Source organism: Paramormyrops kingsleyae, chromosome 3, assembly GCF_048594095.1.
Source record: "Paramormyrops kingsleyae isolate MSU_618 chromosome 3, PKINGS_0.4, whole genome shotgun sequence".
NCBI classification, from domain to species: domain Eukaryota; kingdom Metazoa; phylum Chordata; class Actinopteri; order Osteoglossiformes; family Mormyridae; genus Paramormyrops; species Paramormyrops kingsleyae.
The window spans coordinates 9,218,261-9,290,349 of record NC_132799.1 but is presented as its reverse complement, the minus strand read 5'-3'; the positions used below and the strand labels follow the sequence as shown (position 1 = coordinate 9,290,349).

The window sequence follows — 72,089 nt, the reverse complement described above, 5'->3', positions numbered from 1 at the left end:
ACAGGAATTACAGAACAACTTCTAAAAAAAGCAAGATTCTAATAAGACTAATAATACTGCTTTTTCCTGCAGTTTGTAACAAAAATGACAAATATCTCTCTAGCTGCTCACTCTTGTGGAGATATTTCTTCAGTTCCACCAGCAGCCATCTGTTCCTTGTCTCCAGACCTAAAGCCCCTCTTCCTCTTATGTAGTAGGGCATTCAGGTCCTTTTTGATCCAAAAGTCAACAAATGACCTGGTGGGGGGGGGGCAGGCTGTGTTGTCCACACAAAAGTGACTATAGTCCATGATACAGTGGCTGCCTCCCCATGCGACTCACGGAGCATGTCCCAGTCTGTCTCAGACTCTAAGCCATTCTGCAAAGCGCCCTCATACTCCTTCACCCACTTCTTCCTAGTTATGCCTTAATGACCTCAATCTCTTAGGTTCACCAAATTCAAGTTTAACTTTGTATTCGTTTTTGGTACCTGTGCTTACGCAAATGCACCTTGTCCCAGTCAGGTCCATTTTGCATGTAGCATAACCGATTGACATTTCTATCTTGATATCTGAATCCGGTCCATTAATTTTTAATGAAGTATTGCACTGCTGAAATGAAATGTGAACGCAAAGACAAAAAAGACAGTATATCTTTGTTTGACAGTGTGAGCAGCTGAAAAGATATTTGTACATTTTTGTACAAATTGTTGGAGAGTGCAGTTTTATACACCTTATTCAGTTTTGCTCAAATGCTTTTGGTTTGCTTTTCTTGTTGATACTTTAGTCTGTTTTTCCTTTTAACACTCTTGCCTTTGTCCCTCTCACTCTGCAATTTATTTTTAAAAATGCTCACTTGTTCTTTGACCTCTTCTCACCTGCTTCCTGTGTGAACTGGATCAGCTCTTGCTTCATTTTCAGAATATTTCTACAGATTTTTTCCCTTTTTTTTTAAATTCCAGACCTGCCTTGCGATTGATGTGGTTTTGTTATTTTTGGTCTGAGTCAGTAACTTCCGTCCCAAACAGGGGTTAAATCTACAGGAACAGCTTTAAGTCAATTAGGAGGCAAGTACTGTGTAATTGGGTTTGTTATTAGTTGAACTGTCAGTAAATTAAAAATTGATCTTGGGGAACCAGTCGGAAAGACGAATCATCCCTCTGAGGTGTTGATGCTGCTGTATAAGCTGGTTATGTGCTCAGCTGCTGGAATTGGCCCTTTACGTGCTCTTACTGACCACATCAGTGCTATAAAATTCCTAAAAGTCAAGGTTTGGTCCAGGGAAAAGTGGGGCTACATCACTAATGTACTGCACTATTCCAGTAACTAGTGTGATGCCTTACACAAATAATGCCTTGTCACTTATCCCCTGGCCTTAAAACAGCAGTATATGCTACAGGAATTCAGATACATGAAACCAGCCCCAGACCTATTCTGTGTAAGGACGTTCTAAGGAGTGCTAGTTTCAGGAGTGTGGTTGGGGTAAAAAAGGAGCTTATGTTAGCTTGATTTTATATTGTGCCATTTATTCATGCACGCACATACCAGTCATCAATACATTGACAAGTGAATACTTTAGAGCAGTGTTACCCAACCCAGTCCACGGGGAACCCCGGTAAGTCCACATTTTTGCTCCCTCCCAGCTCCCAGCCAATCAGGAACACCGAATACCTGGTACAGGTGCACTGGGAGCTGAGAGGAAGCAAAAACATGGACTGGCCAGGGTTCAGCGAGACCTGGGTTGGGAAACACTGCTTCAGAAAACAAAGAAAAAATGCTGAATTAATCTAACTGAAAGGCTTTTTCAAGTTTTGACCAAGTTAAATGCACTTTAAGTTCTTCAGCAATGTGCACCTGATTTATATAATTATGTGTTTTTATCTATGTTTATTAGGTAACACCTTTTTGGTTGGAAGGAAAACATAACACAGATATTAGCATAATAGGTGATTCATCCAACCGTAATATCCCAACCAGATATCTAGTACTATGTGACTGAGCCTAACCTAGGTTGTTTCACAAGGCAGTACAGACAGGATGTCAATCTATCACATGCTGCTTCCTTGTTCTGCTTGGCCTGTTTCTTGTTTACCTTTCAGAAGAATGGCACCATTTCGGCTTCACTTTGCTCATTCTTCTTTCTTTAATTGTTACTATGTGCTTGTTTGGTGGTGACTTTGGAGGCTTTTGGGTTTTCGATTTTCCTCTAGCCCTTTCGATTTGCTCTCTGATCCCTTGTTATTGATATTTCAGTATTGACTTCAGATTGTGGATAACTCATTCACGACTTCACCTGGCCCTTTTGTACTTTCTCCTTTGGTAATCTTTGTAAATTTCACTGTGTGTGTGTGCATTGACAAGTATGTAAGGAGAGACTGCCATTTTGTTTTGTATTAGTTAGTTTGTATTAGTTGTTTTGGGTCCACCCATTGATTCAAGAGGAACAATATGGATTCTAGCCTTCTCCTGTAGAGCAGAACTCTTCTCCCTTGCCCAATTCTCTGATGTAGGTCTTGACGAGCATGTTGAGTTCTAAGATCTGAACGGACCTCGAAATTGAGGTACTGTGCCTTTGTATTGAGAGGAGTCAGCTGAGGTGGTTCTTATAAGGGTGTCTGTGACCTCAGATGATGCTATGGTGACATCTCGCTGGGTGGGGGCCCCAGGGCATGCCCAGCACACACTGGAGGGACTGTATTTCTCAGCTGGCCTGGAAACATCTAGAACAAGCTAGAGACCATGGACTTGGGGAGGCCATCACCAAGAAAAGTAGTGTGATAAAGATGGAGACTAGGAATAATGGACCAAGTTTAAATATTAATCTACACTTCTGCTGATTAAATCTATTTTCATTCTTTATAAAAATTTAATTGAAGTACACCCAGTCTAGTGCACTTAGCCTCTTGATTCCTGAGTAACTATGCCTGAGTAGATGGACATTTTAATTCAGTGTCCTGTCAATGGTTTCTTTATTGTGTAGTGCTGTGGTTTTGGCCTAATATCAGCATTTGGATCTGAAATCCTGCTCATCCTGGCATTTAATTTAGCAATACTACTCACTTCTCTCTAAGTACTCATTGAGTGAAGTGCTGAAGATAGATAAAAAGAATAATTGTATTTAATACAGTATGGCAAAATAGTGTCAGATAGTGGTGATTACACGTGTCAGCCTTCACAGACCTGACTGTTTAATGTTGCTTAATGCTGCTCGCTCAGTACCCAGCTAACAATTTTTCGTTCTAGGAACGTTTACCAAATGTTACGATTAAGGTATGAAAACATTATGTGTGAATGTGTCCAGTTTTATGAATGTTCCTGGAACATCTTCTCATGGCTTTAAAAATGTTATCCCAATATCCCAGTGAAGTTATGTGTGAATGTCCCTGAAACATTGTTTCCAGAATGTTTTCTTCAAGGCTGCAAGAACGTTCTTAAAATATTTAGATGTTGCTTATTATTGTGGTTTTGTGTCCTTAAACCATCACTATTTTTCAGAATATATATTTCAGTATGCAGGTTTAATATTAAACTTTCAGTTAAATCAACACCACATCACGAAACACTGCTGGTTTTTAACTTGGCTAGGCATACCAATTATACAATCTCTGATACAGATACAAAGTCAAGTACTGGTCAAGAGCTCTATTGTAACAATCTAAAGTCTACGGTGTGAATCGCATAAGGCGATATTTTACTGCGTGGCCAAGCTCCTTTTGCTAGTTTTCTGGTCCCTGCACCAGGTGCATAGCTTGTACTACGTCTTGTATTTGGTCATGGCTGTGTTGGGGTATCATCTCCCATTCTCCTTAAGAGCCAAGTGATATTGGAATGGCGGATTTGCCAGGTAGCAGAAAAAAACACTTCTCAGCAGAGGAAACTCTTCTGCTTGTGCACAAAGTTTTTTTGTCTCTTTTTTTTTAAGCACTGTTGCATCTGTTCAAGGACATACATCGTGTTTAAAGGTATACACACATATATCACAATAGCACTTCTATAGAATGGGAAAAAAAAGTTCAACATTAATTACAGTGAAGGAATGCTCAGATAATAATGTTGTCATGCTAATATTGACAGAATCTTTGTTAAAATTTAAAATGTGGAAATCACGTTGCATTGATGTTACAGCAGAACATCCGCTGCCAACTTGGAGATGACCTTTACTATCATTTATAGTGGTTAAGTTCTGTTATATTTTGGGAAAAGTCAAACTTGGACGACTGTCTTCTCTCTCCTTTGAAACATCACAGTTGACACAAACCTGGCAAATGCGAGTGGGGAAATGGGCAAGAAGATGTTCAGATGAGGATCAAACTCTGCAGTTACTGATCTCCTCTGCACACAGCCTTTTTCTGGCCAACATTCAGTCACTTGGCAAACTGTCTGATCTCCAAAGAAGGCTAAATTTCCAAAAACACAAAAGGAACTGCTGGCTTTTCTGTTTTACAGAGACATGGCAGACCACCAACACGGCAGACAGCCGGCAATACAGCCTATATCTATCATATGGATTGGGAGCAGTCAGCAAAAAATCTCATCCTGCGTCACTCACTCCCATAGCAATGAAGTGTTTTGAAAGTCTAGTGTTGGAATACAGTACAATCTTGATAGTCTGGACTTTCACGTTGCATACCATCACAACAGGTCTGTAATGTGTATATCATGCACTTGACACCATCATGCATTGCTTGATCAATAAAACCTGCAGCGTAAGGTTATATCTCAATTCAACATGTAATACGGTAATCCCATCCAAACTCATCATCAGAATCTTGGATTCAGTACCTCCCTTTGTAACCAGACTCATGATTTCCCAGAGGTGTAAATTTCAGATCCAGAAAGTACAAATCCAGACCAAGATTTTGTTTCAACCAACCAGTTGAGTACTCTGTGACTTTGACTCTTTATGCTGAACTGGTTGGTTGAAAGTAAATCGTGGTCCGGATTTTTACTTTCTGGACCTGAATTTGCCACCTCTGAGATTTCCTCACTAGCAGACCTCAGCCAATGCAGCTGGGCAGAAAGATCTCTTCCTTCATAATCAGCATAACAGCATAGGAAGTCCACAGGATACTGAACCCAGGTTCACTCGCAACTCCATACCCAGACACAGCTCCAATGCTATAGTGAAGTTTTCTGATGATGCCACCATCATAAGTCTAATTGCTTATAACAATGAGCCAATCGACAGGGTGCAGAATGAATTCCTCACAGTCATGCCAGGTAGAAAAAAAAGTATATGTTTGTTGATTTCAAGAACCTTTATTTAACCAAACTTTTATTAAATTCAGTGTTATTATTGTACAAACTTAAATTAATATCCATGAAATGTAATAGAACCAATATCATGCATCTATCCAGATGACAACACATAATGGCATAATTAAGGCTTAAATTTGTAAATTCTAGATGTTGCATAAAATAGTCTTTAAAAATGTTAGTCTAATGAATTAAAAGAATAGATAGCAAAGGTTGTATATTAAGTAACTAGCCAATTTTTTACAACTGCTAATACATGACTTTGTCCTCAAATGCCTTGTTAAATTATCTGCTCTAGGTAATTACAAGATTGTGTTGCGTGGATTCTTACTGAATCTACTGTAATTTAACCGCCGATGGAGAGAACTGGCCTAAGGGTTGCCTTGGTAACCTAAGGATAGGTGGTGCCCAGTGTCCACTGCACTGGCAATCACTAAGCCCAGTCATGAGTGCAGCACATATGCGGTCTACATATAATGAATAATACTGAAAATATTTTTTATTTTAAAGTATTAAAGTATTGTAACAAATGAATGTATAATATTCCAAATGTTTTAAGATCACCATTGCAAGTGATTTAAAAACAAAGAAATGTCTTGAAAATTGCCAATTAATTAATCTGAACTTAAATTCTAACTAAAACTGTTCTGTTTTTTTGCCGTGATGGATGGGAGCATGACTGTGATATTTTTAATGTTTTTTACTTGCCTCCTCCACAGATATTTGTATATGTTGGGCTATTTCTGAGTAGCGTCCAGCAAAATTTTGGGACCAGTTTTGTTAAAACTGTTTGTTTCTCCCCCCTGATCAGTCAGCAATAGTGTTTTGTGCCCCTTTCTGTTTCCTGGGCATTCAGTAATCTCATCAATAAAACTTTGACTGTTGTCCTCAGTGTCACTGTGGACCCATTCCACATCTTGACTGCCTCTTACAGGTACAATTTACAATGGACATTTTCATTAAAATAAATTTTTTATGTACCAGATTGGGGTTTTTAATAAAAAAATAAAATTAAATAATATATGTTTCACGGCTGCCCCCCCCCCACGCGACCCTGAATAGGATGAACAGTTATGGAAAATGGATGGATAGATGGATATCTGTTTAATTGTACAACTGCTTTTTAGAAACAATATCCAGTTTTGAATCTCAATGTGGAGTAATGCCATTGAACACACTGTAACAAAGAAAACCATGCAAAGCTACGTTATATGGGGAAAATCAGTAGGAAAAAGGTGGGAGGGAGGATGGGCTGATTAATTATAAGAGCTACAGATGTATGAATCATGCCGGATGAGACCGGCTAGAATAAACAGGCACTTTTTATGGTCTCAGACATAACCTTAAGTTTTATTAATGCCCTTGAATTGAGCCTTGATGGTTCCAGAGAGAGAGAGAGAGAGAGAGAGGGAGATGCAAAGATGAAAAGCACCATGCTGATGATGCAAAACTCACTGGAGCAAATAACAAATGATAACAAAATATATGCACATGGGTATCATTAGTGATATTAGGCAGAACTATCCTGCCGGTGGCCTGACCAAGAAGAGGGTGCTGGACTGCACTGCGTTGTTTTTTAGGCACTAGTTTTTAGGAAAACCTCAGTGAATCATTTTGCTAAATGGACATAGCTAGGAACACAGGCCAGAAAAGCAAACATAACTGGAAAAAAATGTGCATATTTAGGTAAAATAAGAATAGCTGGAGACAATGCAATTCCGTTCCATTTCACTGCAAGTAGCAGATCTTTTGAGCTGAGGCAAGATAACTATATGCTGCTTTATTTAATACTGGGCAGTACTTGACTTCACATTTTAATGCCACCATTCAGATGTGGAAGAACTTTCTCCATTTTGTGTAATGCACTTTTTCTATATCAAGACTGATTGTGTAAATCAGTAAAAATCCTAGACTGTGTGAAGTAACAGTATATTGAAATCCATTTTGTCAGGCCTTGGCGTAGCTCTTTGGTCATATAGTATTGGCTCAAGCTATTTGACTCTTGAGTTATTTCATGATGATATATTTGACCTACCAAGTTAGCACTAGCATCGGGCTAAGCTGATATTGACCATTGCCCTCATGTTTCAAATAACATGGATGAGTTGGAGATAGAACTGTCATTCTACCTGGACACAAATCTAAAAAAAAAAAAAACAAGTATCAGGTTACATAAATTCTTCATTTGTTTTTTTAAAGACACTATATCTGTCTTTACTATTTTTTCAAGAAAATTCCCAACATGTAGCCTTACATTGATGCACATTTGAAACTGTTTCTCTGGCTATGTTGCAAAGTCCTTTTTGAAGCTGGGTTACTTGGCTGCCAATTTAATCTATGTCTCTTAAAAAATTACTCACCAGGCCTATAAATATGGTAGGTTGTCTTCCATGAAGTACAGCAGACTCATCTTTATTCTTGTCACTCTTGGGGTGCCTGATCTTTATTTAATTTTTAGGATCTTAGTATGTTAACTGATTCTGAAAGCTCTGCAAAAGCTACATCATGATATATTCTGGAAAAATGATGCAGTTGATGTAATTATACCAGGGGATTGCTTGTTTCTCTCCTGTTGTTAAAAATTGCAGAATTGGTTGGTATTTTATATACACATTTGGACAGAAAAATCACATTTGACTTAAAATTAAGACATTCAGCTGAAATAAAATAGTATTTTCAGTAGACACACGTTGGGAAATGTTTAAAAGGTAGCTGATAAAATAGGAGAAAACCTTTAAGATTTGGCCAGTGCTGGACTCCATTAGATGTCTGGTCTGCATACACCAGTGATTCATTTTGAAATTTAAAATCTTGTTATTTGGCTGGTTGTGCCAAAATGAACGTGCCACTGTTGCTCCAGTGGGGGAGGGGGCTTAAGCAAGCTTGAGCTCTACTGACGGAGGGAGAGCAGAGGCCTTGTACGATAGTTCCAGTCTGCTTCCTGTCAGTAGGATGAGGACAGTCATGGATGGCCTGCCACACTGGACCGGAAAGCCAGAGCTTATGGATTGGGAATTACGCATCTCGCAAAGGCTGCAGCATCTATGTTTCAGTCTCACAGCGATCTCATCACCATCAAAATCGGAATCTTCATCATCATCATTTTCATAATCATCATTATCGTCATCTTCATAAGCATCAGTTTAGAGTCTCAGTGGGAAGCACTTATTCCTAGTATTGCAGATTCAAATCCCGGTTTTGTGTCCTACAGTATGCATGGAGTTTGCATGTCCTTTCAAAGCCTTGAATGTTTCCTCCGGCAGTTTCATAGACACACAGGCCCAATGGAATCTCTAGTCTGTCTTTAGCAAATGCATGTATGTGTCCTCTGATGGTCCGGCACCCGGTCCAGCGTTTTCCTCACTCTGCTGGGATATTATTTTAAAACTCATCAATAATGTTATAAAAAAAATTGAAAATCAGCGGTCTGCGCTCAAAAGACTGAAAGACTTTATTATATTAGTTATACGTTTAGATGAATAAAAAAGGTGTTTTGGTTGCAAGTAGCAGAATGGCAAAGGTCTTATCAGCACGTCTGCAGTTGTGGAAGCATGTTGTGGCTGCTTAATTTCTGTTCTAGGTGGAAAAACCGGGAAAGACTTGCAAGTCCCTTTTCCAGTGGGAAATCAGGGCAACAGAAGAGATAACGGAGACCATTGCTTAGCTGAAAAAACACCGCTCTGACAATATTTTTGTTACAAATTATAAATATGTATAATTTGGATGCCCTGGCAAATTCAGGGGCCCCAGCACCTTACAAGTGCCCTTTAATATGTAAAATTTTGTGTGAAATTGGGCAGGGGGCCCAGAATTTACACTGATCAGCCGTAAGATTGAAACCACTGATAGGTGAAGTGAATAGCATTGCTTATCTTGTTAAATTGGCACCTGTCAAGGGTGCCATTATACACTCGCTGGTCACTATGTTAGGTACACTATGCTAGTCCCAGGTTGGACCCATTTTTACCTTCAGAACTGCCTTAATTCTTTGTGGTCTAGATTCTACTAGGTGCTTGAAACATTTTGGCATATGATTGGCTGATTAGATATTTGCTTCAGTCAGCATTTGAACAGGTGTACCTAATAAATTGGCCAGTGAATGTGTTAGGCAACTGAACAGTCAGTTCTTGAAGTTGACATATTGGTAGTTGATATCGTTATATGGCACAGCCCTACACACACACACACACACATATATATATATATATATATATGTGTGTGTGTCATTTACCTGCGGAAGAGATGGCAGCAGGATGCACTATGGGAAGAAGGCAGGCCAGTGGGATGCTCTAGTCAATGTTCTGCTTAGAAACCTACCTTGGGTCCTGGCATTCATTTGGATGTTACTGTGACGTGTACCACCTACCTAAACATCGCAGACCAAGTAACCCCTTCATGGCAATGGAATTCCCCAAAAGCAGTGGCCTCTTTCAGCATGATAATGTGCCCTGCCACACTACAGAAATAGTTAGGCAATCTTTAGAGAAACATGAAAAAGAGTTAAAGGTGTTGACTTGGCCCCCAAATTCCCCAAATCTCAATCAGTATCTGTGGGATGTTCTGCAAAACAAGTCAGATGCAAGGAGGTCCAACCTTGCAACTTACAGGACATAAAGGATCTGCTGCTAATGATTTGGTGCCAGGTGCCACAGGACACCTTCAGAGGTCTTGTGGAGTCCATGCGTTGATGGGTCACAGCTGTTCTGAAAGCACGAAGGGGGGGGGGGCTACACGATATTAGCCACCTGCCACGGTTATGGCTGATTGGTGTATATGTATATAAATATATAAAATTACATTTCTATATTATATTTCAATTAACATCAGTTTTTTCATAAATCAGGAAGCAGAAGTACAGTTACAATAAGTTTAGAATTTGCTTCTTTGTAGTCATATAGCCCAATTCTGGAGTAATAAATGACGGATGCTTTTTCTACATGTTACTTATGGTAAAGTTACAAAAGGTTTTTGAAGGTCACCAGTGTGTTTCTGCATAATGCTTATTGTCTTTTATGAAAGGCATTTATTATACTGTAATCCACTTTGCTGGCTGCAGATAAAGTGCCATTGCATTTGGAGAATTACTGATTATAGCACGGAGACTTTAAGGAATAATTAAGCAAAATGGAAAATGATGACAGATAAATTTTCTTGTGTTATATATAAAATGTCTTAAGGAGATGATAAATATGTTCTGGTGCCAGACAACCCAAGGGAAATAGCTGCAAATGCAGAATTCTCTCCAAGAGAAACATTTTTGATTAAATTAACCGTGTGACAGCTGACTTCATACCACTGATGAACAATTTATGGTTATTATTATAAAAAAAATTAAAAAGATAAAAACAAACAATAATTTCCCGGATCTGTTAAATTTGTTCTTTTCACCTACAGTTCCACACCACTTGGTCTCAAAGGGTCAAGTACCGCAGGTTTTTGAATATATTTTAATTAGTATATGATTTGCACCTGAACTGCCATTTGAGCAGCTTACAGAGCCGTGAAAAAAATAATAAAGTAATTAAGGACTGAGGTAGAGCAGACACCCACACCCCGCAAGCCAAGGGTAATACTCTCCCCATGATTAGGTTTGCATTTAGAAGATGTTAGAAGGGTTAGCTTTAGTTGTTGGCCTCGCCGTCGCCCCCAGTATCTAACACCAGAATATACAGTGCCAATCAAAAGTTTGGACACGCCTAGCTGTCTACAAAAGGAAGTGATAGTGTCACATCACATGACCACACAGCAGAAATGGTTTTGGAGGAGTTTAACCAGAGAATGAAGGGAAAATGGCCAGTGGATGCTCAGCATAAGTGGGAACTCCTTCTGGACAACTGGAAAAGCATCACAGGAGGCCACCTCACGAAACTGTGTATAGGGGGCAGTAGGGTTAGCAGGTCCTTGAAGCAACTGAGGTTAAGAACCTCGTTCAAGGGCCTGGTGGGATCACTCTGACAACCATGGGATATGATCCGAAGTCATAACCGATAGATCTGCCTGCCCCCAACAAATTATTAGCTTTTGTTTAATACTTGATCAGTACATAATTCCATATATGTTATTTTATAGTAGAGTACAAATAAATATTTCTGTGAGTAGGTGTGTCCAAATTTTTTACTGGTACTGGTACTTGTTCATGGGTTTCTCCTTTGTTAGTCTAAAATTATTAAGAGTTCTTTCGTAGACTGAACAAAGACTTGTTTATAGAGTTTGAGAGGATCTCCCTGTGAAAAAAAGTTGAAATGCCATTGAATGTACTGTATTAGAAAGCCTGTGCAGTGAATAATAAACTTCATCTATCCATTTCCCATCAGCAAAGTAGCATTTCACAACTCAGGGTCAGGTGTTAAGGAAAAACACATTTGCTCTCTGAGTTCATTGCAATGAGTCAAAATAAATTTAAGTAGCAAATTCACTGCATATAAAAACAGCAGAAAGTCTAAACTGTATTAAAGAATTGAAACATATCAGATTAGCAATGTATGTAGAAGAAATATAATAGAAATATCATAAAAAATACAAGCAGTTGTAAGCTTTTCATTTTTATACTCATAATCAGAATAGGAATTGTGTGAAATAGAGGTGCCATAAGTTGACATGAGAAAAAAAGGTGACGAACCACGGAGCAGCTCTGAGACAAAGGGGTATATTAATAAAACTGAACACACTGGGGAAAAGCAGAAAACAAAGCGGCCACGAGGGGTCAAAAACAAACCAGAAAAAATAAAGAACAGACGAAAGAAATCTTAAAGTAACACAACCAGGGAACAGAGTGACTCAGGGAGCAGGACGAGGAAACAAGCAGAGGAACAAACACACAGTAACATGAACAATGACTGACTGACAAATGGAGTGAGAGCAGGTATTTAAATACATACCGAATCAACCAGGCTTATGAAGGGACAAGTGCGGACCATAACATAATTAACCAAACAGCAAGGCAAGGGAAACAGGCATCAGATGGGGTACATTACATTAACTGTAGGAAACTAGGGACCATTACCGAACACTGAAAACAGGAAACAGTACTAACACTAATGGTTGCAACACTAGGAAGAGACTTGGAACAAAAGTATTAGCAGAATCAAAATTAAACAGGGCACAAGCAGGTCAAACCAAAACGAGATCACGAAGCAAAGACAGTCACATGCTCAACCCATAGAGTTATGTGGTGGTGTGGGGAGCAGGGGAACACACAAGGGAATTAGGGCTACAACACAGAGGAGGGAACAGGATGGCAAGCGACACCTGCTGGCCAAATGGGGACAAAGCACTTGAGATAGAACCACATGGGCACAGACCCTAACAATCCAGCCCAGGGAGGTACAAAATCAAGCAAAGCCTGTAGAGTTTACAGATATGGTGAAAGAGACGAGATCATCTAAATCTTACCAAAACAGTTCATACTTATGTACTGTATGCACAATTGAATGAAAGAATGTAGATATTATTATAGAACTGCATAGTGATGATTCATTGTAATGTGACTTAAGCACTGTATATAAATTGCAACATAATTACAAAGTAATATTTTAATGCTGTTATCATCATCATTAGCGGTGGTTGACCTTGTGTTAAAAAGTAGCACTGAAGCATATTGCTGGAAAGGGAGGGAATGTGGCCAGGGATTAGGAAGAGACCATGAGATACCATGCACAACACGTTCCCAGGGAGTCACTCTTAATGTCCGTGCCGATACTCCACTTTGTTTAGCATAACAGAGTAAATGCTCCGACGGCGAGACCCACCCACCCCATGCAGCCGCCTCGCTAATTAGTTCTGATTAGGTTAAACTAGGCTTGCATTGATTCCCCTCTTTCCCGTCTCTGGCTTGGGTGGTACCGTCTCAGTCACATAAAGGATGCTCCTTGCAAAAACATCGCAGCCAATAACACAGGAGAGGTATGTTCTGTACAATCTGAAGTCTTGCTTAGCCATAGAACGTCAGTAAACGGCGATATACAGTATATACTGTATATATGACTTATCTCCACATAGCTGTAATGTATTTCAGGTGTGATGTTTTATAAGAATCATAACCCAACGTAGCACATGAGTCCCAACCCACAAAACTGCCCCCCCCCCCCACCCCTCCAATAAAATATTATGTTTTATTATATATTTTTAGTCAGTGCATACTCCAGATATGTAATTTTAGAGTTTTGTATATAATTTTTCCATAATGTAGAGAACAGTATAAATAAATATTTATATGGGATCCAAACCTTTGACTTGTATGTATAGAAGGTGATTTCACATCACCTGTGAATCACTAGAACCTTTTTCCATTATTAGAGAAAGATTGTACTTCCCCAAAGGCAGTTCCAGAACCCTTTTTAAGTATTCTCCAGACTAGGTACTTTTCGTTCAAACTACTGGGAGGTGCTTACAGCGATACAGGTATAATGTTACATCATTTTTTATTCTGTGGAAAATGAAAGATTGATCTGCTGGCCAGATTTGATATGAATCATAAACATGTCATGGGTCATATAAATAAAAGATAAATAAAAGGCTGTGTCCTGTTTTGATCATGATCGATCCGCCCAATAACTAACAAAACAACTTATTTATCCTTCGTTGTTTTGGTGTGATGGTGTAGTTTCGTAGGAAATCATGTGTGAAGTTTCACCTACAAACGTTTCGCGTCTTGCGTGCATATTTAGCACAAAGATCCCAGTTTGTGTGTTGTGAAAGTGACACACGACACACGAAGGCAGGCAGGAGCTACAAAAGTTCCTGGTCGAGACGACCCAGGGAGTTGTAAACTGAGACCATGTTTGGGATCTTTGGTGTGAAAGTGCCAATACTCATCTTAAATTGTGACATTTACCCACATGATGTCACACTAACGTTATCTGTCATTGTAATTAGCACTGTACTATGGCAATTGATGGGAATGCTAATTCCGAGAGCAGAACCATCATATCGCATGCCTAATGCCGCAAATTTACCACACTGTTACGCTAATAGGCTAAGGCCTCTTAGCTAGGCTTCCACGATCACTCTGCACGGCCTATGATGAAAGATATTTGGAAGAAGCAGATGTAATGTTTTGTTTTCTCTCTTGGCATTCGATTCCTGGTAGACCAGGATACAAGATAGAGGGCAGTGATTTTGGAATGAAGTCGCGCAAGCTGTGAGGGAAGGCAAGGCCGTCATTATCTCCAAGGACTAATGGGATTCTGAGCACAATGAAGAAAGACGCCCCTGTGGGGTGGCAAATGAAGTATCGCTGGAAATAGCATGAAGCCGAAGTTACTGAGAACATGCTGCAGAGCGGCTAAAAGAACCATAATCAAAAAAGCCTGTTAGTTCTCAAGTCAAGTCAAAAGGACTTTATTTTCACGCTATCCGTACTACGGACCACGGTGCAACATGCAGCAAACAAATGATAAAAGGGGAGATTCACAGTAATTTTAAAAAAGTGTAAAACACTGAACAGTGCAAAATAAGGGCGGCAATTATATATAATTGATGGTAATAAACAATGTAGCAGCAATGAAAACAAGGATAAAAACCAACAGTGTTAGTAAACTGAGAATGAAAGAATCGAAAAAGGAGCAGCAAGGTTTTGAGTGTCCTGACAGCCTTGGGGAAGAAGTGTGAATGTTTATCAACTCACACACAAAAAATATTTAAATCTGACAAATGATTACTGACAACTACATAGATGCTTCACGGGAAAAATGTGGTAATGCTTTACATTGATGGCACCTTCATAATGCCTTCATAATGCATTCATTGAACATTCAGCACAGCTTCATAATGAATTCATAATGCAGCTTGTAAGTATACCTTAACATACATAAACAGCTTTAATATACATTAATAACATTATATGATTCATATTACATTGTTATTATTATTTAATATTTGTTATTAATGTATGTTAAAGTTGTTAAGGAATGTTAGGATGCTACGGTATCCTTACAGTACATGCTGCTTATGAATGTTCTACAAATGCATTAGAAAGGTGCATTGAATGTTCTATGAATGCATTATAAAGGCATTATGAAGGTGCAGTTAATGCAAAGTGTTAACGAATATACTTTACAAATATTCTGTAGTATGCAAGCTGTCACCCTTACCCCCAGGAAGCATAAAAATGGGAAAGACCTTAAATGGGAGGCCAGTATATTGCAGGGCAGACACCAGCGTACACAGAGGAAACCTCTGGAAACATAAGGAGGACATGGAAGCTCTACACACAGAGCCATGGGCTGGATTGAACCCCAAGTTGTGGTGTTCCCCCCAGAAGCACCATGCCACCCATGAGTGATCTCTTATTACATAAATATTCATGATGATAAAATGAACTTTCACTTTATCACGATCCTCAGAAATCATCTTCTGAAGCAGACCTGTGAGTGCCTCTGAAATTCCGTGGCAGACCTTGACACAAGTTCTCATAAGCAGCTGGAAAAACCCAACCACAGACTCCTTAAGTGGATGCCTTACCTTTTTCATTTTTGTGTTGAATGGAGGGTTAATGTGTGACTCTGTGGGTGAGGAATCTGCGCCCATGAATCTGCACCCAAGAATGGAAGGTCACTGGTTTAAATTCTGTGGCTGGCAGGGTGATGTTCCATTGGACCCTTGATCAAGGCGCTTAACCACAATTGCTCCAGGGACATTGTCTGTCTGCTCTCTGATCTTCGCTTGTATGTGGCGTTGGAGAAAAGCTGCCCGCTAAATATGTTAATGTAATATTTCAAATTAATTTTTAAATAGCCCTTTTCTGAAGTACTCTGAAGTTCGTGTGATGTTCATGCCATAGAGTCACTTGGTACTTTTCCTACCTGTTTACTGATATCTTTATGTAATTAACAGCAGCATCACAGACTGTTATGATGTTGCAAATCAATATGGATAATATTTTAAGGGAAATAAAACTGACAGCCATATTTATGGACATAATTCCAGGACTCGCAATGCCTCTTACTTTTTGCTTCTAAAGAAATCTTTATCAAAGATGGCCATCCCTAATATTTGGATTTTCAAATCCCAGGTGGTTGAGAGAAATCAAAAACTTGTTTAAATCAGCTCCATGTCCTCAGTGAGCTTTCCTCTAAAGGTTCTTTCTTTAATCTCTCCACTGCTTTCGTCTTTTTATTAAAGGCCTGAGTTGGTTGTTTATTTAAGGTTTGTCAGCTAACAAAGAAAGCACTCATAATTGGATTTATGAAGTAAGCCATCTAATTGTTTTTCTCCCTTTTTCCAAATACAATGAACCTATTTATAATGTAATATCAATTACTGTACTTATTATTCATTTACTGAGTATCTCTCTTGAAATTCATGAATATTTATAAGCGATCAGGGTGCCAGCGGAAGAGCCGCCGGCATTGACTGTGGATATCTTTTAGTAACAGTCTTAAAATGACTGTTGCTCAGTTGTGTGAACACTCAGAATGTAACCTAATGGGCGAGTAGCCCTTTGCCACACTGGAGGGCCAGATATCAGGAGAACATAAAATAGTGCTTCAAATTTCATTTAACCAAGAAGTTAAGTACCACGGCAACGTCTGGATTGTGGAGAAACGCCTCTTACTTAGCGTAGCATGAATTTGTTAACATTGTCACAAGGACCGAAAGAGTGACTCTCGCAGCTTTAAAAACTATGGCTGCTGAGTGCATACTAATCATAATCAGCTTTATTCACCGAATACTTCACATACAGTATACTCGTACAAGGAATTGATTATGGTGGCAATGAGCTTGTGAAACATGAAACAATTGGCACAACAAATACTGCAACGACAAGAGGAATCAATGTACATATAGCACCACATTCACAGACAATGTGAACATGCGTATCAGAAAAGTAATAGGCGTTGAGTTTGCTGCAGACTAAAAGCAAATTAAATTCTACAGTAGCTACAAACTTTTTGTGCATGTCTAAAGAAGTGCTGGATCAGATATAAATAGATTTGGTAGAAATAAATACTGGAATTTGAAATATCACATGTAAGGTAAAAATAAAAGCCTTAATAAAAGCATTTTTGTGTATATGTGTATATGTGAATATCAGAAATATTCTACGCCCTTTAATAGTGGATTTTGGATTTTGCAACACTGTTGTCAGATTTTTTAAATCAACTTCAGCTACTTTAAATAAAATAAATCAAAACATAATACAGAGCAAAAGAAGGTGCATGAAAAGAACAAAAACAGCATTTGTTATAAGGCTCCTATGTGTGACTATGTGGCCTAAGGCATCTGACTTAGGCTTCATGTCCCTTTGTGGTCAGACGTTAAGAAGTTCCGCTGGGATTAAAAAGTGTTATCTTAGCCTACTGTTCTTTCTTATTTGAGGTGCTGATGGTCAATAAAGTTTCTAAAAACTAGGACCTTACATTTTATCATGGGGGATCCCAATATATTATCCCAATATGGTAGACAAGTTTGTGTAGACAATCAACGTTCACGGTCACTGATGATGCCTGTTTTGTTGCCAGCGCTATGAGAATTTTTCAAAATTTTCTTATGACCTTTCTCAATGTTACCATGATTCAGGAATCTTCATTCCCTTCAGTGGAATGTCGCACAGAGACGTCGAAAGATCATTTTGCTGTATCTTCTTTAGTAAAATCTCTCTCCTTTATTGCCTGCATCAGTATGTACAGGCTACATAGCGGCATTGGGTTGGTTAGCACTGTTGCTTCACACCTCTCGGACTGGAGTTGAAGTCTCTGTCATGGCTCCATTGGTGTGGAGTCTGCATGCTCTCCCTGTGTTCTTCTGTGGTCTCCTCCCGATACCCCCCCCCCCCAATCCAAAAACATGCTAAGATTAATTGGAGTTACCAGATTGCTGTGAATACTGTGCTGTTGTTGTTCCCTGCCTTTGGGACCCTGTGACCCTGTATAGGACATGTGGGTTCAGATAAGTATCCGGCATTTCAAACTGGCTTAAATAATCTCGACTAGGGATACATGCAATCCTCTATTTGTCACCTTGCTTTTTTAACTCATGAATTTTTATAAGCAATCAGGGTGCATCTGCAGTGTCTCCTGCTAAAACACTTTGAATAACAGGCCCACAACAAATTAATACCTTACAGATTGGACTAAATAACCCCACCAAGGGACGCATGCAGTTCATTTTTTGTCGCTTTCCTTTTTAATACTAACGTTCGTAACTGTAGACCTTCTCACACTCATGACTGTAGGTCTCCTTGGATCTGTAAACAGCATGGACGTAATAAAAGGGACATCCCTGGCTCCACCTTCTGAAAGCAGTGTGACATTACACGAGAATCAACAGCAATAATACGTTCAGTAATATAACAGAATTTTAACATTCCTGTATGAGGTGCGCCCAGCTCTGGTCTAATAGGGCCAGAATCTCGCAGTTTTTATAATAAATCCTAATTACCACCCAATTTGAAACTAAACACCAGATGTGGTGACTTACAATTCCAATAACTGCTCCAGTGAAGCAGCTGGGGCCTGAGACTCAGCCAAATCGCATGCTGTCACCAAGCAGGCAAGCTAAGGCACTTATCTGCTTGAACGTGACTAACCTGGTTTGCTGTGCAAGTGGTGGATGGAAAGAAAATGGGGATCAGCAGCCTAACTGATATCCAAACAGGCCCTCCCACGGTACCTCCTTAGAAGCTCTACTTAATTAATGACTCTGTTTGGTACTAATAATCCAATATTCTCCACAGACAATAATCGGTCATACAGAACAGGACAAAGGGACAAAGGCCTGTATTCACTACAGTATCTCTTGTTCATTCCCCCAATTTTCCCCTAATAGTGACACTTTTTCCTAAGCATTGTGGGACAGATTGTGGCTGATTTAAGTCAATTACCAGGGTGTTTGTGCTGCTCCGGTGAGGGATTTTCTCCAGGGGTTTAATGTGGTCTGGGCTGAGTGTGGAATTGTAAACACTGGTCCCATCAGTCATAGATAAATAGTTTAAGAACTTTATATGCAGAGGGTGTCAAAGCTCCTGAACCCCAAAGCCAACCTCATAAGCGTGGGTAGACGTTCTGAGTTCAGGTTGCTGAAAATCAAAACACCCGAAAGACTGGTAGCCTTTTTGGAGAAAGTCACTTCTGATAATTACTATAATTCCCCACAGTATTTTGACACAGCATTACCACAAGTGACCAGTAGGGGAGCTGAGGCACCCTCAGAGCCACTAATTCCTGCGCTAATACCAGCTCATATGATCAAGTAACGTCTGTTCACCTCTCTAGGAACAATTTTTGCTGGTTTTTTGTGTCTGCTGATATTCCTTTCTTTCACCTTTAAACATCCATTTTCATTATCTGTCATTTTTGCTTCAGGTACCACGCGTACCCCCCCCACGCACACATTGTTATCTCGTCCACGTCCAGCCCACCCTCTACGCAAGCACAAAAGTGGCCATAAAGTTATATGGCTTCCATTGTGTCCATTGTTCACTTCCAGACCACTTATAAATATTCAAGCGCATTACAATCCAGCACTCCATTATTATTTAATGGGCATTAAGGTTGCGGTGAATTTTTAAAGGGGGGTCAGGCTGACTTAGAATTCTGAGCAGTCATGGGAAGACCCCTTCCATCACAACCCTGTTATGGATTCACCTCTGCGGTGTCAACAAGCTGTTCCCAGCTCGCAGTGCTGCTGCTGCTTAGAATGCTCGACCTCATTTTTCCTGGACCAGCCTTAGATATATGCATTAGCTTTTCTCCTTCTCTCTCCTCGCTTACCGGCTGGTGGCGTCGACAGAATTCAGATGAGACTGATCCTTGAGGTGTAGACAGGCTCGGTTTGATAGATTCCAGGATGTCTTGCCTATCCCTGTTCATATCGGAAATGGCAGCTCTTTTCACTGACAGTACAGTATTTTTTGACGGTGACTGCCATTCATCGAAAAATAACTTGTAGAATGCCTCCCCTCTTCCTCTCATTTTGTCTTTTACAGTAATACCTTACTACCAGTCTGAAGAATTAGAAATTGACACGTAATTCATGTAACGCACCGGGTTTGTATGGTTTTATAGAATCCCTTCTTTTACTATACATCCATATAAGTCTTATGTGTATGAAAACTTATCCCACAATGAACAAGTATGTTCATTCTTAATTATTGTGACTCCTAGTCATGGAAAAGGTTGTCCGTCACAATCATAGAGTAGAGCACAGGAGCAGAGGCCAAAACACACACACACACACACACACACACGTTTGTATTTATATTGCAGTACCGGCGGGGATTAGCATATCCCAACATGCTCAAGGGCAACTGTAAATAGCCCCTTGTTATTAGTTACTACACAGCCCACTGTGTTGTCATTAATACTTGTAGTATTTCATATTGTTGCATGCGTGTCTGCCTGTGTCATATATAAGCCACGCGCACACACACACACACACACACACAGACTGGCACACATGCACATGCAATGCAATCACTCCTCTAGGTTGATTGTGTTGCATTCAGGGCTTTATTTGAATTCATATATCAAGTAATCACAAGAACACTTATGAATGATACATCTTCAGGGTTTCTTTTTCTGTGTGAAAAACAGCAGCGTGTATGAGGCAAAAATCTGCAGAAACACATGACTGGGATCTGTTGTGTCACCTTACTGTGAGACCCAGAATAAAACGATACCTGGCTGCCAAATAACTCTACCTTTTGTCTCGGTTCAGCAGAAATCAGTGCTTTATTTATTTAATTATACTTAAAGTTAAACTATTGTGTCCATAAGAGGGGTGAATGCAGAAGGTTCTGGGGCAGTTCAGCAGAGGCCTTGTTTAATGATATTGATTGAAGGCCACAGAGCTAGAATTGAAGCCGGCTTTCTGCTCACACTGATTCTATAAGTCTATTGTTGCATCTCTGCCCTCTAGACCCCATATTCCTGATCACTGTTGTACGTTTTTGCTATGAGACTTCAGTCTAAATGAGAGCTTCTCTATACGAGGTTCATCGACTGCCTCTGGGCTTCACGGAGCTTATGAGGCTATAACGCATCAGCCAATGGCTGCTGAGGCATATCAGATCAAAGTCAAACGTGGCTTTCGAGAAGGAATATGCAAAACCTCAAACTGAGACTTAGGGGGAAATGAAAAACGCTTCAAAACACCGTTGTAACATCCTGTCAGGATGGGTCAATGATTATTACACCCTATAATTTATTAGGAATCCTTGGAGTCTGAAACTGTAATGGGTTTGCAGAGAACCATAGCTCATCCTGCTGCGTAACTCTTTATTTTGGCCTCCTGGGTCTTTATTGACATCAGAATCGCTGATCATGTACAGCAGATCCCGCACGCCTGTTCCGTCGGCTTCTGGAAACCGCTGGGAGTCCGCTTGTGCTCAGTCACCCGGAAGCACGGGATACCATATATTGCGGAGCACAGCCACGGCACAGGAGAGCCGGCGGCAGTGGGCGGGGCCATCGTAATCACGGGCCGTCGGAACATAGGACCCCCCTTTGCTGGGTGATCATGCTCTCGCGTAGTGATGCTCTCAGACGGGTGGCTGTGCGAGTCTCAGGGGCCTCTCCTTCCTGCAGCCAAGACTGGCCTGCTTGCCACATTCGGGGTGGATAGAGATTCTCCATATGGTTTGATAGTGAGAACAAACACACTCATACCAAGAACAAGGGCACAAGCTCTCTGCTACAATCCCTTTATTAAACCCACTCATGTGTACAAAAAAATACAGCTTGAAAGACTTGACTCTCATTGTTGCTTTGCCTCTGACTTACAGTATATAAAATTATTTACTGAATTAACTTCACTTCCTCTGAAATTAGACTGTAGGTCATTTATTTTGTATATTCTTTTAAAAACAGCTTAATGAGCATGTGAGAATGTGCATTTATTATTATTATTATTATTATTATTATAATTATTATTATATTTTAAATAAATATTTAAGAAAGGCAAATAATTGTATGTCTACACAGAGACTGAATCCATTCAGATCTTACCCCCGGAAACTTATGACACTATTTCTTATGATCGCCATGATGAGCTGCAGGACAATTAGCTAAGAGGAGAAGTCATATCTCACGCCAGGAATTTTTTTCTTTCTTTTTTGTTCTCAGTCTCTTCTCACCTAAAACACCTTGGCAACTCTGCATGCTGTAAACCTGGCACCTAGCAGTCGCTGTCAGTGATTCATCGTGTTTTGCTATTGCCAAGGTCAGAGCGGAGTGCAGTACATGGGTATCATGGAGTGTGAGTTGACTGTATTTAAATGACGCAGCAGACATTTTCCAGGTAGCTGGTGGCAGACAGGACGACATCCATTCCAGGACAGTGAAAGTTATACGCAAGAACTGGATTTAATCCTTGAACCCACAGGCTGGGTGCTTTTTATGACACTGCTAGCAGAAGATAATATTGCATTATGAATTAGGTCCAGTCTCATAACCATTATAAGGAAAGATTTATGTGTTTTACCAATGTTCATCTAGCAGATGCAGTTGAATAATGTGTTTTTGTCGGTCTATTCATCTCACTACGAGAATTTCACTGTATTGATTTTATGGGATTAATTCGCAGTCACTGCAGTTCAGCCTTTGAATGAAGCATAGTTTTCTTTGAATTAAGTTCATTTAAATTATTATATGATTATTATAACAATTGGGAAATAAGAAAAGAGAGCGTACCATATAAGCAAGAAGCTCGAAAGATAATGATCATGAATAAATAAAACCATCTAACCAGGTCAGGAAAACACATCTACATATATGACTGCAGACTTACAAAGTTTTCAAATAGTTCTAGTGAGAAAAGAATCATCAGTGTTTGGATGTGGCGATTTACACCACAAACCATGTTTACATGGATTTTAAACACTTTTTTTACAGACATCCTTGTTTCATAACTGTTTCATATTAAATATGTTATATTATTTTGTTATTTCACATAGTTGAAACCCTTTAAAAATAACTGCAAACCATTCTTCAGTTTGTTTTATATCATAAATGCTTTAATTCAATTAAAAACCGTATAAAACATATTGCACATATTAAATCAATTGCACTTCCTGTTACAGATACACGTCTCTCTTTGCTACAGTACAAGTATTACAGAACCCTTCATGTACAATTGTATTGGTGTGTAGAGTGAAGGAACAGCCAAAAGCATAGGATTAGTGTGAAAACTGAGTTACTGACCCATTACCCAGCAGGGCTCTTTACGGAGTTTCTCAAAATCAAAAAAATATAAAACCAAAAATGAAAAAATCCATGAACCTCTGAAGTTCTGAAGATGTTTCATGTTAAAACATGAGCAGTCTTTGCTCTTTTGGTAGCCCTGTTAGATTTTCCACAGCATATACCCTCAGTGGCCACTTTATTAGGTACATCCAACTATTTCTGGCTAGGACCCACTTTTGCCTCCAGAACCACTACAAGAGTAGATGAGTTTTATGTTCAGAGAAGCCACTCTGCACAGTACTCGTGGCTTTTCTGTTAGCTTTAACAAGTCTGGCCGTTCTGCTCTGATCTCTCTCACAAACAAGGTTGTTTTCAGCCACAGAAATGCCGGTGACAGGAGGCTTTTGCTTCACCAGGCCACTCTCTGTAATCCCCAGACACTGTAGGGTGTAAAAATCCCAGGAAGGTGGCAGTTTCTGAGAACCTAGAACCATAACTGAACCTCTTGACCCTGTCTGCTTCCTGTATGTATTCAGTCACAGTCATATGACTGGCTGTTTGCATTAACATGCAGGTGTACCTAATAAAATGGCCACTGGACATAGAATTTCTGGCTGGAAGTATTTATTGTAAAAAAATATTTAATCAGAGTAGCTGAGTGTAAAAATAAATGACTGCATCAAATGGTTGTTTGTTATCTAACCATAAAAAGAGATTAAAATCAGATTAATCATGTCACCTGTTTGGTACTGTAACAGGAATATCACTATCGTTAATCTTACTTTAAGATTGATGTACTTAAATGCGAAACCAGTTGAATTTAACAATAAACGATGCATCATGGCCCTTCCACTATGATGCTATAAAAATCTTTTGAGGGTCTTTCTCAGATTACATCATTTAGTAATACAATAACAGCTGATTCAAATTTGATTTGTCTGGACAGTGAGAGAAAATGACAACAGATCACCAGTATATGTGACAAGCTGACCAAAGCAATAGGCATCAGTTCAGTGCATTTTCCTGTTAGAGGTAAATGGGTCGGCTTGTCATTTGACAGAAAGTTTCATTGATTATTTAAAAACAAGAAGTGTCATAATAAAGCTTAAATATTTGTTTTAAACTTGTTTGCAAATTCCAGTTAAATTCAAGAGGTCGTAAACCTTAATAAAATACAGTTCACAAATCTTTTTTTTATTACCAGAGTCTAATAAAGCAAAAAAAAAAAATTAAGTTTGACGTTTGCTAACATATTCCTATTTTATATACTTTTATTGTTCAGAAAATACACTGAGATGCCTAACCTAAGTATTATATAAAAATAGTCGCAATTTTTTCTTATTTTTTTCAGTGAATGACTGCAAATTCAAGGTATGTGAAGATTTTTATTCTTCAAAGTATGAATGACATTTTCACTGTGGGCTTCTTTTGGTTTGTTTCTGTCCATGAAGCCACCAGAAATGTAGTTTGTCCTCAGAGAAAATTGGGGAAAAAATCCCAGAAACAACAGTTTCCAGAAAAACAGTTTGCCAGAGAAAAACATCTCTCTCTCTCTCTCTCTCTCTCTCTCTCAGTGTGTTAACGCATGTGAACATATGTATCTGCATGTCTTGTGCACACTGCATTCCCTTATGGAAACATCCGTCCATTTGACCTCCGTAGAAGGTAAGTTGTGCTTCGCCGTGATGTTTTCATGTGCTGTTGGGGAGGTTTTGAACAAAAACCAAGGCTTTGCCTGAAAAGTCTGTGGTTCCCTCGTGCTTAGCGTACTGCCCATGTGTAGATGAACCCAGGATAATGAAATGCAAAACAATGGCAGCAAACTCGTAAATAAATCATGACCACCGTGACATTTTTCAAAAACAACAAAAAAATTCACTCTGAAAGACTTCTGTCTGAAATGAATAAATAAATAGATGGATGAACGTTAATCCAATTTGGTTCTCACCTTGCCGATCTGCAAATAAGTTGTGCATGGTGAAATTTCACGCCATGCTTCTGCAAATTAATCACAAGTGCGAATCCATTTTTTTTTAGGTGAATGCGATAAAAATAGAAGACTCCGTGAGTTCTTCACTTGTTTTTAAGCAAAGATAAACAACGTTTTTTCTAGTTCAGCACTGTTTGGTGTCAATATCCAGGGTAAGAAGGGACAACTGATATCCTTTCTTTGAGTAAAAAAATAAAATTTTAAAACCGACTGGGCTTGTTTATTTCAGAACCAAAACTGCAGACGGAACAATCAAGAAAGCAGGCTTTCAAAGGAACCAGAGTTTCCAGCGGGCATGCTTCTTGGACTCTGTTTTAGACTTGCGTTTGGGCGTGGAGGTGAAGGCTTCGTGGGAGTAAGGCAGAGATGGGAGCTGTGTGTCGTCCATTGGACAGAGCCTCTTCATCAGAGGCTGCAGCTTGTCCTCCTGTTGCTTGAAGTCCAGCTCGACGCTGCAACGACAATGGGCACGTTCAGTGAAATGCGCGAGACGGCGACCCGGCAACGATCCCCTCCGGCCTGCGTGTGCGGTTTGTCACGAGATACAACCCAGAGGCTTCTCCTTTTCCATCTTCTGCAACCCATATCTTATATTTTAAGGTTGAGTGCTGTGCTCACAGAGCCAAGTAATTAAATTGGGAAGTAGATTAATATTTAAACTCGATTTATGACTCCATGGAAAGAAAACGTAACATTCTCAGCAGTGGAGATATCTGTCACGATATGTAAACTTACTCCATGGACTATCAGTAAAATTAGGCTTATGTCATACATCTGGAGGCAAAGCAAAATTGCTATATTGCAGATTTTATTCAACCAGTCATTCCCTTATTATTATGAAAAAAACACCTTACCAGACAACTTTTTATGGGACTGTATGGGAGTTTTATTACAAAGAAACAGAAAACTTAACAGCAATTAATGCATCGGTCTGCTGTAAACAACCATCATCCAAACAGCATGAAGCGTTTCTGCTTGCTTGCACAATTAAATTCTCCAGAATGTTTTTCTTCACAATTACTTGAATAAATTATCTGGTCGGGAAATCTTTGATTTCATCACATTTGGTGCCGGTTCAGTACCTTGTGCTGCAGCTGTTGCCTTGGGAACGTTCAATCAAAATGACTCGATTCAGGTCTTACAAGGAAACATCAAATAAATGTGTGCGATTCCAAGATACGATTAATCTGGCCTGGGGTGTTGAATTTAATTTAAGTGGCACATGAGCCAGTAGAATGCCCGCCAAATCATCCACGTTCAAGTGCAGTTTGCTTGGGATGGTATGTGGTGCTGGGGGTTGCAACTTTATGTCTCTGATCGGGAGGTTGCTGGTTCAAATCCCTGGGCTGCAAGAGTGATGTCCCCATTGGGACCTTGCGGAGTACCTGTAACCCCAATTGCTACTGGTATTGGGTCAGTAATAACTGACTGCTTTCTCAATTGTACTTTGTTTTGGATAGAAGTACTTGCTGAACAAACGATGGGATTACAGGGAGAACCTCTTCTAGTTTTTAATTATATATCATCAAATGCTAGTATACTAGTAATGAACTATTTTACCTTGCTGACAGAGAAGCCATAAGAATCTGTGATCCCAGAGTAAGTCATCTGCTTGGTGCATCCTTTGAAAGCACTCTAACCTTGCGCTTCATTAAAATCTCTGCTCTCCTTGGTGAGCTCTAGGTTGTGCATGGATGTACGGGAAAATACATCTACGCCGTCCTGCATATCTGTCATAGTCCCTCCATAACAATTCATCTAGCTGATTCTTGCCTAGTGCAGTGTTAAACACAGAGTAACAGAGTCACTGCCAAGAATTAATCTCTTGAAGAAACCAGGAAGTGCTGGTCAATAGCTAAATAAATTAATTAAATTAGAATAATGCTCAAAAGTTTAATTCACAGCATTTACATGATAAACAGGGTTTAGTGTTGGTCATCATATGGAGTTGGATTAATTATTTTATTGCATCCCCCCACAATTTTTTAAAATCATGATTATACTAATATGTAGTGCAGTAAAAGAAATTTCTTTCATTAGCACCAAATCAGTGCAGATATTCATTAGATAAATGTGGCCCTTTCACTGAAGTGTGGAAATTATAGTGAGCCATTTCTGTTCTTTCTTTGTTATTTTGTAACCATTATGCCTTTGTTTAATTGCATATTGTGGTGGTGTTGTAATTCAATTAAGATTGAAACTTTACAATATTACTTTAACTTTGCCGACTACTTCAAAGCTGTAGCCTTGAAAAGCATATTTGCCAGCCAAGACCCGTCTTTAACCTGGGAAACATGTTCTGTCAGCTAAATGGAACACAACCTGTTTAAAATTCACACCCACTCTCACTTTGTGTTATTTCAGAAGTAGACTATTGGGCAAAATGACCAAATGCATTTTACGTATCACTCCCTTGGGGGAAAGCAGCCATATCTCAAATGAACTCTATACAGACCCGAGGGCCAGACACAGAAATTGCACTGCGGAAGTTCACCGATTCTCTTAATTCGTAGATGAGGATAAAATGGGCTTTTTGTCTCTAAAATATTTTGAAACAGCACTTCAAGATTTTTTTGCAGAGTATAGGAATTCAGAGGTTGGACTTCCCTGAAGTAAGCTGCGAGATGAGGGCATTAATTAACAATTTGTTATTTTGTTATTCTTAATCTCTCCAAGCTGTTCATCTGTATGGAAAATTATGTATGGAATTATTCAATTACATGGATTCCACCTTGGTTGATCTTCAAGAGCTGTATAAATAATGATAATGCAAAACAAGTAAACATGAAACAGATGCTCAGCACTGAGGTCTTTGCAAAAAGGCCTGTCAGAATGAGCAGGTAGTTATTAAGGTATTAATCTTTTGGGCTGTGGCATGTAATTAAGTTGTTAGTGACTGAGTGTGTTAAAGAAAATGTCAATATTCATGCATCTTTGGGCAGGTGCAACACAGGGACAATGGGGAAGATGTGCATACTGCTCATGTAGAAAATGTACATATTTTCCAAATGTGAGTAGCTTTAATGCTAAATATCATGGCGCGATGGACGATGCGAGCTCCATAAACAAGGAACAGAGAGAGATTCAAACCTACAACCCCAGTGGTCAAGAACTAGCAGCCCACTGAGCCACTGCGGGCCTACATCTGCAAAGGAAATTTGTTTGTTAATTTATTTTTGTTTACCAGCTGAAGCTACGACTGGTCTGCTTTGTTCTGCTTTATACTCTACACTCTGACATCTAACGTAGCGTTCAATGAATGCGGCAAATGCATTGCCTCCTTTGCAGCATCACATAATGCGATCGATGCATTACAGCAAACACCGCTGGCTGCGTCATGGTCCCATGCATAACAGCGGTGACATGCCTTGCTGGAAATCTGTTATGACTGACAGCAGGAAATTACTATATTTATGTTGCACACTGGATAGTCTGTGTTGGTATTATGTATAATTGACCTCAGGTACAGCTCAATTATATGCTCGAATGGTTTGCAGTGAGTTATACTGCACACACACACACAGACATACACATGCATATACAAACACATATATACACAAACATGAGTGTCCGTGTGCAGTGTACACACACACACACACACACACACACAAGTAAGTCAATACTCTTCTCTGAAAATTAGTAAAAACGTAATTTGTCTACTTTGAATTCAAGCCCTGAACTCTCCATTTTATACACTCTGCACATGCCCACGACTCTTCAACGCTAACAAAACATTCAGTTCAGTGTATGCACCATTGCCAAATGCTGCATTTCCATATATAAAGATTAACTTTCATTTCTACTTCAGTTGTAAAGGCAAAGCTGATGCCTGTTTAAAAGAACAGTGACTTCTGAAGAGAAGCTTGGTTGCTTATATCCCAGATGGGGTGATTGCGTTCATGCCCTTCAGCAATATGTTAAACTTTCATTGCTCAAAGGTATAAACTGCAATTTATAATTTCAAAACTATGATCTAGTTTAGAAAAAGACACTGGGCATCAGAGAACGAAGCATGTACTGTATATTTTATGGCAGATTAAACATAAGACGTTGTTTTCACTACCAAAGATGGGCTCCTAGATATATTTGCCATCAAAAAAAAAATCTCTGGGACTGCAGCCAGCTCTAGAAATTGATCTGCGTAGAACTGACTGGAAGCAAATACAGTGATCAGTAATCTGTGCACTCAGCTCATAGTAATTAGTCCACTCATTCTTAATCATTATAACTAATTCTTTCTGCCCTGTATTGGATTACCTGCTCCCATAAGATGCCAAGCATCTTTCAATATGTCTGGGTTATTGGTTAGAGGGAGAGAAAGTCAGAATTCCCCATTCATTATTGCAAATGTGCTGCTTTATTTAACTGCCCCAACAAAGCTGTTTCAATATTGAAGATTAATGAAGAGTTTGGCTTCACTGTTTAATGAGATTTATATGTTATCTGACAGACATAAGCAAGCAGAATAAAGCTATGGCTACTGCTGGGAGATGCTACAAGACGCAAGGAGGATTTGACTATTTACCTTTTTGGATATTAAAGTTGTCTATGGATAATATGTGTGTATCCATTCTCTGATATGGTCCGAATGCTGGAGGAAATGTAATTTTAGTAAGAGAATAGGTTTTGGGATGTATACGGCTTAATGCTTTTTTGCTGGCTTCTCAAACTGTAGTGCATCAAAGCCTACATCATTACCCTGTTTTTATGCTGTGCTAGCTCTGTTCATTTTAGTTATATCTGTCTTCCTCCTTTTAGTGTTTTAATGGCACGCAGTGTCCTCCACTAAGAAACTGCTTGTTTCCTAAACACTCTACCTAAGATAATATGTATATTTTAACATGTAGGAAAAAGGAATTTTAAAAATTGAAGTAACACGTTGGTGTAAAGTGTTTCGACTGGTAAGTGTAGTAGCCAGATAATCTCAACCCGCATCATGGAATGCTTTCAGGGAACTGTTCCGGAAAGAGTTCAACTGAGGATGGGCTGTCATCATGGCTTAAAGCAATCATGTGTACATATGAGCTGAAATGTGGCCTAAAAATGCATTTTGGTGATTTATTTATTATTTTACATTTTTTGTGTGTTTTGTGTTCATTTACATTTCTGGATATCACATATACTGTATCTAAGAGATCCGAGAAAATTGAAAACCAGCTAATAACTAAAAACCACTCATTTTACTGACATTTTTAAAGGACTGATAGAATGTTCATTAAACTGTATAATTAAAATTGTTCTGGATACTCTGGACACACATTTTTTTTCTGTAATTTCAGTATGTTTTGTGTGTGTGTATGTGTGTGTGAGCGGGTTTACCTATCCTTATGGGGACATAATGTCCCCATAACATGATAAATATCCGTTTTTTTCCCTTATGGGGACCTGTTTCCTGGTCTATTTATAAAACTCAATTTTATAAAAATCGGTGACTGCTATGAAAAAACTAAAAATGCAAAAACTCTTGCATTTTGTTAGGTTACTTATGGTTATGGTTAGGGCAGGGTAGGGGTTAAGGTTCTCATAGTTAGCGTTAGCATTTTTCCCATTGAAATGAATGAGCGGTCCCCATAAGGATATGTTTACCCTACATGTGCGTGTGTGTGTGTGTGTGTGTGTGTGTGTCCTGTGATGGACCGGCATCCCACCTGCCTGAAATTGCCTTGTTGCCCTTCCCTGACCCTGACCGGGAATGGTAGTTGGAATATGGATGGGGATTTGTGAAACAGTCCAGTGTAGCAAACCCTCCACCCACCCCCCCCCCCCACCCCCCCCCCCCCCATTGTCCCATCATAATGAAATTCAATGGGAAGTGATATGGAAAATGTATGTGTGTGTGTGTGCGTGTGCGCGCGTGCGTGTGTGTGTGTGTGCGTGTGCGTGTGTGTGTGTGCGGCCTTTTAACAAAAGTTATCACTAAATTTGTTCAAGAGTATTGAACACAGACACAAAAGCCTTCATCCTGGGAATACAGATCTGAAATGTATGTAGCTACTGAAATCAATTTCCAACTCTGCCTCATTATAAGTTGTGGACATCCTGAAAAGATAATCATCTCCTCTTTGAAGATACTCAAAAGCTTTTTTTAATGAAAGATTCATTATTCTCTGCAATACCCAACTTATCAGTATCTACTCAAGGGACCGTCGTGGGATTTGCCAGCTCGGTGTGCTGCCTTTTCAGCACACAAATCTGTATATTTGTTCCCTCCTGTTAAATTCCCAGAGTAAGTCATCTGCTTGGTGCATCCTTTGAAAGCACTTTAACCTTGCGCTTCATTAAAATCTCTGCTCTCCTTGGTTAGCTCTGAGAAGATGCTGATTCCCCGGTCTTATACACCAACCCCCCAGCCCCCTCGGCCCCCCGCCAACTTTAAGAGCCAGCCACTACTCCCTGTGGTACCAGGCTGTGGGCAGAGAGTAGGCTGGACTCCGAAAGGACCTTTCCATTTCACATAAGTATCTAATGACTAACTTAGGCAAACTACTCCTCCTGCCACAGTATGTTTACTCAAATCCAAATATGTTTTTCAACTAATTCACAAGTATACTGCACATATATACTGTATACTACATGATTTAGCTATTTATCCAATTTAAATAATTGAGATCTATTGCTCAATATCTCAACAGTTCTTATTTTAGCAGAAATAGAATTCGAAGCCCTTCTTGAAACACATCTAATACATACATGCTGTAGCACTACTCCTTGTCCCCTGTTTTGGTTCTGTTGTTTTTCCATTAACTCTGTGTAAAATTCCGTGTATGGACTCAGATATCAAAATAAGTGAAAATCATCAAAATAACTTAAAATTATGAAAATGCTAGAGCATCAAAGTGTCGGTGAAAGGTCCTTACTCATGAATTTTTTTCCCCCAAGTCGATCATAGTGTGTGTGTGTGTGTGTGTGTGTAAAATGAAGCTTCTGATATGTCAAATCATTTACACATATCTTGTACTTAGATCAACATATTAGGCCATATTGCCATAGTCTGAGATAATTAGATTATAGGATTTTCAAGATTAACAAAGCAACAATAAGCATTGTAGCTTAAAGCGTTAGTCTTAAAATAAATTGAATCCATTTAAATCCTCTTTCATGCTATGATGGTCTTTAATTAGACTGTGGCAAATGCGCTGTATCACATTAGTATTCCCAGATTATAGATCATTGCGAAAAGGAAAATGTGATTACATTAATTATTTGTGCATGTCGGTTTCTTTTTTTTTTTGACACTGCTGGGTGCATAAGTTTGTCATGAGAACATCAGCAACAACAACAAACAAGGGCCTGTCCTATAAAGCTAAGGGGTCTTCCTTAAGGACAGTCTGTGTACTCTGGAAACTCGTTTCAAGATACTGTGCACTCATTTTTTAAGCCTTCAGAATTAGATGATCAGTGGTCATTATTGACACACTACAGCACACAACAATGAAATGTGCCTTCTGCATTTAACACATGTGACATACAGTAGCAGGGGGCGGTACCTTGCTCAGCACCTAGGGAGCAGTGCTTGGGGGTGGTACCTTGCTCAGGGTACCTCAGTGGTACCTTGCTGGTCAGAGATTCAAACCAGCAATCTTTCAATTACAAGTGCACTTCCCTAACCATTAAGCCACCACTTGCAAGTAGCACTGCAGTATGCTTGTATATTAGTTCAAATCATATTTGTATTTGAGTAAATGCAGTGGTTAAGCACCTGTCTCTTAAACAGGGGGTTCTGGGTTCTGGTCCCAGCAGTTCCTTGTGTTGCACTCACAATTCCAGGTGGCCTGTGGCTCTTCTCTTCCTTCAAATATTTCCCCCTGGGATTAATAAGTACATCTTAACTGAAAAAATCATGTAGCTCAAAATGTTATCTGACTCAAGGGTGCAAAACTATACTTTGGGATTAGAGTTAGGTGCCACAAAGAGTCAGTTTGCTTTCTGTACTGAGCTACTGTTTGATAGCAGGTATTTCACTTTAATTTACTCTTTGTCTGTAATAACATCCTGCCAACTATTAGATTAAAGAAAGTTACCTTACTTGTATGCTTCAAGGTTTCTTACTAAAACGGATCAGTTTAAAGCCATTCAAAACCACAGCAACTTATTAAAGACCAAAATGAATGATTCAGTGTTTTGCTGGATTGAGGTCTGTATTTCTTTGGATAATGACAATGTGTGCTATGAATTGATTCAGACCTTTAGCTAAAGGGCATGTCACTTTCTCAGAAGAAGCAGTGGATTTTAATGATATTAAATGCCTCATTTATGGAGCTATGCACAAATTTACATAGCAATTTGCACATTTGGTAATCTCGAAAGGATTGCCACTAATTATGTCAGCATATTTTTAATATGCTTGGTTATAAAAAGGAAAGCTTCAGTCGTCGACACTTCACATATCTTTAGAGGAGATACTGGAATTCATTTACCTTGAGGTAGATAAACTTGAAAATGAAGTGTGAAAACAAAAAGTTGCCATTGCCTAAAATAATCATACCACACAGTTGACAGATTTTCGGACAAATGTACAGTAATTTAGACTTCCATACATAATCAAAACAACGGGAGATATATATATATATATATGTGTATGTATAATAGCATCGGTGGGCTTTGAATATCCCGGCATGCTTGCAAGTGCTTATACAGTACATAGCCACAGTGTGTAATTGTTGTTAGTGTAAATACAGTACTTGTTGTGTTATGTACCAGATTGTCACGTATACTCATACCTGTGTCTAGATTCAGTCCTTACCTGATCCTCTGCATTTTTAGCACTGTGTAATTGTCCTACCGTGTGTGAGCCTTCCCATTCCTCGTGTAAGCTCCCCGCGTTTGCCCAACATGTTTGTCTCCCTGTTATGGAGCTTGAGTGTGGTCCTTTGTGTCAGTCTGTGTTTTGTTGTCCTTATTCGCTGCTCTCGCGGTGCCTCAGACTTCCCAGCCCTACAATATGTATTAGGGTGAATCCACATTTACATGCATTTTTTATATTCATCATTTGACACAAAGTTTACCCGGAAAGGCTCTACCGTGTTTGACATCTTCTCGGGCTCACCATGAATTTTCACGAAACATCTTGCACTTCACTTCAGTGGCACCTAGACTTAAGTTCATAAATCGTTGCATGATGACTACAACATTCCACCACACTCCTCAGGAAAGATGGATCCAATCTCTGGACTCAAGATCATATAAAGGCTTTAGAGACTAACGCAAAGGTCAAAATATCAAGGTTTCATGTTGGTAATGAGTAATCGCCCAGTTGGGAGCTGAATTTTATGAGTCTCTGGACTAGTAGAAGGTACTGAAAATCTGAAAATCTACCGACACACTGTAAGTATATCGACGTGAGAGGGGAATTGAACAGGCCTAGTTTTTCAGAAATCTTGGTTTATATGACCTTGACTAAGTCTACTTTCCTGTTGGCAAGTTCACGACAGCCCATTGTTTAATATTGCATCCTCTCTTTAGAGCTACCTCGCCAGCTGCATTATTTACACTATATTCTCTCTCTCTGCCCGGTACCCCAATAAAACTCAAGTGCACTGCGTTACATTGTATCAGCATTTTCATTGACAACCCAATTGTGTGTTTAGTTTCTCTCTGGAATGACTACTTTATGAGATGCACAATGCTTGCAAAAGCATTGTAGTCAGCATTTTATTTTCATTCAAGTTTAGAGCAGGAAAGTTAACATTTTCATCAGTCAACTGTTGTTTGCATCTCCCCTATAATTGGAAAGGGATTCCGGATTGAATTACATGCATGTGCTCGAACAATAAGATAAAATGGGTATGAATGATTTTTCTTTTCCTTACAAAGTATCATTTTGATGATTGTAAAATTGTCTTTGAAAACCCTATTACACATAGTTTCAGAGGTGCATAGGCACCAAAATTAGCCTTCGAACTAAACGCACCTTTCCACACACCCTCAGTAATTCTGGAAAACGTACAAGGTCGTGCAGCTTTAAATAAGCAAATTTTCTACAAATCGCTGCATTATTAAAGAACAATATGTTGCTTCAAGCCTCTCATAGTGATCACTGACACTCCTCCGTTTGACACTCCTAATCCAATAATCTGCAATATTTTTGGAGACGTGGCATTATTCTTTTGCTGGAGAGTCACGCACGATGCTTATTGTGCTGTTTCACTTCTCAAAACACTTACAGGCTGCCATCTGTTCTCTGTCACGTACTGGCATGTGCGCATTTCTACTTCTTATAAACACTTGTTAGTCTGATCCTTTTTCTTGGACAAGCAAGATTTCTATTACATGTTTCCCGGGTTTCCACAAGGTGAAGTTGTCAGCATGAAGGCAAAAGGACTGACGACACAGTAATAGCGAGCAAAGTCTAGTTGCTGTGGGGTCTTGAATACACAAACTAGCTGGTAGCGGTAGACTATGGGAATAGTTATCCTATACGCATGACAAGGTTACCAGTACCAATGCTGGGTCAGACCCTTTAACAAGGTGCATGAACAGTAGATAAAAACATATGCTGTGTAATTAAATGATAATTGATCTACATATTAAGACACATTATAATGATAATTAAGGATATTTCAGTAGTCACTTTGCATAAAACTGCATACAATGCAAGAAGGATATAAAAAAAGAAAATTAAAAAGGAAGTAATGGTTCAAACCCACCTGTAAATAATGCACGCGCTGTTTCGACACGTGTCACAGTTGGTCGTGTCCTGTCCGGTTCGATAGGAGAGACTGCAAAGATAAGAGTGTAAATGAATAATTACAGTATAAGACTCATTTGGTTGTTCCCTCCCAATTTGCCCATTCTCCCATTTCTTCTGTCATTCTTTATTTTGTGGTAAAGGAAAATCGGTCTGCATTCATTTATAGTGTGTGGAATTTATGCTATATTATGAGTTAAGTCACAATAAATGAAATTCCTGGTTAGGGAGTTTGATCTGAGCCTACTGCTGTTTGCACCATTTTTACTACCAGATAATAGTAAGAAGCCTCACTAAATATAAACACAGTGTACATGACTGTATTGCATATAGCTAAACATTGCACTGCATGCATTATGTCACCTACATTTTTATCCTTTTGTAGTGACCTTGCTTTAGCTGACCTTACTAAGCTTAAGGCTAAACAATATCTTCTGGGCCACTCTGGACAATCAAGAAAGTTTACTCTTCAGTTGCCTTGAATCTTCAATATTAGCAAAACGGAAAATTCTATAAACCTGTCATTAAGCAACAATTACAAATACTTGATCTTTGCTTTATCACAATCCTGAAATGGCAACATAATGCAGAATTACTGATGTAATTCAATACGAGTATACAGGACGTAGCAAAATCGTTTATTAGTTAAATGACTTGATCCAGCCACCCATCTCCGAGCACTTGACAGGCTTATGGGGGCGTGGGGATATCTGAAGTATCACAGGGTAGCAGGCAGGGGTATACCCTGAATGGGATGCCTGTCCTTAGCAAGGCACACAGGCATGCGCCGTCACACTTTACAGAGGCACCAATTAGCCTACCTACATACAGTATCTGTGTACTGGAAGATGAAACCTAAAAACACAGATGAAATCCACACATTATGGGCAGAACGCCATAAATCCACACATGCGAAGTGGCAATTGGCCAATGCCAGAGATGTGCGGCAAGAGTGCTACCCTAGATTGTTTAATTATTAAATTTAAATGTACAGTGTTTACATGTATACATTTAAATATAGTATATAAGCATGCATTATTAAAATCCATAAATATAATTTTGATAGATTGTATCATTAGAGGTGAAGGGGATCTCAGGAGGATTCAATTTGTAGATCACATTACATTATTAGCGGAGGGAGGCTGGAAGGCATTTAACGACATGCAGAAAATGAAAATGGAGAAGGACGAGCGCGAGGACACGAGGCGGTGCTCTCAGATAGTGATGCACCCCGAAATTAGAGATGGCCGCACCTTCCATCATGTGTCACGCGCGTCTCACAGAGCAGCGATGGATCAATGACAGGAAACCGGCCTGTCATACCGTGCCAACCACACCCCCCCACACCCCCACATAAACATGTGTAATTAGATGCCACTGCAAAATAAAAACTAATCAGGACAAAAAGAAAAAACAATGACCCGAAATGTAGATGCCTGCATACTGTATGCCTACACATGCAACATAATATAGCACTTATTTAAATAACAACAATAATAATACTAATAATAATTATCTCCCTTCTGTAATAAAAATGTACAGTAATGAACTTTCAGTGCATACTGTATACTTCCATGTACCTTCCCCATCATTTTTCATTATATCAACTTGCAATATATCATACCACTGACATGAACCTGGAGCTATTTAGACCTACAACCAGCAGAATGTGCACAGTAATTCCCCCCCCCCCCCCGTCACTGGAATCCGGATGGTCCAGCCTAAGATACTGCCCAGGCCCTATTTCGGGCAGCTGAGAAGTGACCTGCACCAAACATGCCCCGTGTCCCTATCGATACTCGTGGAAAGAATCACTTTCTTCTACAGAAGCCGTGATTGCATGGTGGGGTTTACCTCCCATTCACAATTAAGAGAACCCTGGGTTTCATAAAGCATCTGCAAGTTTGCACTTTATATGCTTGCATTTTCAATAGCAGAAATTTGTTTGACATTTTTCCGAGGGTGGGCGACCAATCAGGTGTCCCAGAAGGGGGGGGGGGGGGGGAGTTAGGACAATGAAGAAAATTTGGAACATAATTGGGTTAATCTGGGATGGGTGCCAAATATGACATGCTTGCATGGGGCCCGTAATCTCTAGCCGCTCCCCTGACATCAATGTAAGATCAGAGGCTTTGTGTTCGGGTTTCTTCTGGAGAGTCGACACATATGTTACATTGTGGAGGCCTTGACAACGTCTTGGGCTCCACTTTGTACACCTTGATTTGGTCGGCAGCCCAAAACCGGATCAATATCAAAAATCCTTTAACGGGAATCTTCTAGAATCTTCCAGTAGGTCAGGATTTGCTGGTGCCCGGTGAGACTGGCAACAGTGAGACGTTTTCGACAATCTGTGGCCAACGGGGGACCCCTGATGCACGTGATCATTATCACACCTCACACCCTGCATGAAAATGATTAACTCAGTATGTTTCTGTCATTTCAGATCAGACTGTTCATTACTTACTATGCAGTCACTGTGATCCAGACCCTGCTGAGATAAACAATCCGGTTCTTTCTCACAGATGTCTGGGGGAAGGTTTTTCTCTTTTTTTTGCAGGCCTTGCTGGCCCAATGCTTATCAACCGTACGCAGGATGCTTTCTCAGAGCCCTTTAATAAGAAATGTGTAGCGTGTGAGGCCCGCGATGGGCATGAAAATGAAATAACGCTTGCCTTACAGCCACTCAATGCACCCAGAATTCGGCTATTCATACATGCAACAAGTACCAGTGAATTACCAGTGAATTATATGATATCAGGCATGCATGTAATATCAGCCCTTCCAAAAGCTTAATGTAATTTGCTCTCCTGATCTCCAGTGGGCGGCTTTAATCAGTGTTTAATGCAGGCCGTCACAACGCCCCACGTACAAATATGCGGTTGGCTTTGCCAAATCAGCGGAAATGGCCATAAAGATTCCCTCTCTTTTACAAACACAAGGACTGGCTGTACTACATTAGTCCAGTGTCACTGAGAGCCCATGTTCAGCTTTGCATGCACTTTTACTTTGTACGTCAGCAATGCCTTCAGCAGGATTGTGTTTAAAATTTGCCCATTACTGCAATTTGCCTTGCAAATACATACTACGCATGATACTAACGTAGAGATGTCAACACATTTCATAATTTCATTATCTCTGACACCTAACTGAGATCTTCCGTAGCTTCGGAAGTTGTTTGCCAGGGAAAAATCCATATTACACACATGACACAGCTGAGAGCATCTGGGCACTAGCATTCGAGAAGCGCTCGAATCTCATTTCCGTCGTTGCAGAAGATTGAGATGATAGGAAATGGAAGCTGATATGATACATACATATATCAAGAGATTAACTCTCTGAGACAGAACCAATTCCTCCCAAGTGTAAAGCTTTCAGATTTAGCATTTAATTCAATTGGTAGACATTTAAATGATCCTACCTGAAGGTTTTAATTCTTATGGTTGAAGTGCAAAGCAGTTTATAATCCAAGCTGCAAAAGCTGGGGGGCTTTCTGACTTTTTATAATTGTCTCCATTATAAGTTCTTATTTAGTTTTTTCTTAGAGTTTTGATGTGCAGGGGCAGGGGCGGGGTTGGGGTTGGGGTTGGGGGTGGGGGGCAATGACCCATGACAACATGCTGTGGCCCCCCTAAATACAAATGCTAACTGGGTCTGAAATAAATGCATTATTATTATTAATATTACTATTATTTGCATTTATGTATGTGGCCTAAAATTTTGTGTGCTGGGAACAGGTAAAATACAAACGGAAGGACATTTTCTTGACGGACTCTTAACGTGGCTGGGGGAAGGCTGGGGGAAAAGCAACGTTAACAACAGAAAGAAAAATCAGGCTGATGGAAGCAAGACAGTCTAAACAAGAAATCAGAGTGAGTTACTTATTTGTAAAACCTTTAAAATGTGACTGCTAAACATTGCATAAATAACATCAGTTTTCAAAATGATCTTTTGCTTCTTAATGCTGGCAATCTATTGTGAGTAATACTTAGAGGACATTAAGGTCATATGCATCTGACCCCTCTAGCAGAACACCTGGCCTCCGTGTGCCCCCCCCACCCAGTTGAAATGGTCTAGAACCCTATTATTGAAATCACGGTCCTCAAGCACTGCTGATTTTCCAGCCTTCCTTTACCTGTCAGTCAGATGAGAAGCCTCTGACCAATCAGAATCAGTAATTATTAAACTAATTTCCTGGGAGAACTGAAAACACGGCCTGGATTTGGAATTGAGATCCAGATTTGAACCTGGTCTAGAACCTTCACTGCTAATGTGAAGGAAATTACAATAATATACATTAACTTTTAACTAGAGCTATATTATTGTTGTTTTTTTTATTATTTCTTTTACCATGAAGAAACATATAAGTGCCTAATCTGCATCCAAATACACAGCTTCTAGGAGTTTATCAGAGGCATGAATATTACATATACCTATTATCATTTCTTAATATGTATGTTGAGGTGTAATGGGGAGTTTCCATAGCCAAACAGAACTGCACAATCCAAATGAATGCTATACGCTACATATAATGAACAACATAGAAAAAAATTCATGTTGTTATGTAATGTCAATTACGCATCGGAAATATTTTAATTGTCTTCCATAGTTAACCTCCCTTGGTTTCAACTTCCTTGCTGGGCGTCAGGGGGAGCGTATGGATTTATGAGAGTCCAACACCCGCGGGAGCTTTTCCAACCTTTATTTACAGCTAGCCGGATTTCTAATAAATCACACTCTCAGGAGTAGTATCCTGGAGCTGGCAATTGTGATGATCGAGCATTCGGAGAACACGAACGCCGTCGCGTCACTGAACTCGCTACTCGGGAGCGCGGTCGCGTGCTGTTAGCTCGGGCCTGCCTTTTGAATCACTGTACATTTCCTTGATGTCACGGTGGTTTCTAGAGGAGAGCTGTCATGCTTCGACTGGCTGACTTAAGTAATAATGGCAATAAAATAGTTTGTATCTGTCAGTCGGAAGCTACCAGCAAGGAAAAGCCGTTTCCAATACAGTACAATGTCATTTTGAGGACAGACGTCACATGCAATATGGAACATCAACGAATATTAGTGTGGCCTATGTAGGTTTTTACACACTGGATTTGTCTTTCATTGGAGTTCATTCATCCTTACAAGAATTAAGCAAAATATGTGTTTACCGCATATAAATGAGGACTGGATGTTGACTTGTTATAAAATAGCAGGCGAACGAGCAATGCAGACTTCTTCTGTCTATTCATCTTTACCAGCTGCATTTAGAATACATGACTTGTATTGAGCACATGCATAAATCTTGCATGGGTCCTCTCACAAGGAGACAGAGTTGCTGGTTTTCGTGTTAAATGAACGCCCGTTATGTACAATGATATACGAAGAGCACTTTCTGAGATTCAAACTAATGGAATTAAATGCCACTAAATCAAACAGAACTGTAAAGTAAAAAAACTGCCAACGCTGCTCAATGAAATGCTGAAGAAAAACCCTAATCTTGCTGTGTTTGGATACGGGTGCAAGCAATGCACTGTAATAAACATGTATTCCTATTAGGTTTAGATTCAGAACCAACGAGTGACCTACATTTCTGTTGGAGCATTTCCCAAGGCGTGACAGCCAGTAAACAATGTGTATTATTTAATTTGTTTTGTTTATGGGTGAAACTTGAGCAGTGCCCTTTAACAGATACACAGAACTAAGGTGTAGAAAGCAATGAATCACTGTACACTCTAAATTAAATAGATAATTATACATGAAGGCTCCTTACCCCTCCCTGTGGGCTTCTCCCTTCTCCAGCTCCTGAATGACTCCCAGAAGCACTTTGATGGTCTCCTGGCTTGAGCTAATCAGGTTCTCCATCACCTGGAGCTGTGCTTTAAGGTCCCCGTCCTGAGCGACGGGCACGATCTGGTGGCACGGCTCGGGCGCTCCCGTGGCAGCCCTGGATAGGGCCTTGGCCGCCTCGGCACCCTGCAGGGCGTGGGAAGCGAACGCGGCCGCATGGCACCGCAGCTGCGTGCCGTGACAGGCGGCGGGGGGCGCGGCTTGCGACTGCATCTGCAGCCCATTGAGCTGCGGTCCCTTTTTGCGCTTGCCCTGCGCAGACGGGCTCTCCAGGCACTCCACCTGCGTCAGGGAGTTCCATGCGATGGGCCCGGTCACACCCGCCGCCGGGTCTTTACGTGGTGCGCCGGGGGCCTCGTCAAAGTTTAACAGCTGCCGCTTGGCAGACGGGTAAGGATCCCCCTCTCCCCGATGTAATCCTTTCTGGTGCCCGGTCTCAGGACCGTATACGTGGTACTCTGCATTTGTACTGGAGTCCAAAACATTTGGTAAGTACTGTTTGTCTTCGGGGCAGCTCACCTCCGATTCCGGGCTCGTCGGTCCGTCCGGACAGTCGGCGGTGGAGAATGGCTCCGCTGCCACCGTGCAGTTGTTCGTGTGGAGCAGCGCTTGCGTCCGATAGACACCCCTCCCCACCGACTGCATGGCCTCTCCTGAGCCCACCGTGGTTTCCGGAACTTTCCTGGTAGCGGCCAAACCGTTGCTGTGCCCTTTGAAACTCTCCACTGTGGCGGCATGTTTGAAAGTGTGGCCCTTCTTACGCTCGAAGGGGAATGTCTGGTAGCGCTTCCGGAGGTCGGGCGAGGTCTGGACGCCTGTGCTCCGGGTGACGTTGGGGATGGAGCGCCGCGCCGGTACCGTCATGTATTTGCGGTACGGAGCCCGGCAGGAGGCAGTTCTGCCGCCCTTCCCGGCCGCCTGGCAAGCTGCCTCGCGCTGCTCATTCTGGGCCTCGCAGATGTCCTTGAAGCGCACCTGCAGGGCCTTGTTCCTCTTCCGTACATGTCTGCTAGCATCCAGGGAGTACTTCATCTCCAGGGACAACGACGGGGCCGCCTCAGAGTCCGACTCGGAGTTGGTGACTATGCATTTGCTGGCCTCCTTGCTCACCATTTTTTCCTGCAATAGGAGAAGCCCACAGCGTTTACGACGGACAACTTGCCAGTGATTGTATACAGTAAGGATACCTGCCTAAGTCAGTTTTTATTGGACGTAACAGCACCTTTGTGTCAGAGCTCAAGAGTCGGTGAAAACACATTCAATATATGGTTTACACGTTTATAAGTTCTACAGAAAAGAATTTGAAAAAATTGCTTTTCTTAGCCTGGAATGTCATCCAGGATGCACTCTAGCCTTGTGCCCTGTGCTGCCTAGGATGCCGTCTTTGTGACCCTGACCAAGGTAGTTAGAAGATTTACAAGATCCACATTTATTTCATTTAGCAGATGCTTTCGTCCAAAGCGATGTACAAGTGTGACAAATAGCACATGACATGGATCCGAGTGTCAGGGAGTCGACTGGGCATAAGTGCGGCTAGGCTGAGCTTCTGATGAAAGCCCAGGTACAAGCATAAGCAGCACTCGAGGAAGACATGCAGCGGGTAAACAACAAGAACCCAACAAGACTACTATTCAAATCAGCAGAACGTGCAACATTAAGAACATTCAGGGAACATGAACAGGCACAGGCTAGTAGATATATTCCTGGAATAGAGGAGTCCTGATGCACTTCTTGAAGGTAGAGATGGAATGGATGGATCAATGGAGATGGATTTTTTTATTACTCTAAAATACACTCTACATTAAGAAAATACTATTCAGAAGCCGCTAAATTTGAGAATTCTTATATTTGTGCCTCTCACCTTGATTATGATAAATATGGTGACTCAGCAGGTAATGGCCTCATCTCAGACTTGCAGGGTCAGGTTAGCCCTGTGCAGCATGTGCAGCATGTTCTCATTGTGCTTGCATGGGTTATGTGTGGTTACCCTTGCTTTCCGTTCAAAGACACGCATTCCCGGGGGGGTGGGATGTGAGTGCCCTGCAAAATAACTACCTTCCTGCATCCCGTACACATCCTGGGTGTCACTTGTGATGTGGCTCAGACCTTGCACATCACCAAATGGAATGCCCGAAAAGCTATACCTTGAATCTTCTGTTTTCCATACTGTTCCTATGCAAATTTTGGTATTAATGCTACAGAAACTCCCTTGAGCGTGCTACCATTTAAAAAAATAATAAAAAAATAATAAAGCGTCAAGATTATAAGGATTTATCAATAAAATCTGTCAGTCCAAACATGCTGCCTGAGAAACCAAATTAATTAAATCAATGTTACACTTGGAATTGCCAATAAATAAGACTCTCCTGCATACAGCCCACAGTAATACTTTATGAAACGTGTTGAGCAAAAAGACTAGCATGTACACCATATGTTGCATGATGCAAATTTTGGATATCTGGATAGATTTACCCTCCTTTTCGTTTTATAAATGATTCTCAGTCAGGGTCTTTTTCCAGCATTCATGAATAAATCAAATGTACTCTAACTGCTCGTGCCAAAAAAAAAAAAATCTGAATTCATTATTTTGAAAACAAGAAATCTTTAATTTATTCCCTCCATAAGTCTACCAGATCTGTGATTTCGAAGCACCCCTACACTGTTGTTTAACTTTAATCAAACTGCCATCATTTATTTCTGTCGTTTATCACTGCCCTTTTCACTGCAGACGTAGCAGAGAAAATGGTGTCAAATGCCAGTGGAGGAAAAAAATGATCCCACAAAAGTTGATAGACAACATTCTAGGTAAACAAAAAAGAATCATCCCTGTGTAGTTGAAGATGTGTATGGCTGTGTGGGTGTGTCTGTCTGTGTGTGAGAATAGGACTATTAAAGCCAGCAGTCACTGAGTTAGGCAGATAACTGAGGATGACGGATGGCTCTTCTACTGTCTGTAAAACTTGTGACTGAAATATAAGCTATGGAACAGTGTCCAAAGCCTCAGCGGCTGACACAGAGGGTGTCAACAATCAGCACCCTGCCTCTGTCCTACCTAAGGCTGTGTTTGTTCAAAAGTAATGAAATAGTCTTAAAAAAAGTTATTGTTTTGCAACACATAAATCATATATCTTTGATATGGCTTATCTGTTTCTGTATTCTGTATAATGGAGTAGCAGGCCTTTAAATGAACTATTATCCTCACAATAGGTTCAGCTACTTGTTGCTACAAAATCAGTGGAGAATTCTTGAAGCTACTTTGTAACCTACGTGTTGCAGTGATTTACTTCTGCTACTTTGCATTCTTTGTTCCCCAGTTATATTATTTGGCATCACCTTCTTAACAATAAATCATTTGTCAGATATACTGTTTACCAAAATCTCTAATTTTTATTGAAGCATTATTTATTAAAAAAGGGCAGTCAGCCTTTGTGTAGGAATTATTTGTAGTGTTTCAACATCTGTTATTCTCATAATCCCTATTATCTAATCGTGTTTTTCTGCATTCATTATGCACAATGTGTCACAGCTGCAGAATATGCAGAAATGGCCACATGTAGAACTACTGATCTACAACCACCTAACTTAATCAGGGTCATAGGAACACACACATGTTTGTTTTCATATCTGTATGGGGACCGTCCATTCATTTATACAGGTAAAACCCTAATCCCAACAATGACGACCTTAACCCCTACCCAGCCTTAACCTTAACCATAAGTCGGCAAATAAAATACAAGACTTTTAGCATTTTTTAGTTTTTTGATTGCGTTCCCAGATTAAAACTGAGCTACCCCTTGTGGAGACCAAAAAAATTGGTCCCCACGACATCAAAATGACACGTTTTTATCACATTGTGGAGACATTTGGTCCCCACAATGTAATATATACGTAATCCAAACACACACATATATAAATGTACATATACAGATGACTATATAGAACTGCCCACAGCAGGACCCAGATGCAAAGAGATTTAGCAGATGTTCTCCTAATAGGAGCATATCACCTTTGGAGGTACTTGATGTGAGATAGCACCTTCCATCACATTATGTGCACTGCATCTGCTTATTTCACCCCTGCAATCATGGTTTGAACAACCCTGTGCGTATTCAGACCTTGTGCTGCCTCAGTCTGATCGATCTATTCTGCACGATTCGAAAACACCGCATGCTGGATCCTGTAAGTCTCAGGTACTATACATTACTCTGTTTCCCAGTCTCTTGCGTCCCAGCAGGGCAACACTGGGAGTGTGGGAATCCTTAACTGCTCAGAATGACCTGCACCGTTCAAAACAAAGGCGCCTCATCAGCTTCAGAACTGTATAAAACTGGAGCAATTGATTTTGTGAGGTATAAATAAACAAGGCTATTACTGTATCTGGAATGTAAAACAAATATACCAGTGATTTGCCAGTGAGTGATGGTTTATTTGAAAAATGGAATAAATGTCTACAAATAAAAGGGCGTATTATATTTAAAGCAGAATTGTTAGCTTTCATTAATGGTGCAATTTGTCAAGGTGCCCTCTGGTACAATGAGATACAGCAGATTACATTGTGTTGCTGGTTCATTAGGAATTTTAATTCCATTTTACAGAAAAAGGCACCTAAATATAAGTAGCATAGACAGGCTGCTTCCCAGTGCATTCCAGTGAATTCCCATCAAATTGCTTGATACCAACTTCCTGAGAAAAGGCTACAATAACCTATGAAGCTTTATTGTGGAGGATATGAGTTGCAGTTATACATGCAAATGGAATGTCATTATGTAATTTTGCAGCTTTTGAATAGCTTCTTGCGGGTGACTGAGGGCCACAGGATGTACGTGAGTTTCTAATCTCCGTTACTTGAAAGCAAAGGGTTAGCTACTGGATCTGCTACCTCGGGGCCAGGCCACGCATTCAATTTTAGATTTTATTTCGGTTTATAAAACCGAAAAGTTTTATATTGAGTGTTGAGGACTGAACGAGGTGCCAAGAAAAATGGCTCTTCCTCCACTGTGAGCCCGATTCTCGTCCAGCTGCAAAACTTATACGTGTGCTATATATAAATCCCATGTTCAAGCCTTCAACGCATTTCTTCCAAATATCACACCAATCGGACAAGGTTTGAATAAGTCTGGGGGCTACAATAAAATTTGCTGCAGCGCGCTGATTACGATAAGTAAAATTCGTTTGTTAGCTTGTTTAATATGATTACGCTATTTGTGTTATGCCTAGAACAACAGCAGACGCATTAGATGAATCAGCCACATGATTTGTACACAGCCTCAGGGTAGCATGTTCTTCCATGTTGTCATCTGGTGAAACCTAGACTTCCCCGAACAAAACATTAGGCTGTAGTTCATTTTGTTTCTCATCACTTTCGCCACACTAGCTGATGACAAATTACTGAAGCCACCCATTGTCGCGTCGCTCCGTGTTCCGTCACAGACTTTATCTGCAGGATGAAGAGAAGCTTGCCCAGATCTTTGGCGCAGGCCATTGCCAGCAGGGACTAAACGAGCTGCGGGTTGCTGCTGCTCGGATTCGATTTGCCCCGTCTCTCCAGGATAGCCCTGCTCCAGCAGTACCACTTTGTAGAAATATTAATGTTACATTACTTTTCCTAAAAACCATGAAAAGGCAATGGAAATGTGTGACTGCAGAGCTTAATTACTGCTAGTCAGAGCAGAGAAAGATCATTTTTCCCGATACAGCAAAAATAAAGTATGGTTAATATATATATTGCCCATAAAAATGGAGAATATGAAGCAGTCTGATCATTTAAATCAGGTCTAAATAATGGCATGAAAATTCAGATTCAAGAATACACACTGTATGTCTTCTTTTAAAATATTCGTTTGGTGGAAACTAAGCAATATTAAACCATTATATTTAAGCAACATAAGTAAAGAACAAATCACTGGACATTAGACTACGAGGCGAATCCATTTGCAGAAATGTTAGTAGATATTGGATAACTTTCTAAATATAACAAAGCATATAAATGACAAAATTATCATATAATGGAGCAATTAAATATTATTCAAAAGGGCCGACTGCTGTTTTTATGAATAACAGTGGCAGTGTAATGAGTGCTGTCCCAATCAGACATTTATAGCAGGGTATATACTGTAGCTGTCATTCTTCACTTACCTACAGTACTTACGTGTTTTAAATTAAATATTCAGCTCTGAAAATTTTCACAAATTTTGTTTTTTGTTTTAGACAATTAGTAATGATCTTTCAGAATTGGTGGGAAAATATTTTGTTTGCTGTATATATACTGGTGTGTTCTGCTTATGGTTTAAATGTATCTTAGGGGCTCTGAAATCAGAGCCTCGTGTTTATGGCGTATGACAGAGTGACAATGTGATGGCATGTTTGAGGCTGGTGTATCTTCCCTGGAAATGTAACATAATTGTGCTTATTTCTCTGTCCATTTAAAGCTCTGTTCAGCATAAATTGCTGCATGACTCCCTTATCCTGACTTCCCCACAACACTAAAGAGATTTTGGCCTGACCGTTTACATTTTGGAGAATTTAGCTGAAATGGCAGCTACACATAAGGATTAAAAAGCAGAAAATATCCTGATCTGAAATAATGTGGTTGGCAGAAAGTGGAAATGATGATTTAAATTATGGGACAGCAATTAAAACAAAATTATCAATACAGAATTTGTTCTGTTCATTTTTTTTAGGTAAAACTGAGTAGTTTTAAAGCATAGTTTGATTAGATGCTTCTGAAATAAAGGATAGAACGAGTACTGTGATAGAAGCTCCCGAGGAAGGAGTAGGTCTGCATAATAAGATATGGTGTAGACTCTGCATGAGCCACTTATAACTGGTGTTTTAGTAAATTAAATAATTTTGAAGTCAAATATTCACAATACTTCCCGCAGAGAGATCCACTTGTGAATGTCAAATGCTCCTTCAACCTCCTCAGTCAAGTTGAGTGCTGTTTGCATGTGTGATCTAACAAATGTCTTAGGTGAAATGAATTAAGTGAACCAACTGTCATAATATACAAAGACATGAATTAGGGTTAGAAGGATGTCTTACTTTTGTCAGAAGCCAGGAAAAATATAATCAGGTCTCTTAAATATAATTCCAGTATCTATAAATGTATTGTTGGATTAATGTAATACGATACATTTATCATGCATCCTTTATAAGAATACATGGTGAAAAGATGGATGGATGGATGCATGAATGAATGGTACATTTAACTTAGTTAACATCTCCCCTTTATTCACTTTTTAATTAAGTCAAGACTAAAATCAATAATATCAGATAGCCCAGAAATTCCTATTTCAGAATCAGATCCAAAACCTTAATAGGGTCAGACAGAGGTACAGTATATAATTGAAAAGTCTACAAATCTAATTTACTTCAGGTTTTTCTAAGATCCTAAGCTCTTGAAGGGTTATCTAATACAGGCAACGGATTTGTGTTGCGTTAACTAGCTGTGACCTTTTTGTTTCTTGTGAAATGTATTAAAACCATTCATTCTGGGTTGTATTACTGTCAGTAATACAACAAAGTCAGATTTTGGGCTATGTGTCGTTGTGTGGGATCTGTCTGTCTTCCAAGTATGTTATTGAACCCCAGGATAGAAATGAGTAACTCTTCAGATGGAAGGGGAGCCCCACAGATAGACAGGGCCCATGAACTTTTGTAGGTTTAAATATTATTATTGTTGAACCAGTTCTGTGAGTTTTATTTAGAATCTAAAACGTGTTTTTGGTGGTGATGTAACTTTACCAACATTTCATGTTATTTCAACATGAAGTGGAAAAAGCTGTACAGTAACCCCCCCTTCACATTTGCGAGGGTTAGGGGCAAAGGATCCCCGCAAATGTAACAATTCATGATTAATACTGGGGCCCCCATAACCTTAATCCGTTAGCTAGCCTGAATGATACCATAGAAACAATACCGTACTGCACACTCTGCATGTCAAATTACTTTGCCATTTCCTTTCTAGACCATTTTATAAATATTATACACACCATCTAAATTAAATTACTACTGTATGCACTGGGAGCACTACGTTCTGGACCAATTATTTAAAATGCAAAAGGAACCGCACTGAAGAGTTTAAAAGTTACTGCAAGAAGCGCGAGATTCCATGGTCAGAAGGTCAGCTACTGTAACACGTGAATGAAGCTGGTTACAGAGACAAGGATGTGTGACGTATCCACATTAAGGCATTTGATATGTATGCACTTACACTAACAAAAATTATTTATTATCACCAATATGTATATCCTACATGATCTGTTGTCATCAGAATAATTTTCAGTAGGCCTGTTGTTTTCGGCTGAGGCGTCTTCTGCAAGTTTCTCTGGTCTTTTAGCAAGCTGCAAAAATATTACTGTTTAATTGGTAAAGGCCGGATTGCAAATAAGCGAATCCGCGAATGTTCAATTTGTGAGAATGTGCATTTCCTCCTTACAGCACTCTCTTGGGTTTAAGCTAACTGTTTGTTTTGATTTTCAGATTGCTTTTTAAGTATATGACAGCTAATGCCATTTCAAGTTGCTTCTTTGCAATGATTTTTAAATGCTGATAGATGTATATAGGAAATTTGACCTTTCCTATGCAGTCCATTTTATTCAAATTACAAAACATGTTTTATTTAACTTTATATTTTATTCAAAATGAAAACGCTATGACTAAAGATGTGCGTGAATGTAGGACTCTGGACTTAAGTGGGCTTTTGTATTCATACCACTGAACTTAATATTCAATGGCAGAACTCTGCACATTGGCTGAGTGCAGTCTGTGCCTGTCACTCTTGGCAAACTTGCATGAGCTCTCTGAGATTATATCAGAATCCTTTTTGGTTTTCAGGATTTTCCGTGGGATCCATGTGAGGATTTTCGACAATAATCAGAAATTAAATCAACTTAGAGAACAGTGTTGCCTTATGTGAAAAAAACACATTAAGCATGCTCATCTGCCTGCCTGCCTGCCTTGTTTTGTAAAAGATTTTGGAAGAATCAATGTCAGGGGTGTGTATTGGTATTTTTACTGATGTGATAGACAGGCGCATTGATTTGTCCTACAGCTACCAATTCCCATATAACCATATAAACTCTCGGTGTAGGAAAGACAGACCTCAAAAATCCTGGTTCCTGGTGTATGTTGTTTTTGAAGTATGCATGAAGCAAATTTGCATTTTCATGAGACCCAAAATCAGACCTCACAAACCCAGAAACGGTGAATGTAAGAATTTAGAATTTGTGAACCAATTTTCATCATTTAAAATTATTCAAATTAAATCATTTTAATTTGAATAGGAGCCAACTGAAGTGTACTGTGAATGGTTTAGCTTCAGTTCTGTTTGTCACAAGTTCCTATGTATAATCAGCGTTTGTTTAAACTGAATAAGACTAGAATATTCAAGGTCAGAATCAGCTTAGGAAGGCTGTATCAGAGTGACTGCTGCTAAAACAGAATAAAACTCTCCCTGATTCTTTCCAAAGCATCTTAACAACAATAATTGATACTTTATAGATCCCAGGGGGGAAATCATCTTTTTATGCCTCCCTCAACTTGCTCTTTGTAGAGTAAACTGTCTACGAAGGGCAGCCACCTGTTGAGGCGCCCAGGGAGCTGGGGGCTAAGGGCCTTGCTCAAGGAGTAGCAAACATGCTGAGGGTGGGTTTAAACCAGCAACTGTCTGATCACAAGCACACAGGCTTAGCCCACTGAGCCACACGCTGCCCCCAAACCCATGGCTAACTACCACCTCTGCTAATAACCACAATCGCAATGTATTCTTTTATGATTTGGTTTAAGTGACCCAAAGCATTACGAATAATGCATTGGCACTACATAGCTGAAGTAATCCTCTTACAGCTCTTTTTGTAGTTAAGCAGGGGATACCTCTCATTGACGTGCATTGCGCTATAGTCTTTAGTGTCATACAACTTCAATTTCAGGTATACCAATCCTGTGGCTTTTTAATGTAAGTGTTTATATTTTAGGAGTCACTAATCTCAGCATTATTATGTTTTCGCTGTCCTGTAATAGGTAGTAACAATCTCGGATACTTCACATTCTGGTTTGGACTGTGTCAGCGCTCAGCATCTCTTGTGCTGTATATCAATCTATCCTCTAACTGCTTATGGAATGCAGGGGGCTGCAGTCTATCTCAGGAACCGCAGGACAGGAGGCAGGAGGAACCCTGCACAGGATTCTGGGTCACATATTACACCCTATGGGCAATTTAGAGACTCCGCTCCTCATTACAGGGGCCCCTTGGCTGACCCTGTGTCCTGAGCCTCGCGTTGCTCTCACCTGTATATGCGTGTCTAGTGGGAGATCAGGATGGACTGTCCAGAAACCGCAGAATCTCCATCTAGTCTTACAAACGGTCCAGCACAGGAATTCAGTATATTTTCTCAAGCCCAATATAACATTATAAATTTGTGTTTGGCAGAATCATATATCAATATTTCCCAGTGCAACCTGTGACATTTTCATAAAAATATTTAGATTATTGAATTTAGCATTTAAACAAATTCAAACATGGCTCCAGTCCCCCGCGTTCCTGCAAAGGACGGAAAATGGATGGATGGATGGATGGACAGACAAATAAAAAAAAACTTTTCTAGCACTACCCCATTTTTACCAAGAACCACATATTAAATCAAAGCCACACAAATAACAAATAAACGTATATTTGTTTGTCTTAGCTCGATCTCAGCCGACACGCTCGCCTTGTTCACAATATTCCATGTCAAGCATTCCAAAAACCCAAAGGAGATCCTACGTCTTCACAGCATGATTTAATCATGGTATGTATTCTGGTTTGTTGCATTCGGCGTATGGTTTTCAGCTATTGCATGTGTGAATTTGAATGTGTATGTGATGTAGCTGTGCGCTATTGGTATATACAGTAGCCATTCACATCACTGAGAGGGTTCTCAGCTTTTCAGTACTGGTCAGGGAACTATGACACAGCAGCATCTGTCCAAGCGAATCTCAGCGGATCTCAGGCTGACACGTTCCTCGTGTGCAGTTGGCATCTCCGCCCCCATCATCATCTCGCAGGCCTCCTCCTGAGGGCTGAGTTATATCTTCTTATTGGATCCCCCCCCCTCCTTCCCCCACTGAGTCCAGTTGCCTAAATAAAGTTATATTACAATTTCTTACAGAGGAAAGCAGAAAAGAAGCAGATTAGGCAGATTTTATACATTATAATGTATTACCCTCTGAGGTCCAGGTAGAGGTGAGTATCCAAAAGGGACTGTCAATGCCTCCACAGGTAATACATGCAAACAGTATTATCTGTAATATATCTGAGTATAGTATTATCCGTAATATACCAGAGTATAGTATTATCTGTAATATGTCAGAGTATAGTAGTATCTGTAGTATAATGTATCTTAATTATTACGGTCAGCTTTTATGTAATATTTCGTTGTTTTTCATTTAAATGCCATATTACAGCCCCTCATTTAAAGCCAATGTATACTTTCAGTCCTGAAAGCGAGGGCTGGGCTTACAAGCATGTACTGCTTCCGCCGTACCAAGTTTCCCAGCCTCTTCTGTAATTCCAGCCCCTTCGTCTCCCTTTCATCATAGCCATGCAGCAGAGTTCGGCGGAGTACAGGCGCGCCAATTTCCGGGAATTTCAGGGGTCCCCGAGCCGTCAAATTCCATTACCACTTGAAAGCTAAGATCCAAGCTCAGCACAACAACCGCAACGGTCAAGCCGTTACCGGCTTTATGCTCTTGTAATGGATAGACGTCTGTCCTGTGAACATGCAGAACAGATTCTTTGTAAAAGGGAAGAGCCAAGAGATATGATTTCTACTGCAGGACAGGATTTCACATGCTTCCCCCAAAAACCTGTTCATCTCTTTGTGTCACGCTGCAGAGTCTTGAGAGTCTTGGTCAGGTTCCTTTCTTCGCAGAGATGGATCTCTCAGTGGACATCTGCATCCTCCGCAGCAGCTTGGAGCAATGTGTGTGTGTGTGTGTGTGTGTGTGTGTGTGTGCGTGTGCGTTGGGGGGGGGGGGGGGGGGCGGGGTTGTAAAGGTATATATTGATGATGTTGCCTTACATTAAAAGATTCAGCAGAACAACCCAGGATTACGAAGAGCAAGATTAAAAGGAGGTGCGCTTTCTGAGAGAGGCCATTTTCTGGTTAAATGAGGGAAGGGTTAAATGGGTTAAATGATATGGGAAGGAGCAAATGTGATTCATTTAGCTAATTTCCTAAACTAAGTTTGCTATTAAGGCAGTGGGGAAGACTGCATTCTGCTCGGACTGATGCAGAGGAAGGGGAACGACAGAAGAAAAGTATGCAAGTGGCACTATGCTGCATCTCGCAGGCTTATCGCACGTCATCGCTCATGATTACTCTCCAGTTCAGAGCAGGGCCATTCCGTCACAGCCCGTGACATTTTTATACTTTTATGCATCATAGTCAGATGGCCTGTTTCCATGTCAGTTCTTGCTTAAACATTTCAGCAGTAAGCATGCATGCAATCTGGATCCCTGAAGAATCAATTACCTTTCAGATATTACTGTTGTAGCACTTCTGCTTTCGGTAATTTATCATGAATTATTTTTAAACATGATTAATCAATGTAAAATGATGCATTTTTTTTTTAGGTATTTAGTATAACTGCAGATTGCTAAACACAGCTGCAGGTTCATATCCTGAATATGAAACAATTTCTTGTGTTAAATTCCTGTTTCCATTTTTTTTTTCTCTTTTCCATTAATTTTACACTGTTGTCATAGATATGTATTCAACAAGATATCAGTCATCAAAAAGCAAAGGCAATTCTCTCAGCTGAGCACTGTGAACCTAGAGCACATTTCCAGGAGGCTGTGATGCAATGATTTTTCTTAAATTCTGAATTCTTTCTCTGGTCCTGCAAACTATACAAAACAGCATCACTCAGATTAGACACTCACTGCAAGCCAAAGAGGGGTAGATCTTTTTCTTTCTAAGTGGTCCGGCAGGATGTTGAAAGTAAACTGTCCCTCAGTCTGATAATCAGCTTATGACACTGACGGTCAAGAGGCGAACAGAAGCCGACTTACCTTGAGAAGCAGATTACTGATGGCAAGGACAAGGCAGCAAAGATCCTCAGGTCTTCCAGTGCATGTTCATTCATTTAGTGCATCAGAGAGCTCAGCGCTGACAGACAACATCATCCATGGCAGTAGTAGAGGGAACAGTTCTCATAGTTGTTGCACATCAACCATTCTAATGGACGATTGATGATTTCAGGCTTGGATTGCGTATCGAGTCCCCCTCCCCCCCCACCCCCCCGGTCTCCTTAGGCACCGGGAGAGACACACGCGCCCATGCACACGCACACACACCTGCACGCGCGCAGACACGGATACGGGAGTGTGCTCCAGGCACTCAGCACCGGTGAGAGCTGCGTGAGCCAGAGATCCCCATCACTCTCTGCTGCAGTCCCAGTGCGTTTCGCGTATGAGCAGGAGAGAGAAAGAGAGGCAGGGAAAAGAGACGGAGAGGGAGGGAGAGCGATAGAGAGAGAGAGAGAGAGAGAGAGAGAGAGAGAGAGAGAGAGAATGTGTGGGCTGTTGGGGAAAGACCGATGCTGCTACATCTGGCAAGATCATGCCTGGACGGAGAAGACCTCCTTGTTTCATCAGCTGAACCCAAACCCTGCATGGCATCAAAGGCACTTCTGGTATATTAACAGAAACACAGGAGGGAACCTGAAATACATACTGTGCATTTTTTTAAATTGTTTTGGCTGCAGAAGCCCCACAACAGCACACCTGAGTACATGCCGGTGTGAGAGGCAGAAGTACAGTAAGAACTAGAGAAGAGCCTCCACAGACTTGTTGGTATAGACGTTCACCTGCAGTCAGCACTTTGGAGAAGTGATGTCTCCCTTTGCTGGGGCCATCAAAGCAGTGATCCTCTGTTTCCCAAGGGCTGTGATCCTCTGTTTCCCATACTGACGTATATCGAGGGGACCTGTTGGATTAGGGGCTGTTAAACTGTCCAGGACAGGCACTCTGCAGTTGTAGGATGGCCTCTATGTCTTAAATTTCAAGATTTACCATCTTCCAGTCGTGTTATGCGTTTTAAGATTATGGCTTTAGACACAGAAGGCTCTGTGTGGCTTTAATTGTTTTCCCCTGCCGGGATCCGCTGTGGTTTTATCCTAATTAAATGCCGCCTCTGGGGTTACTGTACATTGAGCAATGTCTCTCAGCGTATTTCAGGGCCGGTGCTGCTCTCTCATGCTGTCAGCTGAGCCAGACATGCAGTGTTAATAAGCTGCTAGTCGGCCTCTCAGTGTCTTTTTGCTGCCAGCTCTGCACACCATGTAAAAAGCTCATCGATCTGACATTGCAGCCTGCAAGCGAGGCTAAAGAGCTACGCTGCGAGGGAAGCACCGGTATCCTGTACAGAGCATGAATATCGGCTCTAAGCTCACAATATTTGACACCGAAAAATGCTCTTTTTTATCTTCCATCCAGGATAAAAGAAACCTACCCAAATGTCTGTTTGAAATTAATTTGTTGTGATGGAAAAAGTGATTTTTTAAAATTATTTTAATTCTTTGTACAAGACATTTATACTAGCATAATCACTATGTTTGAAATTATGGAAGGTTGGATGGATGGATGGACGGATGGATGGATGGACCTCTCTTGTCCTCTCTAGATGTAACTGGTTGATTAATGAGAAATTAAGGGGGAAATATTTAAAGTACAGCACGTGAGTAGCTTTTGCTGAGTTCTGTAAAGTGCTTCTTCACAGCTATTCAGGTGCAAAAATAATGTGTTCAATGTATACTTCAAAATAAATAGAAATTAAATAAAATCAAACATTAAAATGTAATATTAGATAAGTCTGTGTCCCATAAGGTTAAGCTGAGCATCACAGTCTAAACAGCTTTAGTGTACAAATTCTACAATTACAATTCATGCTTAGTATCTCAAAATACATTTGCTGTGCCTGTTGACTAGATTAAGCCCTTCTATTTTCATTGTGTAAATAAGAGAGTTCCGGGCTCTTGCTTGTGATCACACATTGCTTCACACCACATGCTCTCTGGAAATGCTGTCTACACTGCACTTCAGGGTCTTTCTGTCCTCGTCCCCTCTAGTCTTTATTTACTCCAGTATTGGGGGTTAGGGAGTCTGCTCGGAGGTGTCAACATGCCTGATTTAGTGGCTGCAAGACACCGACTGCAAAGGCGTTAGCTGCTAGCTAGCGAGATTTTTACAACAAAGTTCCACCCTGCCACACTCCACATAAATCACACCAAAATGAATTCTTCTTGTAATTCACTGAACTCAAAGTGACTGTTTTACATCAGTTCCTCTTCCTCTGAAGTAACTGGTCCGACTTTTAACGTCAGTCAGAGAAAGGCTGCGTAAAGTTACCCTCTCTGCTGCTGGTAGGGCAACAATGTAGTGATATAGTGGAGGAAAGTATTTCACTGGCTGGTTTGGCTTTTCATTGCAAAGGCCTTGAAACAGATCATCTTAAAAGACCAGCTCAGCACAGGTAAATCCCTGGGTAACAGGGTACTCGGAAATTACTCATGTAAAATCTTCCTTCTTGAGAGCATGTCCCTGAAATCTAAAATCTAAATCTATTGAAATCTATTTTCTGACTCATTAGATAATTCATACAATATTAGAGAGAAAACAGTGAAACAACAGCGATAGTACCTAATCTACTCATGTTAATGAATGTTTATTTTCATCAAGTCAAATTCCAATAATAAATGTACATCGCTTTTAAAATGAAAGACTCCAGGATTAAAAGCAATGTGACAGGAGAGGGAAAGGACTTTTAATAAAATGCTAAGGAGTGATTAGTATTAAAAGAAATTGCTGACTAATGATCTTGAGATTTTGTCATTTTGGCCGAGCATCTGTAGATGCTGACCAGGTAGCTGAAACTCATGGAGGTCAATGCAGAGCAGCGCAGGACTTAACATGCCCCCCCAGCACACAGAGACCGCCGAGGGGTCAAATGGGGGACTCAGTGCTGCCCCCTGCAGCTCTGTCCGCGCCGCCACTTTCTCTGCTGTTCCCATTATCAGTAATATTTTATAAATAAAATGCTACCGATATAATTCTGCTAAACGGCAATGGAGACTAATCAGGATAAATCGATGGCAATTAAGGTATTTGAAGGTGACAGGTACACGGCACTTCCAGGTCTCTCTTCCCGTCTCTCTCATCGTTCACACTTGTCTTTTACTTCCACACACACAAACTCACTCTCTATAAACTGCAATACAAAACATAGGTAAGACTTAACCCTCTGGAGTTGGCTGTCCTGCCCACGGGATAAAACAGAAATCTTGCCAAACCGTTTAAAAAAATGAGTTTTTTTTTCATAGAAACATTAACAAGAGTACCCCAGAATCCTTGAACGGCCTACTTTTCAAATGCATATAGGTAGAAATTAAATGTATTTTTAGAGCTTTGTGAGGAGAACAGAAAAAATGAAAGTGATTAGTCATCAGTCAGCACACAACAATGAAATGTGTCCTCTGCATTTAACCCATACGTGACAGAGCAGGGGGCAGCCAATTCAGCACAGGGAGCAGCACCTTTCCCAGGGTACCTCACTGGTACTTTGTGTGGTATGGGATTGAAACTGAAGCAGCACTGATCACGAGAAAACATACACCCCCCCCCCCCCCCCAAGAAACACGTGAAAACCTTCATAAACAAGATGCCTGGATTTTGTTTACACCGATTGAAGAGCAGCAACCTTTTATTTTGTGAGTTTTCACTGAGGGAATGTTTTATTTTGTTGTTCAGTGCTTTCTGACTATATGCCTGTGCTTACTTACCATAAAAATACATCTTCAATTCATGGGTAACTGCAAATTTGGATAGGCAGTAACTTTGTAGATTACAAATGTCACTTATTTGATATCTATTGCAGAAATTTATCTTTATAAATCTATGCAAACTGTTGGTAACTAGGTTGTTCTTTTAGCATCTTTTTCACTACCTTTATGACACTGTTTTGCAAGTGTAAGACTACAAAGCAATCGTTTCATTTATGTTTCTCAAAATATATGTCGTAAAATAACTTAATAAAATAGCAGGCCTAAAGTATCACAGAGTGAGAAACTTAGGCAGATCACGTCTTTATTTGTCGTCCCTGAGGTCATGCTGTTTACTGAGCTGCTACGCTATCTCCCCGGTCCTCTCTCCCATCTCTTCCTCTTTCTGTGATATTTACTGCAGATAACAGGGAGATCACGGGCTGTTAGACACAGATGGTGACTGCTTCACAGTCTGTTAATGGTGTTTAATTGTTTTTTTCCTTGTTATTCTGGGAAAGGATCTCAGGTGCCATTTTTGTAATAAAATGGTTTGTTTGCTTATTATTTAATATACTCTGAGTGATGATTACTTTGTAATATTTATCAGGATCTTTGTGGTCTCTAACTTGTAGATTTTAAAACTTTAAATTTTATGTAAGTGTATCGTGTTATATACCCTAAAGTGCATTCAAGGAACATTCATGATACATTTTCTGCACATTCTTTTCTTCTGCATTATTCATTATTCCTTTATGAAAATATTATGGCATGTGCACGTCTTGTACAATTCTTACATGAGTGGCACTTCAAGAGGCTTTTCAAACCGTAGTCAGCCAGTCCTAAACACAGATAATTACTTAAGTACCAATGATTCACCCTTGAACGAAAACCCTAACAGAGCCGTTTCCCACTAAGGGGATCGTTACACAAGGATCCCTGCCTTATGGGCCGGCTTCAAAGAAACCACGGATTCTGAAGCGAATTAAGACGGCTGACGCTGCTCTGCTATCTGTGTCTTGTGCTGTCTTTGAAGGCTGTCTCGTTCCTCTCCCTGCCTTTTCGCCCTCTCAGGGTGCGGAGTGTCATTGGATGTTTGTGAGACATTTACAACAACTCAGTGCCACACAGACCTTGAGCCCCCCCCAACCCCCACTCCCCCCCCCCCCCCCCCTTAAAACAGCTGCCTTCCTCATATTGAAGCCGGCAAGTTGACCAAGGCCCTGTTCTTCATTTTCCCAATTATACATTCACTCGTTTGAATACCAGGAGAATTATTTGGGAAAGCAATGTTTTTGACAAACAGGAACATTTGAATTTTTGGTCTATTGTATTTACTAATGTATTTTGCCTTTGATGTACAACAATATAAAAACACATAATGTAAAACCTTTTGAATGGTACACACTTCTAAAATAGTATCACATCTTCATTTAAGTTCTTTAAAAGTCCATGAGCTCAGTTAACTTGTAAATAATTGTTGCAGATTAACATGTGAGACTACTTCATAAGATTTTCTAGGCTTACATTTACTTTGAAGTTACCTGAATGAGTATAAAGCAGTTTTGGTAGACCAACATATTTTATGAATCAATTCTCAGATTATGAAGATAGATAGACAGATAGATAAATAGCAGAGATGGGAGTCACTGATTCACAGCTCAACTCAGACTCAAGTCACAAATCATTGTCTTGACTTGTGACCTGACTTGGTGATACTGAGTGAAAGACTTGGACTTGACTTGGACTTGAGGGTAAATAACTCAAGACTTGGACCAGATTTGGACACTACGAGGTTACCATAATATTCATTTTATAATTCCAGTGTATACCAGTTCTCTGTTGCCTGTATGTTCAATTGGCTGAATGCAAGGTCTGCTGGGAAGATGCCTCAATCCCTGCATGTGTGTTTTCCCAGACCCTGATAGACCCAGAATGCCTTGCAGGCCCCTGAACACTGTAAATCCACAGGTGTAATTTTGGCAGGAACCGAGAAAACTGCGTTTGATGAATGTAAACGTATGTAAAAACTGCAACAAAATTACAACAAAACTTTAACAAGTGATGCAATTGTCTGAATTCTGTCCCGGAACAGATATAAGGCACAAGTGATTGAGGAAGCCCATGACTTTGCAGCATATTCCTTTTTTATTTCTTTAATTCCAGTTGCACATAAGCAATTTCAAAGGACACCACTGAGAACAATCTGACCAAATATGAAGTCAATAAATAAAAAATAATGGTCCTATAAATACTCCACAGTGTGCAACTTTGCCTCCATTCATTAAAAGTAGCGTGTATAATAACCATGCATCTGACACACCAGCTGTGACCTGGTAGAGAGCACAGTGCGTTCTTATCACCTGTACTGTAGCTCCAAACGGTTCCCCTCCAGAGAAGAGAGCCAAAGTGGTCACCCTGAAGAGTGAGGGGTGTGTTGGCACCACGGGGAAGGACAGGCCCAGGCCATGAGTACATGCTTTTGATTTAGTCATTACTGCCTCTTCTTAAACTGTGCCGCTCCCTCACTCAGCGCTCTCTCTGGTCTCACTCAGGAAGGCCTTTCTTCCTCAGTTTCTCCCTGCCAAGGAAAGCATGGATACAGCAATAGCTGAGACTAACTTCTTCCAATCCCTTCAAGCATAGTGCAATGAATGTGTATCCGCCCATTCATCTTATGTAACAGCTTGTCCGGTGCAGGGTCGCGGGGGGTTCAGAGCCTATCCCGGGGGCTACGGAAGCAAGCCAGGGAACAACCAGGATGGGGAACCAACCAATCGCAGGCTAGTAAATGTTTATTAAAAATCAAAATGCAATGTTGATGTTCAAACATTCCATAAAACCATTACTCCATACAGGCATTACTAAATTGATCAGAAGGAAGGTGTTTTTATATAAGGCAGATACTGTAAACAGAAATATATCATGATTAAATTCATGTGTGTATTTGTCCAAAAAACTGCCCATAGTTTTAGGATTGAAGAAATGTATCAATCGTATTGATATAGTAAATATTAATTTATAGCGTTCTCTCTGAACCAATCATTTGTCGTTCAGCCCTCCGATGTGGGGCCACCTGCCACTCATGATTGCCAGCCCACATGAACATTTTTATTGTTAGGGTATGAAGTAATCAGGTATTGAAACTCCAACAGATATGTTGTTGAAGCTCCTCCAGTCCATCCATTTTCCATAACCACTTATCTGGTTCAGGGTGGTTTGTGTTTCAGAACTCGTTTAGCCAAAACAAACGGGATTTTTACATTAAAAGGAACGACACTGTTCCGTTTAAGGTGACAGAATTGTAAGATAATCCTCTCTGCTGTGTCTGCCCCTTCTTCAGGGTAAAGCACAGTGAATGATCGAGATAAAGAGAGAGCCCAGTGCTTAAGATGGCCTAATTAAGGCCTTATGTTGCTGAGTATTTCTCAGCTCCATGCCTTAGGAAACAATCAAATTCCATTTTATATGCGGTAATGATATAAATGGAGACTAATTACCTCTTCCTTAGGAATACAAAATGTTGAATTTTAATTGTTAAACAATACCATGATCCAAAATTTTATAACTGCAAATCCATGACATTTAACTATATGCAACTGCCCGGAAACAATTTACAAAATCGCTTTTATTTCTCTGTACCATGGTCTCTGTGGCAGGGACATGAATATCCTCACACAGGATGGGTCATTCAAAGGCTGCAAAACCTCCACATCATCATGCATCCTGCGTTCTACAATGCAGAAAACGCAGCCGTTGACAGACTAGTGTCTGCAGGGCTCGTCAATGTAGGCTTTCCTGGTCATGCATTCTGTAAGCAGCTTTTCATGCCTTCTATAATAATAACAATAACATATGTTTATGTAGATGCTTTGTAGAAGAACGCTTGCAGAATTATCCTGAGACACCTGAAATTAGGTTTTGTGGTGCTGGTGTTCTGACAGTCCTTTGTAAAGGGCAAAGAGTCATACCATTTAAAAATACTTTATGATATTTTCTTATTCATGAAGGCTCTCTGCACTAATATTAGCATGCATCAGTGGTTTTAGGTTTGACAGGGAAGGTGAGCTGTTAAAGCTTAAACGCAGCAACGTGTCAGGTGAGCTGGGTTTACGGGTCACATAGCGCTCTACATTTTTAAGGAAGATTGGGCGGAAATTGACCAATTTAGAAATTTAGCACTGCTGAAACGAAAACTGCATTTTCAAGCTTAAGAGTGCTTAAATATGAATGACTATTGTATATATGCATAGACCATAAACCTAGGGGCAGCCATTCCAAGTATTTGTTAAATTTCACCACCAGTTCACTTAATTAATTAAAAGTCAATTAGTTAAATAATTTGATGAGGTATTGATTAGCCAAACATGGTATGTAAGTGGTCAAGTAGTAAACACATGGGTTTACCACAAGTTTCACCACAAAACCGATCATTTCCTGTTTGAAATTTGAATTAGCAACATATATTAAGTTGAAAGTGATGAGTTGCAAGGAATCATGATACAGTAAATAATGAAAATAAAAATTAGGGGACAATGACAAATTGCAATGTCATTATGATCTGAATCAGGTTTATTTGTTCTACAAAGTTTTAATCCACCCTACCGCATTTACTAAGAACAATAAATCAAAATATAATGTTTTCCTAAACAATTCTCAAGAGGAAAGAGAGATTATGTAAGTATTAGAAAGCGTGCATTAAGCCCTGAAATATTTTGGGGATTATTCGAAAAACAAAATAAAACATTGGCAGCACATGTAATGGGCAAATGAAATTTCATGAACCATTTGCTGTATTTGTTGACCCCACTAGATGGCGCTCTTGCTTTGCTCTGTGGCATGCATTGAGCCCTTTTTTGAACAGAGAGCACCATCTAGTGGGGTCAGAAACTACAGCAAACGGTTCATGAAGCTGCATTTTGCCATCACTAACATTCTCATTCCATATCCATATATACATTTTGAATAATGGCATCCGATTCAGGCTTACCATAATCCTGGAGCCTATCCCAGGAATCATAGTGCATGAGGAAGGGGACACCCTGGATGGGGTCCCAATCTATGGCATGATATACAATCACCCCCCAATAAGCAATTTAGGAACATTAGTTCAAATAACCTCATACCATGGAGACCACAGCTCAGTTTTTTTGTTTCACTAATTTCTCAATCTATGGGCATGCATCTGTGAATTACATATATAACTGCAGCCTGGCTCTTTTCTTTTTCTCATTAATGAAGGGCTTCTTCCCTGCTTTATATGTCTTCAGTCCTGCTTTTGGGAGTCTGATGCAAACTGTCCTAGCAGTGCACTTCACACCTGCACTCAGCGTTTCCCATTCCTTTTAAAAGTCACTTGATGTCATCCTATGATTCCGGAGACACTGTCGGATAAGTTAACGGTCATCTTTGGCATTAGAAAGTCGCTTCCGCCCTCTGTTTGGGTCTCCTGCTTCATCTTGTTCTTGCGTACTGCTGTCTTAGAAACTTTAAGCATGGAAGCAGCCTGCCGCTCAGCGTAGCCTTCTGCCAGCAGAACCAGGATTAAACCAGGATTTAAAAGATTTGTTTAAAAATATAGAATGGTCTCTTGATTTTTTCCATGGCTGTATTTTTGGACTGCAGAAGGTAACACAAGCAAACACAGGGAATGCAAGCAAAACCCATGTACAGGAAGGAGGGAATCAAACCCAGACACTGTGTTTGCCACACTTCCTATACATGCCAATTTATATAAATACAGTTCACATAAAGAATGAACCTGTATTTGTGGGGACACTTAAAGGACCATTTTTTATAACAGTTTATAACTTACTAAAACATATAGCTTAACATCTTAGTTTATGGTTGGAATATTCTGGAAAAGTTGTCATATAGCATGATTGTGAAATGAAATTATGATGCTTTTAGTGTCCAAAAAGATCTGCATAATTTATAGCACATTATTCCTGATGTATGTAAGCTGGATATATGAAGATTTCAAAGTGCTGCCTTATGGTCAATATTGAATGAAATAGGAAAAGATGTGATCTGTTTTATGCTTGAAAATGAATTGCAAGTTCATTTGTATTTCAAGATTTAGTCAATCATTTTTTCTCCCTTTTTACTCTTTATCAGGACAGATAGCTGATAGTTGTATTATTATATTTTAAAATGCAATATTATATGAGACAAAATGACCATCTGGATGCTGGTTTTTAATTAAATCTTTCACCTACTATTTTAACAATGACAAAGAGTGACTTTTCTGAAAAATTCTCTACTTACTTTAAACTCTCAGTGTGTTTAGTTATATGTTATTAAATAATCTTTCAGCAAGGTGACTCTTTATCAGTATGTATGGTTTGCACTAGGGCGAGATGTACATTTATCAAGTTCAGTACTTAGAAATGTATAGAATAGAAATGAAAATACTTCTTTGGTGAAAACAGATAAAACAAAGTTTGTCCTCCAAAGTTATCTACTGCATATCTGTAAAATGTGATATTCTATTTTATACTGTGAGAGTGTGTACGCTTCCTGTATTTATCATTACAGAAGAAGCACTGTAAGGAATTACACTAAAGCTCTATATCACCAACAGTAAGTAAAAGTTCTAGATTTGTTATATGAATTTGAAATTAATTGCTTGATAATACAAAGCTTACAAAAAGTATTCACTAGCGCTCCTATTTTTTGTTGTTGTTGTTGACTAAAGTTGATTTAATTGATTCTTCTTTTGTAATACACAATAATCCACACAACACAATAAACACAATGGTGGTGAAAACACATTTGTAGGATTTGTAGAACATTTATTAAGAGTAAAAAACTGAAATCTGCTATTTGCATTGGCCCTCATAGCCTTTATTCAGCTCTTTGTGCGACTCCAGTTACCGGCCGTTAGATCTGTGAGTCTTATTGCGTATGACTGTATTCAGGGTTGGGGCCATTCCGGAATGCATTTATCAATTCCAGTCCAAATCAGGAAATGGAACTGGAGTTGGAACTTAAATCTCCCTGAAATTCAAATTCAACTCCAATTCTGTTCCCTGTAGTTTTTTTTCCAATCCCAGCTCCAGTTCCATTTCCTGATTTGGACTGGAATGAATCAATGCATTCCGGAATGGCCCCAATCCTGCTCCAAACCGACTCCATCATTTTCTTTGCAGTGTGCTTCAGATCCCTGGGACGCTGAAAGGTGAATCTTTAAATTAGACCAGGCTTATGGGTACTCTGAAGCAGGCTTTCTTCAAGAACCTCTCCATATTTACGTTGATACATCTGCAGGAATTCCTGCATGTTTTAATTTTGCCATTATAGGGCATTGGGTTTACTAGTGGCGTAAAAGAATCCATCCATCCATTTTCTGAAAGCACTCATCCTATTCAGGGTCGCAGGCAGTCTGGAGCCTATCCTGGAGGCTATAGGAGTAAAGACAGGGAAACCATCGCAAGGCGAGTACACTCATACACTTATGGACAATTTGGTAACTCCACCACCATGCTGCCCATTTTGAAATAAATCTGCAACATGTCAAAGATTGGAATAAAAGAGGAAGGGTCCGAATATTTTGAAACATCATTAGAATTTAGACCAATGACCATTGTGTAGAAATGCAGTGGAGGTTGGGGTGCTCATATAATTTCTGTACTACTTTGTGTTATTGCTCTTCACACCAGATGTTTCTGATTATCAGATAAGTATATGCTAATTGGGGTACAACACACTGAAGACTTGGCTTGGAGCACCTAATAAAAGGCTTGGACTGGGTTGCTTTTGAACAGTTCCAAAGCAATACATTATCCCTAACTGCATTAGTTCCTCTTGGAATATGGAGACTTCATCTTAATAACCTCCATTTGGTACAGTAGCCACAATTAACTGTGCCTCTTGTTTACTTTTATTTTTTGTTTAAACGTGAAATTTAGGATTACAAATAGACTGAAATTGAATGCTCTATAGATTTGAAAATAGCACTACAGAGACCGCACTAGTGGCCAAAATTGTGGAAACACTTCCAATTTTTCGATATAGCAGAACTTTATTCAACTGTTGCTCCAGTTACTTACAGTATTTAATCGTCCAATGTATGATATTTGTAACATTCTTTGATTGAGGTGTTTCCGCAATTTTTGGCCGCGAGTCCATGTATGATTCACTAGTTTTGCCACATGACTGCTGAAACACTGCTTTCTAGTACAGGGGGATAACCAGGACAGGACAGTCACCGATCAACTGACTATTGAAAGGAGGGTGACTTTCTTTACTTCACAAAATGCTTTTTGTCCACAAAATGACTTTCATTCACAAAAAGCATTTCGACCACAAAATGACAAAGTGCTGATAAAAATGCTGTGCACAAAATGAAACATTCCTTTTGATTTCTGTGCACGAAAGTAAGTGAAGTGTTTTTGCTTTCGTGGACAGAATGCAGCATGGCATTACTTGATTTCGTCATTAAATAATGCTTTTTATGGCACAGAATGTATTTTGTATGTACATGAAAGTGACACTTGAAAACGAGCTTGACACATCTTGCCTCTTACACACATCTTCCATAGTCAATATATTGAGTTTAATATGGGCACTTTAGCAAACCCAACCAGGAATATGGGGACTAATAGATAAATGCTCGAAAAAATCAAACTTGTTTCTCCAACATATCCCACAAATGCTCAATCAGATTGAAATCTGAGGAATTTGGAGGCAAAGTTAACTCCTTGAACTCTTTTTCATGTTCCTCAAACTGTCCCTGAACAATTTTTGCAGTGTGGCAAGCTGCATTTTGCTGCTGGAAGAGGCCACTACCATCATGGAATACTGTTCCCATGAAGAGGTGTACTTGGTCTGCAACGTAGGTGATACGCACCACAATAACATCCACCTGAATGCTAGGACCCTAAGCAGAACATTGCCCAGAGCATCACACTGCCTGGCTTATCTTATTCCCACAGTGCATCCTGGTGCCATCTTTTAAGTGAAGTAAATGCACCCAGCTGTCCACATGACTCATTAGACCAGGCCGTCTTTGATTGTTCCATGGCTCAGGTATAACACTCACATGCCCATTGTAGGTGCTTTCGGCAGTGGACAGGGGTCAGCTTGAACACTCAAGCCAGTCTGCAGCTACACAGTCCCATAATCAGCAAGCTGTAATGCACTGTGTGTTCTGACACCTTTCTATCATAGTCAGCGTTAACTTTTTCAACAACTTGTGCTACAGTAGGTCCCTTGTGGAATCACATATATTGGGCCGGCTTTCACTCCCCATGTGCATCAATCGACCTTGGGTGCCCATGACCCCATCGCAAGTCATCTTTAGGGAAATACTGACCACTGCATACTGGGAACAGCCCACGAGACCTGCTGTTTTGGAAATCCAGTCATCTAGCCATCACAGTTTGGCCCTTGTCAAAGTCCCTCAGATCCTCTACACTTGCCCATTTTTCCTGCTTCCAGCACATCAACTTTAAGCACTGACTGTTCTTTTGCCTAATATATAATGACACCCGTAACAGGTGCCATCGTACCAAGATAATCAATATTATTCACTTCACCTGTCAGTGGTTTTAATATTATAGATGATCTGTGTATATTGCTTAGAAACTCAACATAAGCTTTCTTTTTCTTGACTGTGATGGCAGGAAAGGTCACAGCACTCACTTTCCCACAACAAATTGACAAGATTCTGAAGAGCAGCAGTGTAATCTGTCAGGGTCAGTGCCCATCTGACCCTGCCCTTCATGTCTCCTTCCTGCTTGGTCAGTAGGTGTTGTTGGCCACCTTGTTCTCCTCCATATCTCTGGTCTTTCAATCCCAGCGTGCTCTGCCCTGCACTCACACTGCTACATGGCTCACCGAGTGGCGTGTGCGGCTCTGAAGATGTTAACCCTTTGGTTATGAGCTCACAGCCACCCTCCTCTGTTTATTACACTATTGTTCCCCGGTGTTTCTTTTCTATCAGTTTTCTTGTCCCTAATTTGTGGTTTGTGTTCTGTTTTGGTTTTTGCTTTGTGCCTTTAGTGGTTATGTATCACTCGTCTTTATTATTAATAGTGTTAGATTCTGTTTCTTAGTTTCCCTGTTAGTGTCTTAGTTCCATGATTACGTTTATTAGATCCACCTGTTTCCCTCATGATTATTGATTGTTCTACAGTACCTGATTGCTCACTGTCCTGCGCCCTCTCTGATTGGTTAATTGTTTCATTGTTCCTCCTGCTTCTCTGTTACCCGGTTCAGTTTTGTGTATTTAAGTGCCTGCATTTGTCTTGCTCCTCAGTCTGTTGTTTTCAATGTTACTCTGTGTTTGGTCCGCTGTGGTGTATTCCCTGGGTTTTTTTGTGCTTTGCTTAGGTTCTTAGCTGTGCTTTATTTCATGGTGTTGGCTAATCTGGTCTTTTCTCGTTTGCTTTCTGACCCCTCATTGCCCTTTTGGTTTTGTAGTTTTACTGAGTCTTAGTTCCCTCAATAAACACTCTTTGTCTTGCAGCTGCTAGCAGATCGTCACCTTTTCCCCCCCTGTGCTGTAACAACAGTAATCTTAACAGTTTTTTTGTTTTTCTTTTTCAATGCTTACTTTACCTAGAATTCTTCAAATTTTGGTACTAAAAGTATGTCTCATATGGTCATGACCTGTGGCCTCCAGCAGTTCCCAATGATGCACATATACAAAATATCTTCAAGAACAGCAAACTGCCTGCTTATCAGTTCCTTCAACGGTTTCAATACTTTGATATTTACTTTTTTAAAACAGACTTAAGTAACTACAGTAACTCAAATCTTTTCATTAGGGACATTTGTTACGGTCTTATTATGCCCAAGTATAACTTCTTAATAAATTGGCATATCCAGGATGGGTGAGGTATCATTGGCTGAGTCTCAAATTGGGGGCTGCATCTTTCTAAGGCGGCATTTGAAGGTGAATGCATCACAGAGGCATGACAGGGCAGTCCTACTTCAAAGGCTCCTTCAAATGCAGCCCAGAAATGCGTTTGTCCTTTTCCCACGCCATAGTATAGGTGCCCGATGGATCCTTTGCGACCCAATCTATCCCAAGATTCATTACACTGATGTGAAGTAGGTGTGTCCCAGCTCGGTGACAGGGGCGTCGCTTTGTGAATATAGGGTGAGGGCGTGAACAGTTGGTGACACACACAGGAAAATATCCATCGGCTAGAACTTCCCCTGCATCGCTGGTGCAACCTCTAGATACCAGTGGCCTGTACTACGAAGCAGGTTACTGGCTTATTGGGGTAACTTGTCGGATTTAAGGTAGTCTGGGCAAAATGTAAGTGAAGCAATATGAAGTCCATTTAAACTGTGGTACCTTAAAGCTGACAAGTTACCCCAATAAGTAAACCCGCTTCGTAGTACAGGGCACTGAATTCTAGTTGTTGCTTTTGTTCTGTTTCCTCCAAAATGCTTGTAAGACTGCACTGGGCTGTTCATACTTTTTCTTGATGCTTTTCTTTTTGGATCAGATTCGGACACAGACATCCCACAAACAGAATTTCATTTTACATGTGTGGACTAGATCTGGCAGCACTAAACCAGGCTCCAGACTAACTAAAACTAGCTAACACTATCTAACTGTCCAACACTATCTTTGTAGAAGACAAGGCTCATCATCACGGATATTTTTGAATAAATGCTGACAATAGCTCTGCAGTTGCACAGAATATAAATTAATTATGCTAGATATTTAATTGAGGAGTAGTCAATACAGTAAATAACTTAAGGTATAATTTAACCCAAAACCCCAATTTAATGGTACTGTATCATTCAATTTCTCGTGAAAATATACCACTATACTATAAACATTTGATATTCCACCCAGCCAGATGGTCTGTCCTGTTTCTGTTATTTTGTATGCAAATTTGCAGCATTTTATGTTTTGCATGTGTTTTCAGAATTCGTGTTTTCTGAATTTGCATCACGTTGACATCTATTGGCCGTAGTAATTAAACTGTATTAATGCATATAAAAGCTTCTTGATTTGTCATTTTATGTTTTGTCAAAAAGAATTTTTCTGGAAAACAGAATAATGCCTTTTTGGGCTCAAATTGCGTTCTGTAATAAGGGCTTGTGGAGATTCATGAGGGGGTGATATTTCTTTTTCTTGCCTGGCCACACCAAGGCTCTAACTTTCAATCCAAATGCCCTTTTAATTATTCTGACCACCCAGTCAAAACAGCATGCAAAGCAAGGAGAGTCAATTTACCCGGCAGTTATGTTTGCAGGAGCTGCAAAGAATATTTGATTTCTAAGTTTGACGTGTATTTCTATGACAATCCAGTGCTGGACAATCAGTCGGAAGATGGATGGATGCGATATTTAACCAAGAGCTTCGCCAGAACAAAACGCAGCAGACACCGCTACCCGTGTGCCATGCAACAAAGAAGATTTGTGAATAAATAAGCAGGACGCTGTCACATGCGATGATGTTATTCCAACAGAGGGACACAAGCCCTTCATCCAGCTGAGTAATCCGTGTCATAGGGGGTTAAATGTACTGAGAAACTGCCAGTATCTTTAAGTATACCTGTATTAAACTCATATACCTTATATATTATTTTGCAGAATTTCTTCTTGAAACCAATAGGGCAGTAGGATCCTCTAGGGGCTTGAACTTACAGCCTCTAGATTACAAATCTAGCTCTTTACGCATTAACTGCAAGATGCTTCCTGGCCTGTTCACAATGGGAGTATAGTTTAGTTGTCTGGGCTGACTTTTTAAAGAATTCTGTGGGAAAACACCACGTTTGATGTCGGCCCCTTGGGCTTTTAGCCTACTTCTTGTAAAACAGCCAGATATAAGCCATCCGTCTTCCAACCATTTATCCTGGTCAGGGTTAAGGGGCCGTGCAGTTATAAGGCAATTACAATTTTAACGTATCTGCCTGTTTCAATTAAGGCGTCGTAAATGTTTTCTTACGTATCACAATCCCTTCGTATTAAGGAAATACACATAAAAAAGGTTTCCAAAATTCTGCCGTTGATTCTCCACTTCATAGGAAAACCTGTTCAGTGTCAGCAGACTGATTGAATAACAGACACACATAAGAGTCTCCTGTTATGGTTCATAAATGCATTCAGTGTCATTTCTTCACAAGGTGGTACTGAAAAATAACCTTTAATCATTTACAGCAGCTTTAGACTGAATTAACGATTAATGCACATTGAAGTCTTGCTGTGGTTTGCAAACATATATTTTAAAATGTTAACACTTACACTTTATGTGATTTCCTTCCACTCATCCTAAGGCATGAAGTTAGTTGATGATTTTACACTAGCCTTGGTGCATTAGTGAATGCTTTTATCTGTGAATATCCCGTGGTGAACTTGTGCAGCTGTGGTTATCCACTGGTGACAGCAGAAAATTAATGAAATGGATTAATGCTTAAAATGACTAAAAATTACCAGAAACTGAAAATCCCAAGGGT

The 72,089-nt window shown here is 40.1% G+C and overlaps 1 protein-coding gene across 1 annotated transcript; it reads right to left on the bottom strand.

Moving 5' to 3' along the window:
- Positions 1–23,225: 23,225 nt before the first annotated feature.
- LOC111858390 (inhibitory synaptic factor 2A-like) lies at positions 23,226–55,118 on the bottom strand. The gene is made up of 4 exons (XM_023840144.2): positions 54,920–55,118; positions 41,792–42,987; positions 35,993–36,064; positions 23,226–25,798 (listed from the first exon to the last, which is right to left on the bottom strand). The coding sequence occupies exons 2-4, from the start codon at positions 42,979–42,981 to the stop codon at positions 25,615–25,617; spliced, it is 1,446 nt and encodes a 481-aa protein (XP_023695912.1). The 5' UTR covers positions 42,982–42,987; positions 54,920–55,118; the 3' UTR covers positions 23,226–25,614.
- Positions 55,119–72,089: the final 16,971 nt, after the last annotated feature.

Bases quoted from the DNA above. Each gene is read 5' to 3' on its own strand.
- LOC111858390 (XM_023840144.2), bottom strand. From the start codon at position 42,981: ATGGTGAGCAAGGAGGCCAGCAAATGCATAGTCACCAACTCCGAGTCG. The intron at 36,065-41,791 runs GTAAGGAGCCTT...TTATCTTTGCAG, and splicing joins GGAGAAGCCCACAGGGAGGG to TCTCTCCTATCGAACCGGAC. The intron at 25,799-35,992 runs GTGGGTTTGAAC...TTGTCGTTGCAG, and splicing joins AGCGCGTGCATTATTTACAG to CGTCGAGCTGGACTTCAAGC.